Source organism: Lupinus angustifolius, chromosome LG09 (assembly GCF_001865875.1).
Source record: "Lupinus angustifolius cultivar Tanjil chromosome LG09, LupAngTanjil_v1.0, whole genome shotgun sequence".
In the NCBI taxonomy this organism is placed as follows: domain Eukaryota; kingdom Viridiplantae; phylum Streptophyta; class Magnoliopsida; order Fabales; family Fabaceae; genus Lupinus; species Lupinus angustifolius.
This window is the reverse complement of record NC_032017.1, coordinates 5,878,356-5,933,773: the sequence shown is the minus strand read 5'-3', so window position 1 is coordinate 5,933,773 and position 55,418 is coordinate 5,878,356. Positions and strand designations below refer to the sequence as shown.

At 30.9% G+C, this 55,418-nt stretch overlaps 5 protein-coding genes across 9 annotated transcripts; 2 read left to right on the top strand and 3 right to left on the bottom strand.

Moving 5' to 3' along the window:
* LOC109356518 (probable aquaporin TIP-type) lies at positions 4,565–7,112 on the bottom strand. Its single transcript, XM_019599871.1, has 2 exons — positions 6,640–7,112; positions 4,565–5,180 (listed from the first exon to the last, which is right to left on the bottom strand). The coding sequence occupies exons 1-2, from the start codon at positions 7,018–7,020 to the stop codon at positions 4,809–4,811; spliced, it is 753 nt and encodes a 250-aa protein (XP_019455416.1). The 5' UTR covers positions 7,021–7,112; the 3' UTR covers positions 4,565–4,808.
* Positions 18,162–19,367, top strand: LOC109356517 (zinc finger protein ZAT5-like). The gene has a single exon (XM_019599870.1). The coding sequence runs from the start codon at positions 18,391–18,393 to the stop codon at positions 19,246–19,248; it is 858 nt and encodes a 285-aa protein (XP_019455415.1). The 5' UTR covers positions 18,162–18,390; the 3' UTR covers positions 19,249–19,367.
* Positions 21,005–23,764, bottom strand: LOC109356520 (ras-related protein RABC2a-like). 2 transcript variants are annotated; one of them, XM_019599872.1, is made up of 6 exons: positions 23,404–23,763; positions 22,896–22,964; positions 22,663–22,728; positions 22,283–22,404; positions 21,741–21,869; positions 21,005–21,303 (listed from the first exon to the last, which is right to left on the bottom strand). In XM_019599872.1, exons 1-6 carry the CDS (start codon positions 23,540–23,542, stop codon positions 21,190–21,192), a joined length of 639 nt encoding a protein of 212 aa, XP_019455417.1. In that variant the 5' UTR covers positions 23,543–23,763; the 3' UTR covers positions 21,005–21,189. The 2 variants fall into 2 exon arrangements, with proteins under 2 accessions (XP_019455417.1, XP_019455418.1); XM_019599873.1 differs by lacking the exon at positions 22,896–22,964 and having other exon boundaries at positions 23,404–23,764.
* Positions 26,281–32,963, bottom strand: LOC109356516 (phosphatidylinositol 4-phosphate 5-kinase 9-like). Of its 4 annotated transcripts, none has more exons than XM_019599866.1 (9): positions 31,338–32,963; positions 30,592–30,759; positions 29,474–29,639; positions 29,074–29,184; positions 28,808–28,995; positions 28,159–28,313; positions 27,533–27,695; positions 26,627–26,950; positions 26,281–26,560 (listed from the first exon to the last, which is right to left on the bottom strand). In XM_019599866.1, exons 1-8 carry the CDS (start codon positions 32,519–32,521, stop codon positions 26,671–26,673), a joined length of 2,415 nt encoding a protein of 804 aa, XP_019455411.1. In that variant the 5' UTR covers positions 32,522–32,963; the 3' UTR covers positions 26,281–26,560; positions 26,627–26,670. The 4 variants fall into 4 exon arrangements, with proteins under 4 accessions (XP_019455411.1, XP_019455412.1, XP_019455413.1 ...); XM_019599867.1 differs by having other exon boundaries at positions 26,281–26,950; positions 31,338–32,644; positions 32,812–32,963; XM_019599868.1 differs by having other exon boundaries at positions 26,281–26,950; positions 31,338–32,644; positions 32,830–32,963.
* LOC109356515 (WD repeat-containing protein 3-like) lies at positions 43,922–53,265 on the top strand. Its single transcript, XM_019599865.1, has 12 exons — positions 43,922–44,200; positions 45,012–45,227; positions 45,914–47,056; positions 48,012–48,134; positions 48,761–48,942; positions 49,045–49,276; positions 49,426–49,635; positions 50,319–50,447; positions 51,367–51,435; positions 52,185–52,307; positions 52,828–52,878; positions 52,956–53,265. Exons 1-12 carry the CDS (start codon positions 43,967–43,969, stop codon positions 53,103–53,105), a joined length of 2,862 nt encoding a protein of 953 aa, XP_019455410.1. The 5' UTR covers positions 43,922–43,966; the 3' UTR covers positions 53,106–53,265.

The window sequence follows — 55,418 nt, the reverse complement described above, 5'->3', positions numbered from 1 at the left end:
GGGTGGTGAATTTAGGCCATTCACTAATCTCTTGCAATCCCTGGGTATTGTTCATAGGTTAACTTGTCCTCATACTCACCATCAAAATGGTACTGTTGAAAGAAAACATAGACACATTGTTGAAACAGGTTTATCCTTGCTTGCTCATGCGTGTTTACCTATGAATTTTTGGGATCATGCCTTTCTCACTGCTGTTCACCTTATTAATAGATCACCATCAGTGTCTTTGTCCAATAAAACTCCTCATTTCCTCATGTTTGGAACTCATCCAGATTATTTGTCTCTTAAGGTGTTTGGTTGTTCTTGTTTTCCTCATCTTCGACCTTATAACACTCACAAACTTGAGTTTAGATCCTCTGAATGCACTTTTTTAGGCTACTCTACAACTCATAAAGGCTACAAGTGTCTCACAAAAGAAGGGAAAGTCATTGTCTCTAAGGATGTTGTCTTTAATGAGTATTCTTTCCCCTATGCCTCAATGTCCAGGTCTGAGTCTCCCACTACTACTCCTAATATTGATCATTCATTCAATTTTGTTCCTTTGTCTTTTCCATCTCCTAGTTGTCACACCAGATGCTCTAATATACCTGCTACTTTACCTACTGATGTTCCTGCTGTTGAAGATAGTTTGGATACATCAAATATTCAAGTTGATGACTCCTCATATGTTCTTATCAGTGACTCAAGTTCTCCTACTGTTTCTCCAACACAGGCTCCCCTTGCAAATTCTTCTGCTCATCCTATGCAGACCAGATCCAAATCTGGTATTTTCAAGCCTAAAGCCTTTCTCACTCAGATTGAACCTTCCTCAGCCAAGATTGCCCTCACCATTCCTGTTTGGAAGGCTGATATGCAAGGAGAGTTCAATGCCCTGATTAACTTGGGTACTTGGTCCCTTACTGATTTACCTCCAGGGAAACAAGCAATTGGGTATTTCGAGTCAAACAGAATCCTGATGGGTCTATCAGCAGATACAAGACAAGATTAGTTGCTAAAGGTTTTCATCAAAAGCTTGGAGTTGACTACACTGAGACATTCAGTCCAGTAGTTAAACCTGTCACAATTAGGGTGCTATTAACTTTAGCATTAACCTATCACTGGCCTATTGAACAACTAGATGTCAATAATGCTTTCCTCAATGGGAACCTGATTGAGGAGGTATACATGCAACAACCATTGGGGTTTCAACAATCCAACAAGAGTTTGGTGTGCAGATTGCACAAGGCTATATATGGGCTCAAACAAGCACCTAGGCAATGGTTTGAAAAACTAAAATCAACATTAGTCTCATTTGGTTTTGCTGTCAGCAGGTGTGATAACTCCTTGTTCATTCTCAATACTAACTCCTACAAAATCTATGTTCTGGTTTATGTTGATGATATTGTTATCACTGGATCTTCAATTGAGCAAGTCAGGAAGATCATCACTCAACTAAGCACTGCTTTTGCTCTTAAACAATTAGGCACTCTAGACTATTTCTTTGGCATAGAGGTCAAGTCTCTGTCTAATGGTAGGTTGTTTCTATCTCAATCTAAATATGTTAGAGATTTACTGGAAAAAGCAAACATGAGCAATGCTAAGCCTATCAATTCCCCCATGGTTCATACTATCAAACTCACAAAAGAAGGCTCTAATCATTTTGAAAATCCATCTCTCTATAGATCTATAGTTGGTGCACTACAATATGCTACAATAACAAGGCCATATATTGCTTATTCTGTGAACAAGGTTTGCCAATTTCTTGCAAACCCTCTTGAGGAACATTGGTCAGCAGTAAAAAGAATTTTACGCTACTTGGTTGGTACTCAGAATCATGGCATCATTTTTCAACCTACAATTCCTGCCTCTCCTCTTCCAATCACGGGATTTTGTGATGCTGATTGGGCTTCTGATTGTGATGATAGAAAGTCTACCTCTGGTGCTTGCATTTTTCTTGGCAACAATCTGATTACTTGGTGGTCTAAAAAGCAAACTACCATCTCTAGATCCAGCACTGAGGCAGAGTACCGAAGTATGGCTCTTCTAGCTCAAGAATTACAATGGGTGCAGTCTTTGCTCTTGGAGTTGAACTTCAGTTTTTCTGCTCCTTTAGTGCTCTGTGATAACTTGAGCACTGTGTCTCTTTCCCATAATCATGTTCTTCATCAAAGGACCAAGCATATTGAGCTAGATCTCTTCTTTGTTCGTGACAAAGTTCAAGATAAAAAGCTTGTTGTCAAGCATATTCCTGCCAACTTGCAAACTGTTGATATCCTTACAAAAGCTCTGTCTTCAACTCGGTTTCAGTTTCTCAAGCAAAAACTTCGAGTTATTGATGTTCATGAAGCAACAAATTCCTCATCAAAAACTCTCCCTGAGTTTCAATGGGGAATGTTAGGAATATAGAAAAGGGTAGTTTTGTCATTGTATAGTTAATCTTTCCTTTTGAGTTGGTTTCTCTTCTTCTATAAATAGAAGTTAGTTTTGCTTTGTTAACTAACTTTTGAATTCAATAAAACAGAATTTCTTCTTCTCTTCATTCAGTTAGTTACTCTTACAGAATGAGGGCATCATAAAAAATTTCCAAGGGAAGTAGCCTTATCCTTAAACCACCCCTAATTATTTACCGAAAAGGACAAGTAACATAAATAAATTGCAAGTTAGTACTTGTTAATCATATTCCTAAAATTATTATGTTTGTGAGAAATGTAAGTCTAAAAACAAATTCACTTGAAAATAGAATACAAAATGTTTGTTCAAATAAAAATATAAAAAAGAAGATGATGAGAAGCTTCTAGTGTAAATAGTAAGGTTATTCGTAAGCCTCTTGTATAAAGAATTTGCACACCAACACCTTATCAAGATACATAAAACTCGAAATTTTATTGTTAATTGCTATATAAAGTTCTATAAAAAAATTATGAGAGATGTAAATTAACACAAAAAGATTAGATAGAAAAAATGTATAGTTTTGAATAAAATCTTAAATAAAGAGTCTTGAAAATAAATAAAACAAATTCAGATTATTACCATATTATACTTAAAAACTGTCTTAAACTTGTAATTATAACTTAAAACTTACTATATTATACTTACTGTTCATTTGGGATTTAAATTTTGAAAGATGGGATGAAAGGAAAAAAGAATGTTTCAGAATCATGGAATTCACTTGTGATATAATTTAGGATCCATCTATTTTCCTTATTTCCCCCTTAAAACTTTACTTATAAATGAACCATTAAAGTATGTCTTAAAATTCTTTTCACAAATTCTTTTGGACTGTTTCATTAAGAAATCATATATGTTGCTTCATATAATGTGTCACTCTAAAATTTAATAGTTAAATATTTTTTGATCAATTAGATATAATATCACATAAAACGATACAATCTTTTGCGATAGAAGATGCTCTCTCATATACGACTGCCCAATGAAAAAGTGGCTGATACAAGACATTATGGCAACTCCAAGGACCAATCCATAAAGTTGAAAGGCCAATTTGGTTTAGATGCTAATCTTTGAACACTTTCTTTTCACATGCTATGCTTCTTCAGCATCACATCAAACCCATTCCTATCACAACTTGCTGTCACCACGTTCACTAGTTCTAGATCCCAATAAGACAAGATCCTCTAAACAGGAAAAAGCACAATGTGAAGATTATGTTTTTGCTATAATGGTACTAATAAAAATTGGTGCAATATATGTGATCATTTACTCTATTAAATTAATGGGGGAAATGTGATAAAATTGGTCATTTGGATTTCAAAGAAAAATAAGTTATTAAGTTTTGGTGTACAAAATTAATATAAAAAATATGATTGTGTTGTAGCTAGCTCACATAGATTCAATGAAACATGCATAGGCCATAGAAGAGATAATTAAGATACGGTTCATCTTGTTCTAGACACTTCTCTATCACATTCATTCTTTCTCACATTTAATTTTTGGTGGGTACTTTTTTATTTGTAAATGCTGGAAACCAATCAACATTTTGTGGACCCTCTTGTGGCAATAGCTCCTTCCCATAATACACCATGATTGCTGTTTTTTCTCTCTCTAGAGGCTTCATTTCCATTATATTGTTCTTAGTTAGCCAAAAGTTAAATTAAAAATCAAACAAAAAAGTCCACAAAGTAAGTCATATTTAGATAATGTAATTTATATGGAATGTATTAAGGAAATATCAGTCGAATGAATAATATAAAAAATTCTGGAATTATTAATTATTTTTTATCATTTATAATATACAAGACATGATAAGTAAACAGTTTTAAACTCCAAAAAATTATACTCTACTGATGAAAAATCAATAAGGTGTTGGTCTAGTGTATATAACCTTGTTAGATCCACATAAAAATTAAAATGTCAATGGTTTAATTTTTGAGAACGATACATATTGCAAGAAATAATTAAAAAACCCGAAAATGATAACTTTTTATTCATTAAGTGAGAGGATATATTTACAATACAAAAAAGAGAAACATTTGCTTATGAAGAAGAAGAAATCACTCCAAGAAAATAGTAAAGGAAAGAGAAACATTTTGATTTTGATTGAAAGAAAAATGGTAGGATGATACAAGTACAACCAACCATACCCAAATAATTAAACATTTAGTAGTTTAGTTGGATATGACCATGTACAAACAATTAAAGCAAAAGAGAACTTTATAATCATGATCATCATCAACCATTCAAACAAAGATCAAACCCCACCAAATTCTCAACACAAACACAATGAAGCAAATTTCACATTACCACAAACTAAATTAAACAAAGACAACTTCATTCTTCAACAATACACAACCAAATCCTAATTTTCTTCCCCTCTAGTAATCAACGGTTGGGATTTGTTCATGACTATGGTTGATGAAGAGAACCTCATAGATAAGCCCAGCAAGCCCACCACCAATAAGAGGCCCAACCCAATAGATCCAATGGTTGGTCCAGGTCCAGCTCACAATAGCAGGCCCAAATGTAACAGCTGGGTTCATTGATGCTCCACTAAAAGCTCCACCAACTAAAATGTTAGCACCAACAATGAAACCAATGGCTATTGGAGCAATAGTTCCTAAACTACCCTTCTTTGGGTCAATGGCTGTGGCATAAACTGTGTAGACTAAACCAAAAGTCAACACTATTTCAAGAACCACTGCGTTTCCAACACCAACTCCTGCTGAAAGACCAAATGCTGGAACACCCTGCAATGCACCATACCAAAACTTTCAATTAGTTTTATTGAATGTATGAACCGATAGTGTATGAGTTTTTTATACTATCATTCGCTGCTTACTTTCAATCATTATTTACTTTTAAGTAAAAATAATACAAATGATTGGTGAATAATACACCAACAATGTATAAAGGGGAGAGACTCACTTACTCCAAGAGTAAACTTTTTAAACTTACTCCTCATTCTAACCATTAATTTAAGGGAAATCTAGTGAATTTGAATTAGTGAGTAGATCTAAACCATTAGATATCCATATAATTGATGATTAGAATGTAAAATAAATTTAAAAAACTTACTATGGAGTAAATATATCCTCACTCATATATAAATATCTAAAACTGCTAGTATAGATATTATACTCTTGGTTTATTATGTGGTAATTTTCAAGTAATAGATAGATTGAAAGAATTGATAGTTTAAGACACATCTTTTTGTGTAAAATAAAGAGACCAAAATGTGGATACAAGAAATAAAATAAAGATAGTATAAAAAAGTTATATATTGAATATTATTAAGTTTTGTTATCCATATACTAATTATTTGAACTTTGTGCTCAAAGTATTCTTTAAACGTATCAATCAATCTTGAGATTCACTATCACGATGATAGGATACACTTTTTAATTTATTATCTGAGTAATACATGTTAATTAAATTTCAATAAATTATAAAAATACAAAATATCTATAGAATCAGTTTACAAAGTCTCATATACATGAATAATTACAACATGTTATTCTTTATAATTAATGATTAATTATTTCCCAACCTACCAATAAGATGTTAATCTAGTGATATAAGATCCACTAGATCTCAGAATGACCAAAATATTAAAAATTTATTTTCTATGAACAATATTTGTTGAGAGGAGTAACCACATATTGAAATGAATTAATTCTTTACCCTCAAAAGAGTAAAAAGATATTTTATAGTACCCAAAAATATATATTCCCCAACCCGAATATAAGAAATGTAAATATTCCTTGTTCCTTTAAAATTTATACGTATTATGTATTGTTTTTGGATAAATCATGGAAAATATGGACCCATAAAGTTATAGAAAATATATATGTCATTAACTTACTAACTTAAACACATATCACAATATTATGATACATGATGCATTACTAGGTTATATAATGAAAACATCAAATGTATACCTTGGAAAAATATGACATATAGTACTAGAAAGATGTTATCATTTTTACATTTATACATAGAGATAAAAATATCATTTCATTATATCTGAATGATAAAAATATCAAATTATATTATTTATTTTTTATTCTTTTGAGTGTATCTCATACTTACATCTTATTTTTAATTTTTCATTTTAAAAAATTACTAGAGTGAAGGTTCAAAGAATTAGTGCTTACTACGTTAACAAACTAACTTAGGTGCATGTAACAACTAAATAAACGGTCTTACCAATCCAGTGACAAAGGTAAGTAAGAAAGACGCAACAATGGATCCAAGAAGCTGAGCAACAACATAAACAACACCACGAAGAAGTGTGATATTACCACCAACAAAAGCACCAAAAGTAACAGCAGGATTAACATGTCCACCAGAGATATTAGCACCAACAGAAACAGCAACAAAGAGAGCAAAAGCATGAGCAATGGAAGCTGATATGAGTCCAGCAGGAGTAGCAGGACCATCATTAGTGAGCTTGTTGTAAGCAATGCTTGAACCCGAACCCGCAAAGACGAAGATGAAAGTTGAGATGAATTCAGCAAGGCCTGCTTTCAATGTGTCTGGGTGTGTTGCTTCTTCGGGTCTACCGATTGCGATGTTTCGGATCGGCATCGTCTTAGAATGGTGGTGGTGATGGTGATGATGATAAGTGTTGAAATAAATGAAATGGGGTTTTGAATTGGGTATGAAGGAGTGATAGACTCAAACTCAAGTAATGTGTTTTGGTTTGTGTTGTGTTTGGAAGTTGCTCTTTCGGTCTCTCATATGGAGAAGGATTAAGCTTCCTTTGACGGGCAGTATCCGGTTTCCGGTCATATTTTCTATATTTTTCATATTGCTGCCAACAAATAAGGAATCTTGTTTTACAAAATTATTACTATTTCTTTCATATACCTTAATTATGGGTCTAACTCCTTTCCCATACAAAATTCAATTTTTGGAAAGATACTTATTGAAAAGGACAGTCGCACAATTTAAAAAATAAACTAACTACTTATTAAAATATAAGGGAATACTCTTAGTCGTACCAAAAAATATATCTCTAGTACTTAACATTCCAATACTGAATTAGAAGAGGAAATGAGATTTAAAAATTATTTTATAAAATATAAATTAAAATTATTATCATTATATTTTTATTTCTGTCGCATTTCACAATTCCAATATGGTAATAGACTCTATGAAAATGATCCAAATTATTTAATTATAGAGAATATGCATATAAGTAAAAACTATTATTTTGTTAGTTTTTACATTATTTTCTTTATTTGTCTATTGTTAATAAAATTTTGAGAATATAAGTGAGAAATTGGAATAAATAAATAACAATAAAAAAAATGAGTCTTATTATTTGTCTAAAATTATGTCTCCAACTATGTCTTATCTAATAAATTTTTGACACATAATAAAAATTTATATATTTAACTTTATTTTTCACTACTTAAAATTTGTTAATAAATATCAAAATTTTATTAGATAGGATATATTTAGGGTTACTATTTTGGGAAAGAGATCTCATTTATCCAGTATTATCCATCCCAGTCTTCACTTTCATATACACCAAAAGCAATTGGGCATTAGCCATATCAGAAAGTGACACGTGTCCGGTATGGATAAGAGCCACGTACCCTTTTTGGTATCTTGATCTCCCAGTTTGGCTTTCTGGTTAGTTCTTCAAAACGTGCTTAGTTTTGATCATCAATAATTCTATTATTCTAATGCCATAAATCATCATTATTAGAATATAATATAGGGAGAGAAATATGTTATACTACAATTATTACATCATTAATATCATTATTTATGTTTAATGATTTGAATAAAAACAATACAAATAAATAATGGATAATATATTAATTATGTATAAATTTTTATACTAAAAATATATAAATATTACTCTCAAATAATATATGAATGGAGATAATATATTAACAATATAAAAATAATGAAAATTGATATCATGTAAATAAGCCCCCTATGAATCTCCCCTCAAGGAACGATATATTATCTTTACTTAAGTTGATATATCCTAAAAATAGTATATGAACTTATTGAGAATTAATTGTAGGATTTAATATATATATTATCAGTTTAAATATTTTTTACATTGTCAATAAATTATCATTCATATGTTAATTATTATTGACTCTAAAAAATTATATAAATCAATTATATGATATGATGATAGTGTAAAAAATATTATCTAGCAGTGCATAGATTTTAAACTCTTAATTATATATAAATTTCATAACATACACTTATAATGCTCCAACAGCATAAAAGTTATCCACCCAAATAATATATAGTTGTTAATTAAATTAGGTCCTTAATTAGGGGGAGAGTTGTGAGGTATTGATTTAGCGACTATAGAAACATGAATTGGTGTATAATTTACTTGAATTAACAACATAATCATACTACCAACTAATGTTTAAAAAAAGGAAATAAAGAAGAACATGACAATGACTTATGAATTAATAATGTTTACAAAACAACCTTGAGCTTCTTGCTACACATAAAATTAAGAAAAATGGAGGTTGATAGAGACAAAGAAAATAGGACCACCAAAACATGACGAAGTGGGAAAATAGCATTGTCTTTGTCTATGTTAATAAAGACACCGTCCAAAAAGCACTACCTAACCATTCCTTTCACTTGCCAACATTGTTTTCAAATTAAAAACATGAATATAATGATATGGTTCTTATATTGGTAAGTTTGAGTAGTGAAATTATTACAAAGTTTTAATGAGTTAAAATTATAAAAGTAATAGTAATGTTATCGGAAATCTTTTATATGCTATAAGGAAAACAACCTATGTCACAAAATAATAGTTGTAGTGTTTAAATATTACACAATTTTTTTTTTGTGATGTAGGAATTAAGATATATCATTTTCTGAAGGAAAATCTCTTTCCCATAAATTTATGACATTCTATGTGTTACCCATTGTAAGTGTTTAAGAAAATAAAACTTCAAATCATTTAATTAAATATGTTCTTAGTCAATCATAACACAGATGCCACATACTAACATACAATATGAAATAATATATATGTTATCCTTAGCATTATGATGTATTTAAGTGAACAATAGATTGATACATTTGTTCAACCCTTTTTCTTACCTTTATTGTTGTGACCTGAGCTTATTTATAAACTTATCCTTTTTAAGAAATTTATAAATTTCACACAGTTAATAATATTTCCTAACCTTCCAAGGAGACATGCAAATAAATAAGAGGAAAAAAAAGTAAGAAAATAAATTCAGAAGCCCCTTTACTTGAGTGTGGTAATCCTTTCATAAGATTTTCAATATAAAAACATTTGGTCTAGAAGAAGTCCTTTAATAAAGTCATTTACTTATAAAGTGTTAGTTTAATGGATAAACATTTCACTATAATTTCTGTATGACTAAAATGATTCAATTTTTAATAGTAATACTTATTGGATGGAGCAACTATGTAATTTGAAAAGGATTAATTTCTTATCTATATAGTAAAATGATATCCTTAGTAGTACAAAAAATAGAAATTATATGATCATGTGAATGGATTAATTTTAGAAATTAGAACACCAAACAATAATTGAAGTAGGCATTCGGTATATTATATTATTTTCTCTTAATTCTTTATGATCTATAGTATCAAATATAAGAGAAAAGGTAAAGTGTTTTGGTTGAGGTTGTATATGACTGATTCAGTTTAAATAAGGTCTTGAATTTGAATTTTGTGGATACAAAAATATTCGTTGGAAGAGTTAACCTTACATACATGGGATAGAATTATCTCTAATTCGATGATATATGTTAGAAACCAAAAAAAATATAAGAAAAAAACAACATGATATTAATTATTAACATTGAAGTGGAAGGTAAGGAGCATTGTCACGTTAGTTTGACAGAGTGGCACTGTGATTGGTCAATGCAATAATGGAAATCAACAACAATAATTTATCTGACAACTGTACCATGTAGGCCATCACATAACAATTAAGGAATAGTGTTTCACACTTTACACTCATTACATTTTGGCATGTAATCAGAAATAGCACATCAAGATTCTCATCCCTAGAAAATCACTTTCTACTCCAACCATATCAAATAATTGAAATTTTTGTGCTCTAGCTACACAAAAATTGTCATTCTATGTTGAATTAGTGTTCAACATTTCATTTTGACATAGTCTTCTGCTGGTTGAAAAGTATTTGCCAATTGAGTTATAGAAGATGGAAAAAAAAGTTTGAGAGATATAAAATATACTTTGCAATAGTTATAAGGTTTTCATTTTCCTTTAAAACTTAACTGGTAAAGACAATAATGATTCTCACAATCTCCCCTAAAAAAATAGGATGATGCTTAATATATGTAGTTTTATACTCATAAGTGAAAATGTTGTTTTCGGAATTTGAAATCATAGTTTTTATATTACACCACAAATTTTTATAGCATCGGTTACCAGTTGATCCTCTTAAAAGACAACAATGACGGCCACAACCCCACGTAATAGAAATGGATGATACTTAATATATGCAATTTTATACTCATAATGAATGTTATGAAACTCGAGCCGTATATCAAATTGGAAGAGATTTCATATTATGTTTAAATGGTTAAACTGTTCGGTCGGACCAGATGATTTCATATATAATTTTTCATTTTTATCTGTAAATATATATTTATATATAAATACAAATTTTTATATAATTAATAATTATGTATAATTATATTGAAATAACATATCTCTATTTTTTGGATCGAATTAAAACAAAACATTAGAGTAGTGTTCTATTTTTTAAAATTTTAAGTGAATCATCTTGTTTACTTCCCTGATTATTCTAGTTCAACCGTATTTAACAAGGTCGAACCGGAATTTCTCTGATTCAAAACTGTTCAACCTCTCATTCGATTAAGACTACAAACCAAAGTTATTTTCAAGTTTGGTCAGTAATCGAATCAATCAAACCGCCCAGTCTGATTCAATTATCACAACACTGCTCATAAGTGAAAATTCATCTGTAAGTAGATTGTCCCCAACATAATCAATCTCACATGTTAGTATTCTAGATCCTATCATGTGAATAGAAGCCTCCTAGTTTCGCGCCACATGTGACACTAAGCCTCTCTTTGTTTGAGGTGAAATAGAGTGGAGAGAAAATGGTGAGAGAGAGAATGAAGAGAAAGTGAATCTTTCTCTCCTTTGGATGAGAAGAGAAAAAGAGGGAAGACAAGAAAAAGTGGGTGGGACCCACCACAAATGAATTCTCTCCTACTTTGGAGAGAAAGGGAAGAGAGAATGAATTCTTTTTGTTGAAATCTCAAATATGTCATTCAATCTTATTTATTTTCTCTATTTATTAGTTTTAAATAGTACTAATATATATATGTGTTTTTTTAATATAAAAAATATCAATTAAAAAAAGTTAATTGATATTATAATAAACATATATAACTTAAAATTATAACATTTATTTTTAATTAATAATAAAACAACAATTTTCTCTCTTTTCTCTTTATGTTAGGGACATTTTCGTCATTTGAATCATAATATCATCTCTATCTTCTCATTTTCTATCATCTCTATCCAACCCAACCAAAGAGAAAGAGAAGAAAATATCATTTTCTATCATCTCTACCCAACCAAACAAAAGAGAAAGAGAAGAAAATATCTCTTTCTATTCATTTTCTCTCATTCTTCTCTTATACCAAACATCATAAAAATCTACTCTATTTCTTTTGTTTCTCTTTCTCACCTCTTTCTTTCTTACCTCTTTCCCTCTTCTTATTTTCTCTTATCAATCAAATAAAGCATAAAGCTTTATGGGTTGAATAATGATATTATTATTAATTTTTTAACACGAGGGGTAATGCCTAAAGGAATATGTCAATTAATTTCTTAAATGAGTTAAAAACGGCTAAATTTAGTATGAGCCATGAATAAATGATATTCTCGATAAATCAATAAGAATAAGAAATGAAAAACTTAAAGTTTGAACAAGAAAGAAGGAGAAAGAGCAGATTATCAAAAGAAGAGAATATAATAATTTATATAGTGAAAGATAAACCTAACTAACACCTAAACTAATTGAGCTAATACATAAAATATATCTATTTTAACAAAAACACTTAATAATTAAGTTTCTCTTCCCAATGGCTTAACGGAGTATTGAAGCGACAAATGATCGGTAGATCTATGAGAGATCCCTGTGTCGAAAGTCTTCCTGACGAGAGGTCAAGGTGGTGTGTTCCGTTGATGAAAGGATAAGCCAACGGCGATGCAAGTAGATAGAGAGCTGAACTCTGGTGTATCCAATACTCGAAGGGGGACTTACACTTGAGGGGGAGATGTTGGGTATTCAAAGTGTGAATGAAGAAGTCTTACATTGAGTAAAAATAGATGAGTTAAAAATCATATAAGTAGATGAAGATGTTGCGTCAAGCTCACTTATATGTTTTTTTTTATTTAGCTCATGGATAAATATTGTAACCCATGAATGAAGATATTTCAACAAGTTCCAAGCCTATATTTTTATCAAGTGAAACTTAAACTAAAATTTGAGAAACACTACAAAAGAAATCACTTTCGATTTGCATAAAATGATATGGTTGCATATTATGAAGAAAGGGAAAGAAGCTTACAAAAATATGTCACTACATTTAGCAGTCAATCTTTTCGGCTAAAATAAAAATATCTCTGCTTATAATGTCCTATTTAGCACCAAGGCTTAGTAAATTTCATCCACACATGTTCCATCACAATACATGGATCTTATTGTATCATTATAGGAGGGAAACAATTTTGAAAAATGGTGGCACTTGCAGCATATGTAAGTGAGTTACTTCCATGCATGCCAGGGTCCAGGATGAATGGTCGGTAAGGTAGGCCACACCTTATATTATGGGATAGGAGCACAAGTTCGAAAAATATCTATGCACGGATAACGTAAAGATTTATACACAACTAGTCAGTATATTATTTACCATTCATTTGTAATATTTTTATCTAATAGTGAATAATTATTGAAAATCAGTGACGAATAATATAATGACAATATAAAAAACTCTTATAATGTTAATGTGTACATATTTTTTGTAATCTTAATCACATATCTACTATTGATTTGAAGTAAACTTATTTAGTTTTAAGTTATTATTACTATATTATTGGTGATGGTATTTGAATGAAATTATAATGATGAACTATGTAATAATTTTTATCGAGTTGGGGAACCTCTATTGCTACATGTTCTAAGATATTATTGGGATTTGTGGGACTCCCATCTCAAGTACTATTATTTGTTTGTTACGTTATGAAGTGTGAAACACATGGGTTAACAACGTTTGTGTGTAATTGCCGCTAATAGTTCTAGTTAGTATTTTATAGTTTACGTTCAAGTTCATTGTTGGATGTGTTATTATGAGTTGCATTAACTTCCATAGAAAGGTTCAAGGATTTCTTGTACATGTATACTTATGAGAGATAAAGGATATCTCGCATCAATAAAAAATATATCATGTTAATTAAAAAAATTAAACATTCATTATTTTCTATTTTTACTTCAATATTAATACGAGATATGGTTTAGGATAGCAGATCTTTATCCAATTACGAGGGACGAAACACACAAATGTTTTTGAACAATTGGTTTTTATTTCCTAGGTTTTGGAACCTAGCTGATAAGATAACCCACTATTAGGATGGGCATGGCGAGGGGAGGTAGTGCTTATGTGTATATAAACTAGACACTTATTTATACTTAACAAATTTTCAAGTTTAATTATATATTAACTCATTATATATGTAATAGTTATTTAATGAATAATAACATGTATACAATAATTTTGTCAAGTCAATTATTATGTTTTTTATGCATCAGGTAAATGTAACTAAGACATATTTTATTTTTTAGGAGAATTGCACAATAATAATGTTATTTTGATAAGCATATTGTGACAATTTTAAACTATCATTTTATTTTTAAATTAATTTTTTTTAGATTTGTGTAAGGGCTTAAACATTATTTGGTAGATAAAATAAGAGAGACGAAATAAGATAATCTACCCTATTATGATGCAATCTTGATTTTGGTGAAGCTAAATTTTTTTATAAGATTACCTTATTAATGGGAGAACGTCTTCTGTTCTAAAAGAATGTATCACTTCATATGTCATTGTTTTTTAATGGGAGGACGTCTTCTGTTCTAAAAGAATGTATCACTTCATACGTCATTGCTTTTGATTGGTTATAAAAACATTTAATCATTAAAAAAATTCAACTAAGTATAAACAGTGATACATAGAGTGATACATTACATGTGACAACAGATGTGCTCCTTTGGTTGACATACCTATCCTAAGTATTTTTTATATTCTCATGGGTCAGCCTAGCCAACTCATGCGGGCCAATGGCAAATGGCTAGGGCTAAGTGAGCCACAATTAAAAAGCCCATATGACCAAGTAGGCTATGGGCTCCTTATTGAATACTTCAAATTCTCATTATTCAATTCTTTTCCATAATATATCTTCTCTTCAAGAGAGCTAAGTTCTTAAGCTTAGGTTTGATTGCTTCCAAGAAAATAGAACTAGTAATAATATATTATATCATAGAACAATCTTATGCCTTGTTTTCAAGTCTACAAGAGACAATTTGTCATATACAATAAGATAAGATCATTTACACCATTAGAGAACCATGAGCATGTTAAATGAAGTAATGGGCATTTCTAAGGTCCAATTAAATGAACTTGAATAATTCAGTTATCTTAAACGGTGTTTCACTTCATATCTCAAGCCAATTATAGTGTTACTTTTTATTCTTTTAAAATTTCTTTTATTGACATGTCAATATATGATTAACTTGAGACAGAAAATTGGAAACTGCTAAAAGTAGGTGATCTCCATCTGAACAATTCAATCATCAAATTGAACTTTAAGACTAGTGTTAAAGTCAATCATCAATGAATGTTTCTACCCACATATTAGAGAACAAACTTAAATAACAGGCAAGTTAACAAATAAAGAAAAAAATGTATATGATGAAAATATATGAGTTTTATATATTATATCATTCATCATTCATATTTAATCATCATTGATTATTCAAAAAATGTAATCCAAATAAATGATGGATAATATGATGACTATGTATAAATTTTGAGAATAAAGTATGTCCTGGTGCGAGGAGAGAAGTTATCTCCTTACAACCACTCATTAATAGACACTTGTATTATTTTACTTTTTTGTTTATTTATTTATTTTTAAAATAGGTAAAAATAGTTATGTGTCGTTACCTAATTGGTGTAAAGAGAAAACTTATCTCCTTAAATTTGGAGATACTTCATCCTCATAAATCTTTTCACTAATAATGCATAGAGTATGAAGCAATTATGTGAGACAACAAGCCATAGCCAATAAGATATTAATGCTGACTTTGACATAAGCTAAGTCTCTAATTATGTTTACAACAACATTCTTATTCCTCTCAATAGAGAAAAGATGGGAATTGAGGTTTAAGTGATTCCCTCATTTAATCATGCAACATCTCTTAGTCATTAGCTGAATACTAATACTGCCTTATGGAAGATAGGAAAAAAGATCCATGAAATAAGTACAATCTCAATAAATTAAAGTATTTTATGTACACATGCATGAAATAAATTGAATCTTTATATATCATATGTTTAAGGAATCAAATCATCTACCAACTTTAATTGCCTATGGTTGGAGGACAGTTTGGTAAAAAGTAAGTGTTTATTAAAAAAAATTAAAGGACTTAGAGCAAGTAAGATATAATGGATTATTGGATAAAGTTATATTGTTATAGACGGATTGCATGATGTTTGTATTACATGGAAACTTGATTGGATTTAATATATACACATTGATAATGTAAGTATTTTTTACACTGTCAGTAAATTATCTATCATTCATATATTAACTATTATTAACTCTTAAACAAAAGTAATATAAACAAATGATTGATGATATATTGACAATGTAAGAAACTTTACAATACGATGTACATATTTTAAATTCAACTTGCTTTGTGTCTTGTCTAAGTTTAAGCAACATTATCATCCAATCATTGATATATTTTCTAAGATACACAAAGTGAAGAGTTATTGTAGTAATGGGCATTTTTCTTTTCTTCCTTTAATAATCAATCATATTTAAAATTCACAATAATTGAGAAGAGTTATTGTAGTGAAGAAGAGAAGATGCTTTGCTTTGACCCACTAACTGCAGCTAACATAAATGTGATGCTAGCAATATGGGTCATTACGTGCCCCTCACAAACCTCCTTCTATCAGAACTCTACGCTAAGAATATCTCATCCTCTTATCTTGGCATACTCTATAGTTCAACACGAATCGGTTATCATATATTTTGTCTCATATATTATCTCGTGTTAATATAATCATGTCATATCATCTAAATTTTATCATTATTATTGTTTTTATTTTATTATCATTAGTGCATGATATCATATTAGATAAAGTCGAGATAACATATCTTATATATACATTTATACCTTATAGCAAGAAACCACATTCTACGTCACGACCTTAGCACCGTCCAATTGTATTACATAATCTATTACCTTATTCTTTACTTTTCTTCATTAATTTGTTTTAATTCTTAAAAAAAATCATTCATTCTTCTCGAATGATGCATGTTATGTATGACTCTTACCTCATTGATTTGGCTAACTAATTAAAATAATAATAACGTGTGCATCATTCACATGTATTTAATAAACACTCAACTGAAACTATATTTTAGTTGGTTATGATCTTGTGATATGATATCTAAATTAGTTTTTGTATACCTATTACTTTTAAAAACCGATTTAACTTATTAGAATTAATAATTAAATAATAGGGATTTTCAGCCACAAAATTTCAACATATTAACATATAACTAGTTGATACTAAGGTAGTGATAGAAGATGAGATTAGGTTTCATAATTAACATCCCCTTATAGTATAGTAATGATTTTTCATTATATTAATATTTTCTGTTTTTATTTTATTATTATTGGTACGAGATTTGAGAAAACAAATATTGTTCTATGTTAATATATGGTATACCCATGATTTTTCATTATGTGGGTACCTGGCTTGATTATTGTTTATACTAAAACTAGTTGATACTAAGGTAAATAGAAGGGAGATGGTTTTGTTATCCTAAATGATGTCTCCAACCATGTTCCAGCACAATTATACTTAAGCAAAAACAAAAAAATAATAAATATTATTTTATAACTAATATGACATATTTTTATTGGTACGAGACATCAGGTTTTTGTCCAAATAGAAGATGAGGTGGTTGGGTCATCTTCACATGAACTCTCCCATCACAAGTGGGAAGGATTGTGTTCAACCCAGAAACTTAATGCTACACTTGGAAGTGGTTGATTTTTAATCAAAATGGTGGCTACAATATTAGTTAAACTAAGCTCTAATAATAGCCTATAACTACTAGAACCAAAGGAAGGTAAAACTAAAATTAAGAATGAACAGAAACACTAGCAAGAAAAGTAAATAAAAAGAGATAAAAAAAGGGGAGTTGCAAAAAATTGTGTGGTTTTCATGGCTTGCAAACCAATCCTCCAGAATGGAATCGTTGAGAAAAAGTAATGGGTTTGCTTCAAAGGTAACCGAATCTCACTCTTTTCCTAGCTTCTTTATACTTAACATTGCATCTTTCTATTTCTAACTTCTACACTACACACCTGTAATGTACATAATTATCTTCTATATATAACTTCCAAGGTTGGAAATGCAACTCTGGCATACCCATAACACGTTATTGTTAGGGGTTATATTTGAAAGTTGAAACCCTTCTCATGCTACCATTTATATATGCTTCTTATTAAATAATCTTACCCTTAACTTTCTTATATTTCTCTCTTTTAATAACATTTTTGTTGTTGTTGTTATTAGTGATCACTTGATATTAGTTCGTAAGAATTTGAACAACAATATGCAAGTCCAAGAGGAACAACAACAACATGATCTCAATCACATGCAAATGATCAAGTTGAAGGGCAAGCGTACAAAACGACAAAGATTACCATCTTTGTTTACATTAGCCATGCCTTCAACATCTTCAACCGATAATTCAGAAGAAGAGGAAGACATGGCTAATTGTTTGATTCTCTTAGCTCAAGGGCGCCATCATCATGATCATCATCAAAAACAAAATTCATCACCAGAGTCATATCAAACGACAACACCCGATCATAGCAACAATAACAATAGGAAGAAATTAGGGTTATGCATTTATGAGTGCAAGACTTGTAACCGATGCTTCCCTTCATTCCAAGCCCTTGGTGGCCATAGAGCTAGTCACAAAAAACCTAAGACAAGTATTGCACAAGATCAAAAGCCAGGAGTTACTAGTTTTGTGAATGATTGTTTTGATAATTATTTTGACTCTACAACCACAAACACTACCCTCACCTTGCAAATACCAAATAATAGGGCATTGTTTAGCACCAACCCTACTACTAGGACTATTACTAAATGTAATAAGGTTCATGAGTGTTCTATTTGTGGGTCTGAATTCACATCTGGGCAAGCCTTAGGAGGTCATATGAGAAGACACAGAACTGTTTTGAGCACTACTTCAACAACAACTTTTATGAGTGGTGCAAAAAATATTAGGGTTTGTGAGAGTCCTCATGAATCTATAGAGGTTAAAAAACCTAGAAATGTTTTGGAGTTGGATTTGAATCTTCCTGCACCTGATGAAGATCACAGAGAATGCAAATTGCCATTTCAATCCAAAGAAAAAGTGATTGTTCTAAATGCAACCTCTTTGGTGGATTGTCATTACTAAAGTAACTCATTAGTAATGTTCTTTGTTATTATTGTTTCTTTCATTTATCCTTGTACACAAATCAATTGTTTATTCTTTCCATTCATTATATAGCACGCAATCAAATTTGAATTTATTCAGTCAGTGTCTTGTATATACATAGATTCGTAATTTCTTAATTGTTATCATTTTATTGTTATTCTATATATTATTCATTGATTTTTAATTTTAAGATGTTTAGTCCTTTTTTAAGTCTGGAACCACAACAAATCCTATACATTCAGGGCTGGAACTTAATATATATATATATATATATATATATATATATGATTTTTGTTGTTGGTAATATCAACAATATTTTTCCTTACTTTTTTGGAATAAAGAATTAAGTCTTTTCAGGGTATATAATTACTCCTCCCAATAAATGTCACCACTAAAAATTGAATCATTAATTTTTTATATTTATGGAGATATAGCGGGCCTTACACCACTAAACAAACCAATTTATATATATATATATATATATATATATGAATATGTGGCCATTATTATGAAAGTGAGAAAAAGAGAGATAGAGTAAAGGAGAATAGAAAACCGGTATGAGTTTCTTTCGGCCATTGCCTTACTTACAAAGCTAGCTTCAGCAAATGTTCTTCAGTTACCAATTTGTAATAAGCTGTTTCAGTTAAAATTAATCTATGTGTGGTAACTTAATTTTTTCAAGATATTTACGGTAACTTAATTAATTAAAATAGTACTCTTCTTAACTATGTGTGGTTACATTTTCCTCTACACTCATTGCTTCAGTTAAAACCCCATTTTTTTACTTAACGAACCAGATATTGTTACTTTTTTTCCTTTAAAAAAGGGGATGCACTACCTCAGGAATATTTTGTAGATATTGAACTACTTTTTTTTTATATATATATGTAGTAAATTTTGCCACATTACAAGTGGACAAAATTTTCCTAGAATATTTATTTTTATTTTTATGAAGTGGGTTTTGGTAGTTGGAATCATTGAAACCCTTCCAAGCCACTACTTATCTAGTATGGGTCTGTTCCATGAATCTCACGGGTATCGAAGCTTTTTCCTTACCAAATTGAATGTCATTTTAATCTTTACCGTTTGGATAATTTGTTTGTCTCCGAATATTTTTGTACATGATATAATCATGGGATTGATAGTAATGGGCATGGGAAACTGGAAAAGCATCCTTAATATGCATATTACTGTCACCATTCAACTCAGGTAGTAGTTATAAATTACTTTGATTATATTAAAAATCCGATATAAAATATAAGGAATAGAACTTCCTGAGAGCATATATGTTATCCCAAAAAGTATATTACTTCATATATCTTCACTTGTAATTGATCAAAAATAATATTTAATTTAAAAATTTAATAATTAAGTATTTTTCTAATATGAAGACACATGACACTTAAAAGAATATCATTTTGCATGTGATATATACTTACAAGAATATAGTACTTGATATTTCTACCAACAAGACATTGGTCCAATGATATAATATATTATTGGATTCCTAGGTAGATCAAAGAGTAAAAGTTATAATTTCTAGAATCAACATTTTTTTGAAAGAGACATCCACACATTCCAAAAGATGGATAGTTATAAGGTAAGGGGAAAACCAAGAAACTTTCCATTTGCAATATCCAAAAGCAGGACATGCATGCTAGTAGTAGTAGACCCTCCACTAGTAATTTGGAGCAAAACAATTTCTTGCCTACACAAGTTTAATCAAATTGTTGGATTAGTTAGAATCAACTTGGTAATGGGAGTCACACATAAATGATACATCATTTATAGGCAAACAAATTTACACAAAAGCTAATAGGGTTCATTGTTATCAACTTCTCCAAAATACAATTGAAACAATAAGAAAGTAAGAAAAGAAGCTTAGATATACATGATTTGACAAATATAATGAAGCATTTTTTAAGAGCAACAACCACCATTTTTGGATACTTGAGGTTCATGTTTCTGCTTTAAAACATTTCTTTTAACTGCTGCTGTTGATCCTTCTTCCAAAAGACTAGGAGCTTCCATTATCTATGAAATGTTGCAATAGGAAAAAAGCAACACATTGTGATTAATATTTTATAACAAGTAAATTACATGCAAGAGTTTTATACGTTGTCACTATATTATTCATATTTAGTTATTATTGACTCTTCAAAAAAATATATATAGATGAATGGTAGATAATGTCCCAACTGTATATAAATCTTAGAATATTAACCTAATTTCTTGGAAGCAGATGAAGTACTCACCCTACACTATTAAGTTTATTAACTATCACTAAAGCAATATTAGGTACTTGTGCTGTTCTGCATCAACTAGTGCTAAGTTTCGGGTTTGTTTGGGTACAACAACAATCAAGCCTTATTCTCAATAGACAGGGTCGACTACATGAATCGAACGACGTGATAATAGAAATTAAGTCGGGTATGGATAAGCAACATCAAATCATAGTTCTAAAACTATACCTTTAGAGCAAGTTCCTGAAAGCAACTCTCCACATTTTGTCTAGTTTTAGCACTACATTCAAAAAGCAAGCACCCCAATTCTTTGGCAAGAGCTAAACCTTCTTCTCTGCTCACAGCCCTTTCAGAATCCTATTATACAGAAATATAAAACATTTTAAGAAATTAATAAATGGGATACATCAAGGTGTAAGGACCCTGCAAATTTAGACTTATATATTTCAAATATTGATTGAATAAGAAATCTAAAGCATATCTTATTTACAAATTGGGTTTTGGAAGGAAAATAATGGAAAATGACGGCTTGTGAGTGTAACACTCCAGTTCTAACATGTGACCTCTCAGGTCCATGAATATACTGAGCGTATCACCTAATAACTTAAATACCATATGCAGTATTTTATTCCTCACAAAGAGGAGCATTCCACGACTTGAAGACCTCAAAGATAAATAGTATTAAATTATTATCTTTTCATATTTCCTCTCTAAAACTCAACGCTTTCTAGTATATTCAAATCTACTACTACAGCTAGCACAAAACTTACTCTATCAACTTTATTTCCAACTAGCATCTTCACACAATCTTGATTAGTTGAATAGAGTTCCAATTCTTTAGACCACACTTCTGACAAGTTTGTAAATGTCTCTCTCCTTGTGACATCATAAACTAAAATCAAGAAAAAAATGAAGCATTATATAAATAGAAAAAAACAAATTTAATATAATGTTACTAGAAATGAATAATTCCAAAACATGCATCAACCATCTTATCCATTACAAGCTGTTAATCGCGTAGCCGAAAATCGGAGATGGGAAGAACCAAATAATTACATGTACATTCAACAATGCTAGTTATGAACACAAAATTCTCCATAAATCAGAAGAATCAAACAATCAAATCTACACAAATCACTTTAGCATATACCTAGAATGATTCCTTGTGCTCCTCTATAGTAAGAACTCGTTAGAGTCCTAAACCTTTCTTGTCCAGCTGCAATATATGTAATTAATGGTAACTTAAATCAATTGAACAACATATTCAATACAAAAACTCTAAGAGGGTCATTTCATCAATTTGATTGAATCAAATTCACTTGCTGCCATGAACAAAAGGCCTAACTTAAAGAACCGAAAGCGCGCGATTTAACTATATCTTACCCGTGTCCCAGATAGTTAGTTTTAATCTCTTCCCGCCTACTGCGAAAGCTTTGATCTTAAAATCAACTCCTACAGATCAAGGAAACAACATTAGATCGTGTCAAAAACGAAACTCGGAAACTCTAATCAGATAGAAGAAACATGGCAATGACAAGAGATAGTAAATTCAATGTGTTTGTTAATTCTAGTTGCATAAAACAAACAGAATGAAGCATTTAATACGTACATGATAAACTTAGGATAGCGAAAGTATTAGACAAAATCAATAACCAAAAGCCAATTGATTCAATATCAACATAGCATTATATAGAGTTGATTTTCAATGACTCTGAAATGTAATTATAGCAACATTCAAGTTTAATAGTGTGACTAAAGTTTATAGATACTATAGATCCAAAACCATTGAAGATATAAGTAATCGTAACTAAAGTACATTTATCCACTAATAAAAAATAAGAGTTGTCGTGTCCCGATTTTCGGCCGTATCAATGTTAATAAATTAAATTACCTATGGTAGGTGTAAGATCTTCAACAAGGTTGGAAATGAAGCTAACAAGTATGCTACTTTTTCCAACACCAGAATCACCAATCAACAATATCTTAAAAGAGAGATCATAGCCACTGCTATGAACTGAAGATGAATTCATTTCTATCTTTGTAATGAATGTGTATTGTGTGGATGTACTTGTCTATAGAAAGTGCAGTGAAAGGAACTTATGCAAAGTTGAGAAAGAAAGGGAAAGATCATAGGATAAAGGGTATACTACCCTATAAGAAAATGCAATGGGGTATCACCTTAGCAATACATTTCATGTATTTTATTATTTCATGTTTGTAAAGACAGAGAAAGAAGAGAGAACAATTGAATAAAGTTTCATACATCATGTTCATAGAAAATGTACATCATTTGATGTCAGTGTGTTAAATGTGTTATATAAAAAAGTAATGATATATTATGAAATAAACATATCTTATATGGAAATGAATGATTAATAAACAAAATATTATTTTATAATATATATTACTTTTTATGATGTAAGAAAATTTTAGAAAAATATATCATTTTTATATAAAATAGATCTGAACAATAAATTGTTTTGAGCTGAGAGGTGAACACCACACCAAGGTAATTATTCTTTTTTATTTTTTTTTATTTTTATGTTTTTCATTTTATTTTCATGTTTTGAGTTCCAACTTCCTACAATTTTATATGGAGTTCAAGGTTCTTGACCCGATTTGGATCTAGATCTTTTCCAATATTGGAGAGTTCAGTACTGAAATAAAGGTTCTCTTGTTATCATCATGTCATTGTACCTTTATAATGTGACAAAATAAAGGTTAATTTATATTTGGGTGAGGGATCTATCATGATCTTTTATTGTTATTATTATATGGGTGTGATCTTCTATCTGTAAAGTTTGCGTGGCCAGCATAATTTATTAGGTGAACCCCAAGTTACTTAGAGGACAATGTTATATATTAATAATATTATATTACTATAATATCTATGTACAATCAGCGTAACAATTTATGTATTATTAGTACGATTTGTTATATTTATATTTGTATTAAATATGAATGATGAATTATATCGTTCATGCATACATCGAAAATAGAAATATTAATGAATTCAACACATAATCCAAGGTTGCATGCATTAATTGTCATAATTATAGTTGTTATTTTCTTCTCTATGATGATGAAGGAAATTGACTCTACTATGGGATCTTCAATTGAACATTTTGATGCCCCATATGATTGAAAGTCCATAGACAACCCAATCCCATGAGTTGTGGTGTTACTATGAATATTGAGAGGAGCCAATATGAATGGTCCATTATATATGGCACCAAATCTACCATTTTTTGACTTTTTGCATATTTTTAACCCATAATGTTTCCTTTTGGATGACATTTTCTCACTGCTGATTTTGATGGATGGAGATTTATCATTGAGATTTTATTTTGAGTAGAGAGTGACTTCTGATTTCTAAAACATAATTTGATTTGGTCTTTTTAAGGAGGGATTGAAAAAGACTCACCACATCAAAAAAGTTATTTCAAAATAAATTAATATTATAACATAAGAAATGGTTGAATTACATATAAATTTATATATAATAGTGTTGATGAAAATATAGTCTTACTCAAACCAAAAATTCAAGAAAAACACAAATACAAAGGATTATATATGTGATGTTGTTTTTTGATCTAGTTGTTTAATTAATTAGAAGGCTGATAAACTATGAGTGATTGATATGATACATATATGCTTCCCATTAATCAAGATCGGAGTTCGAGTCTTATGTATAAAATATTTTCCCAATAGAAGAGTTAGCTATATTATGATGCAGATATTTCCTATTCGAACAAAATTATCTTAACGAAATGATAATTATGGGTAGACGGAAAATTTAGGAAGATAATGGTGATGGTACAACTAGAAAACCCTCATAGCAAATGACAATGAACACTTCCATACTCTTTTTCTCTGTTGAATGGCTGTTATTATGAGTTGCCTAACATAGCTATGCATTTATTCTGCCCCAAATCTCTAGTCATTTCTGACACGCGCATGGGGTGATCATTCTTCATATGTTATGTCTTATCAACAACATTAAAATCATAACACTAAATCATTTATCTCTATATTTTTTTTTTGTGTTATTAAGGGTATCTTTCACCTTATGAGTAATAAACTAATTCATTTTTGGAATGTATGTTATCCCTTCCAACAAGTGTCGCTCACATGAATCGAATTCTTAACCTTTTGGTATTTCTTATGATCTAGAAAGACTTTATATCGTTAGACCAATGTTTTGTTGGTCTTTAGAGTCTGATTTAGGTGACCATTGATCTGGCCAAAATGATCACACTATTTCATGCGCAATCATCTTGGCAGCTATGAATTCAAGCTTTGCCCCACTTTACACAACAACAGACAATTACTTGGCCCACACACTTCACACTAATTTGACTAACATCCTCTCTGCACCATCTACATATATGTTTTGTGGGAATGTGATTGTGAATGAGCTGATATTTGTATTAGGAATTAGGTGTAAAGGAGCTAGGTCTCACATCGAGAAGGAATAGATAAAATGAGGAACATATAAGTGAATAGACCCATGAACCTAAAATTGTAAGATTTTCAATAGCTTAATCTCATCTGCAAAAGTCTCTACTTGCAATGGGCAAATTAAATCCCCACAAAAAAAAACCTTAAGAGCATCCTCTAAGGAAGGAACAAATAAAAACTGTCTTAAAAATCACAGCTTTTCAACTTTTAATGGATTAAAAAATTAAAAACACCTTTTTTAAATAAGAAATTGCTGCATTTTAGGTCCAAATAAGAAATTGGCCTATTAAATCCAAACTGTTGCATTTTTCTTGTTTGCTGTTATTTTTATAAGTGCAAACTAGTGATTCAAGCATTTAACAGCAGAAAAAGTTTGGACATTTTTGTTATTTTCTTTATGCTTTCTGTTTTTTGTGTATACATTATATAAATGTTTTATATCATCTTACATAGATGATGAAATTGATACAATCTACAGATGCAATTGTATTTCAAATCTAAGTCACTAGAGTCAAAGAAAACACAATGGAATAAACCCATGTTAGCTTCAGAAGAGACAAATAAACCCATGTTATCCAAGGAATGATAAAAAATTCAAAGCATTGATTTGAGATTACCCATATGGAGCATGCATAAAAGGGTACCCATGTTCACACTTTCTGAAAAAAACTAACAGGGTAAATTAACCTCGAAAATTTTAAGCTGGCGTTGCATTCGGCGGAAACACTTTCTGAATGAATTCCAGGAAGCGATGCGAGTAGAACGTAGGATCCACAGCGGAAATAGACAATGAATCAAATTGAAGAGATTTATATGCATGCTCAATCCTCTTAGTCATGTTGTAGTCTTGCAATATGTCGATGATACCGAGGTACAGGACGACATCGTAGACTTCGTGGAACATTTGCTTTTCCTGTTTTCCTGGAAGCAGCTCTGCCCTTGATGGCATGTTCACGCCGAGCTGAATTTGGAGTCTGCTTAAGAAATTGTAAAGGAAGAAAGTAAAATCTCAGCATGCAATAATTAGTAACCATCTAATTTTAATGTAAAGGAACAATTTTAATAATTAACATCTTGAATGAAATATCTAGATTATTAGAATAGATGGTCTTTATATACAAAGTTACAAATGCAACAATGTGATATGAATATAATTGATTTTTAGGATGCACTAAGATGAATAGATTAAACCATCTATCAGTGGCAATGATCCAAATTTTCTTTATTTCTTATGAACATACAAGTGATACTGAATTTATAAATATAAGTTTTTTGGTTTCCTACAGGTATCTTCGCACCAGAGGCAATCCTGTTCGAGCTGGGAACATCCACAGGTATGTGGGGCTAACTCTCCCAACGGGTATTTTTTCCATCCACAAGACTCGAACTCGAGATCTTGCTTAAGGGGAATCAAGCATGTACCACTTGAACCAACACCCGTTGGTTATAAATACAAGTTTCTTAACATATAAAATGCACTGAATCATACATATTAATAGGGTGGCATGTGCACTATGATGAAGTTCTAAAGAACTAATAACATCATCAAGAAAGCACACCTTGCTGTACCAGGTAGAAGTAGGTCCACCTCCTCATCACCGGCAGATGAAGCTCGCAACCGATTACCCCTCACATGAGGCCCTACGACAACACTCTTATCATCTCCTCGAGGAACTAGAACAAGGCCTTGTGGATAGTTCAATACGTCATCCTCCAGAGGGTCTATGAATGATCGTTAACAAAAAAAATTAAATTAATCAGTTCCATGTTTATGGTTCTATTAGAAAATGCAAGAATATAAGTCATAGACGAGAGAACATATTCGGGTAATATGCAAATAACAAACGCCCTAAGCCGAATAAATTTTCTTGCTCAGGTAATATACAGTGTCAATTACTTACACATGACGTGAAAAAACAAAAATCGCAAGTACTGCTCATAGTTTTGATCTTCCTCACTGCCTAATAATACCTAAAAAAGTAGCGTGTATATCATCTGCTGGTCTCATTGGTTGAGGGCATGGCATCTTCTCTACTTCCAAGGAATAGATTTCACAGTTTGATGCATGCAAACTTTTAATGTAAGGAACCTAATTTTAGTTATAAATACTTGTCGGAAATAAGCATCAGCCATTTATCGGCCAACTATAAATCATTAGCTTTACTAGATAGGATCTGATACCCACCTTCCTCTGCAAGAATTGCTAATCCATCGCCGTTAGTACTTTGGTTGTATGACATACGACGTAGATGCTGGGGAGCTCGATAGTGAACACCTAAAAGAAGGCTGTAGTCCATAATGTGTTGTGCTTCCAAAAACTTGCTGTCTATTTCGATCTGCCTGAACAAAAGGATGAGTAAGAGGAAACATTAGATTTTTGCACTCGAGATATATATAATAGAGAAATACAAATATAGAAGTATAGAACTTCTATTTAGCACGCAGCCATCTTTCGATATTATGCCAATTAACACCGACTTATACTTGTTTGCTTGTGCATTATAAAAACTAGGATTAGAAAGATCGTCCGACAAAATTTGGTAGTTACAATTCTTAATAAGAACATCTTATTTTAGGGGACTAGGGAGGAAACGAATATAGGCACGCAGATACATTATCAAATCTGCTCTATGGCTTCAACTCCCTGTAATCGTACGAAATAAAAAGTATACACATTTGTTCCTATTCACTAGCTGTTTTTTTGTTACTCAGTCTAAGGAGAATATCTTGTTTTCCTTTTCTTTATATATTTTCAAATAAAATTTATTCTTTTATCACATGAAAGAAATCGAAAATGCAGGGAAAAGCAAGATTTTTTTGTAATTACTCCTTACTTCAATAAAGACTCCCGCCAAGATGGTTCCAAGTAGAAGCTGTAGTTCAGGTCCAAATCTTTAAGAGTGGTGTTCTCATCAATTTCTATCTTGTCCGATGACCGTCCAAGGGACGAACCTTTTAAGTCAAATCTCCGGTGGATCCTTAATTCTGTGCAAAACATATTTCCCATTACAACAAAGCGAAACTGCAAGACAGAAAATTACAAACTAATGTTACACTCATATTTAAGAGACATAATATATTCATTCAACAACAGCATTACCTTTTGACCACTTGAAGGTATAATCCTGTGCAGGCCGAAAAACTTTGTGATGAGCGTATTTTCGTAAGACTTCACATGGTGATGATAGTCTGGAAGCATTCTTAGAAGAACCTACATGTCAAATTTTGGTCACTGGAATTAGCATTTTATACTGAAAATCAAGTATCAAATAACATGTAAAATGCTAATATATCATTACCAAACATCTCTACCACAAGTTGCTTCAGTATTACCTAATAGCTAAATTTCCTTTCTTATTGTGGATTGGGAAAAAATAGATAAAGGAGGAAAAGCAGAAACAAAATTTATGCAAAAATAAATGTTACTTGATGTAAAATGACCATTAATGTCAACCTTGTACTTTCTAATGGTCCAAAATGAAACAAGTATTTTAACACACCTTCACTTCAGATCTTCGCAGTGTCTTGATCATGAAACGATCGTCCTGAGAGAGGAAAAAGACACTGCCACTTTTTCCAGGGGAAGATAGTTCCCTCAGAGCATCATTTCCACAAATGGACATCATGTAGTCGGCGGCATCAATCTTGAACATATCTCTTAAATTTCTGCAACAAGTCTGAAGAAAGTCACATCTAACAAACATATAAAAGGGGCAGGAAGAAAGTGAGGAAAGAGAAAGAGGAGCTGTAGTAAACTGTTCCATCATTGTCATTAATGTATACATTCACAATTGTAAAGCATGAAAGATAAACTTCCGTAGCTGCAACTAGTCCTCTATTTTCTCTCCCTCGCTTTTTCATTTATATTTATGAAGCATTGGAATGCGTCATTATGATCTTATACAGATAAAAAGTTATCAGCTTTGATAGCATGGGTAAATGCAAAATATTCTATACAAGTAAAAGCACAAGTCAACAACTGATGATATGCTCAGATTAATTTTCCAGCACAATGAAAGTTTAGACGTCAGCATAAAGCTTCGAAGTATTCAAGTTGTTGAAGCAAGGATTTAGCATGTATACCATGTGGTTTGATTAAAAACATGCAATTGAGTTAATCTCGAGGAATTATGTCATGCTTCTTCTATTCATGCTATCAAGGGATCATCATTTGGTATGGATGTGCATAGAATTTATCATGTAAGATTCAGGAAACATAAAATTTTCCGAATAATACAGAATTAAAGATAATTTTACAGATAATATGGTACATCGAAATCTTCTTCTTTTAACAGAAAAAGAAAAATGAACATAGAAGAACCTGTCTTTTATCCCCCAAAAAGTATTGAAGAATCTGTCGATATATGTGAATGCCTGATGCACTCAACCAATCTATGCGTGAAAATGAGTCATTTATTGAAGCAGGTAGCAAACGAATACTATAGGCATATCGTGTGGAACTCCAGATATACAATAAACCAGCGACACCTACTTAATTCTAAAGCCAGGACTACTTAAAGAAACTTGTATAGGTTTACATGCATGCCTAGTCATTAGATATATGATATAAGGTAACATGAAAGAGACGAAGAAATAATCCAAAGTGTTAACTACCAACCTGAACACCATCGGGCAGTAGTCTTTCCATTTAAAATCATCCGATTGATGAGTAGGCGTCAATTGAGATCCTTCTTTAGGAAAATCCATCCAAAAGCTTGCTTTAGCACCAAAATCTGATGCTCTAACTTCTCGTCTCTGTACAGGTGTAATCTTGCCCACGGTATACCTAACCATATCGAGGCTCGTGTTCAGATTATAAAGGAAAACCATGGTAAATGCAAATATAGATACTCCCCGATAGCATTTTATCTTAGCTTCTAATTTAGGTAGATTTTGTGCCTTCAATTCTTAGTTCATGATTGCCTCATGAAACATAAACGTGATTGGTCGCACTTGGAAGTTATAGCCTAAGCAAACTTTACTTATAATGTCAAGGGTTTGAATCTTGAAGTTATCACTTACCACTTTGGGGAAGACTTTACCTAATGACCACCCCTAGTAAGGAATTTCTTAAGCATAAAAAAATGGATTAAGAAAACAACATAACCTATCTAAGTTACAATATAAAAGTTGTGAAATAGACCGGAGAAACAAATATTAGGTGAATGAAGCTGAAAAATCTGACAATCTGTCATGTGATTCCTAGATATTATAGGAGCCGATGCATCTTGAAATGCCGGCATGTAAATTAGAATAAATATGAAACCACACAGATATATACTTGCAGAGAAAAAAACATACAGCAAATTAACAAATGATAACAACTGAAAAGATCGGGTGTGCTACAAGTCAACGTCCTTTTACCTTATTCCAAGCTGCAAACTGAGCATCAGATCATAACTCCGGTGACCTTTAATGATTGCTTCGCCAGGTCTTTTTATCTCTTTGAGTTTTCTTTGAAGTCGTCTTGTCGTTCTAGACGTTGACGAAAACATATTATCTAACACTACCTCACTTATTAATACACCTTGCATGTACTCTCGTTCCAAAATTGGGATCTTGGCATTAACCTCTTTATCTCCGCTTTCTGTTACAGATTCTGTAAAATCGGAAGCTGAATCATGCCCAATCACTTTCTCGATAGATACCTCAAGACTCCAACGTCTTTCCAGAGAAACATTTCTTCCATTAGACTGAGGTCTCTGGTTCTGACCAACCATGACATCTCCCACCTGCTTCTGCTTTCTCAAGTCTGGTAATAGCCCCCTTTTACGCAAGGCACTGAGGTAAATCTCTTGCACCGTCGGAAGGCGGTTGCCTCTCGGATAAAAGGTTCCCTTTCCGTCTTTTAGACCGCGTGTCCAAGTCCCGACGTAGCAGCCTCCATCACTCCAAGTATACACTCCTAACCCATGCATCATGCCATTTAACCAGCTTCCTTCAAACGAGTCCCCTGTTATCCAGGTGAGTGTTCCTTTTCCTGACATTGTCCCGCCTCTCATATTCCCCGAGTATACATTTCCGTTCGCCCAGGTATACTTTCCAGGCCCCTCTGGTGTTCCTTGTATCCAAGACCCTTCAAAGATATCTCCATTAGGATAAACTTGATAACCAAGACCATGCTTAAGATTCAATCGCCACCGACCTTTATAGGTCAATTTATCCGAACTAATATATGTTCCCGTACCATGGATATAATCACCAGAGAATTCACCCTCATACATTGCTCCAGAACGCCATCGCATTTTTCCAATCCCATTCCTCGCTCCATGTCTCCACTCGCCCTCATATACACCTCCATCAGACCACACATACGTACCCTGGCCCTCAGGAATATCGCCAAGAAGGGACCCGGAATACGACTCTCCATTAGAAAGCAAGAGTTCTCCCACCCTAAATCCAACAATTTCAGAGGAATGGCCAGCTTCACCATTTGTCAATATAGATAAATGGTCTATGTTAGAATTGGCATCAAGAGATTGTGTTCTCTCTGCACAAGAAAGTACTCCTCCATCCAAATCATCAACTACGGCCACAGCGCCCGACATGCACAATGACCAAAAGGAAAATTTCCTTATCGAATTACAATTATCCGAACTTCTCAATAGCTATAAAACAAGAAGGTTCACATATACAAAATCTTACCAAGATCACCCTTGCAACTCTTTTTCCTGAGACAATAGAAGATTATTCAGAAAAATAAGTAACTTAGAAACATGTGATACCTCAAGTAAAAAGATATATAAGTTCAATCCATTAAAAATAGAGGAGAAAAAACATAAATTTCCAAGAATCCAATTCAGCTTATTAGAGCTTATGAAAAAATAAGACAGCTTACTAGAGCATATAAACAAACCAGTTTAATCATAAAGAAAAATGAACCAATGACTAAACACACTATTTTCTTCACAAAATTTTCGGTCGGAAAACCGACTCTGCGATACAGACTTAAGTCTAAATATAGATAACATGATTAAACAGACACCACAATTAAAAACCGTAGTGGGATCCTCGTGCACTCGGTTGTCCTTGTTTTTCTTACCAGACTAACCTCTCTAACCATAGGTGATAGACAAATCTCTGGGTACAATCAGGTACCTAACTGAGACCCCTCCTAATAATATTTTTCCATAAACAAGGATTCGAGATCGAACTCAAAACCTCGTTCTTAAAGGCTCCCACCCGATGGGATCTGGTAAGCAGTTTATATTGTTTTCAGAATTTGAACTCGCGACGATAATTAAACTTACTATTACGCTGAGGCTGAGCTGTCAATGGGTGTTAAATTATATATAAATATGATTCTTAAAGGTAACAAAAAAGGTGGAGATAGTTGAAAATGAGAGAAAGAAGAAAAGTGAGAGGAAAGAGAGAAGGTTGGAATTTGGAAGGAAGAGAATATGAAGAAAGTGAGATTGAAGTTAAAAGTTCAATACTCTCTCAAAGTTTGAGTATGACAGTGATCATAGAAACTCTTCAAATCCAAGTCCCTTGTTGAATGGAGGAGAGGGGGAGACCCTTTATTATTTAAAGATGATTCATTGTATCATTCATCATTTATTTCTAATTATCATTGATTTTTTAAATAAAATAATCTAACCAAAAAGTAAATAATGTACTACTATATATAAATATTTACATTCTACACTCAACTTGACTATATATAAATTTTTACATTCTATAGTCAACTCGTAAAAGAAGTGGTACTTCATCTAACATTAACTTATTCAAACAAATATGCTTATTTCATAAGTTCTCAATTTCAAAGCTTCTGCTTCCTCAATTCTCTCTCTATACATGTGGGATCCACTCTAAGAGTACAAAAGTTAATTCAAGTCATGCAAACTGTTGAAAAAAATTATTGAATGATTAAGTTATGAAATAAAAATTTTACATTGTTGATTGGCACAACCCACATTCTTATTTTTTTATATAAAATATACCATCTTCATCTAATATTATTTCAGAAGATTATCATATGATATAGGCGGGAAGTAAAAAATGAAAGGAAACTGTTATGACTAAATAATTTATCTACATTTTAATTTTAATGTCATAATCAATATAATTTACTTATTCATTTAAAAAGTCATATCAGTTTGAAAATGAAAGGTTTAAGAATTAATATGGTAGTTAAAAAGAAAGCATTAATTTACATTAAGAGATATATAATATTTACAAACATGAAATTAGAATTACTCCATGTGAGTTATTTTATATTTTTCCTTTATCTATTCGTATAGAAGATTAGTATAGATAAACATAAAATTAGGCATTATAGAAGATAAAGTAGGAAAACATAAAATATTTCAAGGGTAGTTATTTATGTTTTTCTAATTTCTATTAGTATTAGTATAGAAATTTATATAAAATACTTCATGGTAGTTATTTAATGTTTATTAATATTAGTATAGAATATAAAGTATGGAAACATAAAATATTATAAGGATTAGTTATTTTATGTTTTTCTAATGTATATTAGTATTAGAATAGAAATTTATATAAAATACTTCACGATAGTTATTTAATGTTTATTAATATTAGTATATATAAAGATGAAGGTATAAGTTGTAAAATAAAATTACAAGTTGTAAAATATGAAATTGGGAAACATAAACTATTTCATAGAAGTTATTTTGGGTTTTGCCTTTATTAATAGTAAGTATAGATAGATAATAATATAGATATAGCAATTCAAGTGAAGATAGTGAACTTTTAATCTTGATTATTCAAATGGTCCATATTAATTGTTCTTATTTCTCATAATAATCCATTACTCTAAACCATAAAATTAAAATTGTTATACCTCAATTGATAAATATATATTAATGTTTAATACTTCAAAATATAAACATTAATTCATTTTATCCTCTAAAACACACATTGCACTTTAGTTAAACCCACCTTAAATGAAAATTGGTGTTTTAACCATATTTTTTTTGTACTCGTTGTATTCTTCCTAATTAAATAAAGATAAATATTTGTTTCTTAAAATTAGAACATTTGATTAAGGTGTATAATATGAATTACGAGTGATAAAGGTGAAATTGTTAGAAGTGGGTATAGATAATTTCTCATTCCCTTCTCAACACCATTTTTACGTGTCTTAAATCTTTCGCTGGAAATAAAAAATGAATCGATCTTCGAGAAATTGATGACCCCTACAATAAACAAAATGATTATAAAATTAAAATAAAGAAAATATATACACTATTAATGTAATTTTTTCTCATAATAAAATAAAGATAAATATTTGTTCCTTAAAGTTAGATCAATTGAGAAAGGTGCATCATATCAACTATGAATTGAGTGATAAAGTTGAAATTGTCAAAAGTGAGCTTAGATGATTTCCCATTTCCTTCTCAACACCATTTCTATGAGTCTTTCCTTCAAAATAAGAAGTAAACATTTTCTTTGATCTTCAAGAAATTGACGATCCCTAGAAGAAGCGAAATAATCATGAAAAAAAAGAGAAAAAAATATATACATTATTGATATAAATTTTTTTTCTCATAATTAAATAAAGATAAATATTTGTTTCTTAAAGTTAGATTAATTGAGAAAGGTACATGATATGAACTATGAATTATGAGTGCTAAAGTTGAAATTGTGGGCTTCGATGATTTTCGGTTTCATTCTCAATACCATTACTATGAGTCTTGAATCTTTCCTTGGAAATAAAAAGTAAACATTTAATTCGATCTCTAAGAAATTGATGATCCCTAGAAGAGGCAAAATGATCATCTAATAAAAAAAGAGAAAAAGAATATATCTATATAGTAATAATATTTAATGATTATTAACTCTTAATCTTGGGTAATGATGGACTTTTTAATAGTAAGTTAAAAAAACTTATTCCACATCTTAAATATTTATTCTAAAAATGTCTAATAATTCATATATATTTACTAATTCAAATAATTAAATTTTCATAAAATGAATAGTTAAGATGTAAAGTAAAATAATTTTGATTAGAAGTAAGTGAATTTCCTTCTTTAATCTTGTCATAACATCAAATATATTTTTTCTCTGCCTCTACACTTAATTTGTACTCTTATAAAGTGAAACTATATACTCTTTTTTATACAAATTGCAACTATATACTCTTTTTTATACAAATTGCAACTATATACTTTAAATGAACCAAATCTTTATTTCGAAATCTATTGTGCTAACATGAAGTTTTTTTCATATTTAGGATCAAGATCTCATATAATTCAAAACAATTTACAAGAAGATCTAAGCCTTTAAATTATAGATCTAAGATGAGAGTGCCAACCCTTAAATTATCTACATGGTAGCTGGTTATGCAGCATCTAACTATTATTTCTTCTTACACTTTTCATATAATACATATATAATTATAATAAGAACTTTAGCATATATATGCTGGACTGAACTATAAAACAAAAAGCAACAACTTTTGCATATGAGGGAAAGCGATTAATAAAAAGCTAATATATATGAATGAGTGAAATGTTTATATATTTGTCAACATACAAATTTGTATATAGTCAATATATTATTTACCATTTATTTGTATTTTTTTAAAGAGTCAATAATAATTAAACATAAATAATAGATAATACAATAATAATATATAAAACTCTTATACTTTCGGCTTATCACATCAAACTTTAAGTTGTAAAATTCAGACCACACAAGTTGGCAATATATAAGTTTAGAAGCATTTTAAGTTTGAGTATGCCAAAAAGAATGCATCTACTTTATGAATGTGTCTGGTCTGGTTATATATTCCCTTTTTAAATCTTCTAACACAAGGAAAGGTGTACTTTTATTTGATTTAAAGAAAGAGACAAGTTACCCACATTAAATTAATCAAAAAAATTATTACACTTTGAATTATTATTATTATTTTTAACTTTGTGATCACAAATAACATTGGATTTTGACATATCCGATTTGATTTAGGATAACCTATTTTAAGATATAAAAGCTTTATCAACGTTCTTTTTTTCATTTGAAAGATTTGAGCTTGAGTATTATTTAAACTAAACTAAATTCACTGTCACTTAATCAATTAGAACAAATCCATTTGACTTAAAAAAGAACTAACAAATTGTTTTTATATAACTAACGTATCATTTCACTCTATAAGTAAGAAATTAATCTCATTTTTGGTGTATGATTATCTCTCTCAACAAGTATCGTTATCAGGAATCGAACTTTTGACTTTTTGGCTTAAATCAAACTAAATAAATCTTAATCAAATTGTGGGTAGTTTGGTTTGATTTGTTAGGCATCTTACAAGGTGAATGAATGAATACGTATGTTGTATGATGTGAACTAAAGGAATCATATGTATACAAAAGTATTGGCAATGCAAAATTAAATATATGTAAGGTTTAGGTGTCCATTATTTTTCTCATATTCTTTACTTCTCATTCTGTCTTTTCTATGCTTTTACGTTATAATATGTTATATGATAGTTCTCTTTCTCTAGCTATCATATTTTAACTGATTAGACAATGAAAGGTAAGTATGAAGATAATATATTTTAGGACCAGCATGCATTATGAATTTCAAGTGCTTCCATATATAGGGGTTGTTGCATGTTTTCTTTAAGAATAGTTATCATACTCATTAACATATGTATTTTATAATTGAATATTGTATGAGTTTTATATATTGATACTGCATCATTCGCTATTTATGATAATACAAATGAATCATGAGTGATATATTAACTGTGCATAAATTTTCATACTAACAATATGTTAATATTACACTATTTTAAGATATATTTTTATTTTGTTTGGGGTATGAATTAATTACTCTTCTTTTTTAGTCTTGTGATTGATTGTTTCTCTCATATCATATATTGTACTAAGGCATTGAACATTTTATGTGGTGGTGGTTGTAAGTTTCTAATTTTAACAAAACATGTTTGACAAAATTTGACTTGAAATGGTTTCTTATTCGTTATCAAAATTATTCCACCCTAATTTACAAAACAATAAAAAAGAATCTATCATTTTAGTTTTTTAATTTCAAAATTTTATCTCCCTAATGTTTGTAGAAATTTAGTTCCAAAATAGAATACGAGTAAGTCCAAACAACTTATTACATAGACAAACAATGTTATTACAAACGAAAAGATAATAACGACTCAAATAATAATTAATAAAATAAACATATATTATAAATAAGTTTAAATAAAAAAAACTAATTAATTCCACATAAAACAGTATAATATAAATCCAAATATCATTTAACAAATATTTTATCTCAATAAAATATTGGGTTTACAAGGCATGCTTGGAGAATGGTATCAATTGGATAGCATGTTGCATTTCAAAATTCAAGGTAGGATGGTTTTAGATAAGAAAGGAAGAAAAGAGAGAATAAAGATACAAGTACTTCAACAATTTGCACTCACTATATTAATATTTTTATGAAGAATAAATTCAACTTGCATTCACAATAAGAGAAATATTCCCAACAATACATTAGGTGTCGTACTATTTCTAACACTTATCTATAGGATGTTTATGCCATCAACTTTATGTTCAAAACCTGACTAAAATATCATCAAGTTCAAAAAAGCTCTTCACTGTATAAACAAATTGAAAAATAAAAATATATATGTATTTTTATATGATCATCAATATGATTAAAAAAAATCATTGCTTAATAATTAAGAGGTACTACATGTAATAAAAAATCTCTTTAATTATAGACTTTAATTAGGGAAGACTTTATTATATTTAAAGATACATATTACATAATATATTGTTAATATCTTTCATGTCAAATAATCGAGAATAGATATATATAAACTAGAACGAAAACGTACGTTAATATATTCATAGAAAATATAGTAAATAACCCTCAATAATTGTCCTTAGTCTTGTATCTATCAACTCAATGTCTTTATATTTCTATGTAAATGCATGTTCATACTAGAATATACATGTATGTTATTTGGCCTTCCAATCCTAGACAACCCTTAACCTTAGTTTCTTCTCTAATGGGATGAAGAGAATAACTCTCGTGTTGTGGTTCATGTTATTGTTGTGTATTGTAGTGTTCGTCTACAATTGGGGATTATAACCCTATATTTATAAGAAATACATAACTTTCCATGAAGGGTGATGCTACTTCATTTTCTTATTTCAATTTTGTTCATCATAGAATAGAAATAAGACTTTGTTATCTACACAATAATTTTCATGACATCTATAGCCATATACCTTACTTGATTAAACCACCTTAATTTGGCTACATAAAACACTGACTCTAAACACATTTAAACAATACATACGCGACCCAAAATTTCTTACATTAGAAACAATTTCTTCGCTCATAGGCTATAACTATAACACTGCATATATCTATCATATCAGCTTAAAAATTTAAATAAAGTGATCAAAATTGTATTTTAACAAAAAAAATCTATAAATAAATTTCTGTTAACAAAAAAAATCTATAAATAAATTTCTGTCAGCAGCTATTTCTATTTGTACAATTTCCATTATACTTTTATATTAACTTATTAACCGAAAATAACTAATTAAGATTACTCAACTAAAGCTGGTCACCTAAAAAAAGTTTAACTACCTTTTCTCGAATGAGATGATAATTAGTTTATATTCTTAATTTAATGGAAGGAAGAAATGATTTTGAAGTAATAGAAATATGATATATATATACTCCATGACTGATAGTGAAATGTGGAAGTGGCCAATTTCAATTTGATAGTGACTCTTATTCATACATATTTATCACCTTTGTATTTTTTAGTTTAATGTTTTAGTCTAGATTATAAGTATTTTTAACTCTTCTAACATCTTTTTTTTATACAGATAACTTAAATTTGAAACTTTGTATAAAGAAAATTAAGTATGGCTTAAATCAACTTCATGTTAATAAATTTTAGTTAAAATATGGATAGTATTTATGATGTTTTGATTTTTTATGAGTATAATATTTATGCAGTATCAGTATTAATGATCTATACACAACGACTATATCATCTACAATTTATTTGAATTACTTTTTTAAAGGTATGATATTAATCAAATATAAATTGTGGATAATGTAGCAACATTATATAAAACTCATAATATAAATCCATACATCCTTTTCTTTTATTGCTGTCTTAGATGTATACATACATAAAAAAAAGTAAATAAGACTTATAAATATTTTATTTAATATGATATAAAGTTAATTAATATTCAAATAGTAACCCTTATTATCAAGACCTAGGGTGATAACTTTATGATAGGTCAGCTACTCGTTCATCATCTTATGATTACTAATTATTATATCAGACAAGAAAATGTGGGCAATTATTTTACTATCTTGGCAGTCACATCTGTTTTATGTTTTATTTTCAATTTTTTTGACTAATTTGAAATAATATAGGTTTATTTTCATATTTTTATTAGAATTTAATATGTATATATTGATAGTGTAAATATTTTTTATACTGTCAGAAAATCATTCATTATTGATTTATTAATATAATTGACTGTCAAACAAAAATAATATAAATCAATGGTGGATAATATACTGACAGTGTAAAAAAATTTACACTCACGATTTTAAACTCTTTTTATTAAGAGATGAATATATAATATGGAATTATATTTTTCAATTGGTATGGCGGCAACCGACTGCCAGCTCATACTCCAATTGTGTTTATTTGTAATTTGTATTTTAGTTCGTTTTCTACTTTATTTTATTATTATTTGTTTTAGATGTGGTAAATTTTGTTTCACAAAAAATATGTTATAAAATTTAAAATAAGATTAAAACAAAACTTAAATAGAATTTTTCAGTTACCTATTTAGTTTAGGAACAAGTATCTATTATTCTAAATCATGTTTTGCACAGATGACAATAAACAAAAAGCAAAAACAATAAATATTTAAATTTTTTAATTGTCATATTATATTTTTATTACCGCAAGACGTGATATAAAACATGGTTAAGATGTTCTTAAGTGTAAGGTCAGATCACGATGATATACAAAAAAGTATAGTGATCAATATAATTGAAAAGTGATTATCCAACATGGTTGGAGGCCAACTTTTAATGTCTCAACTAGTTTTTAGGATTCATATAGCTTTAGTCCAAGTTGAACGAACAACGATCATCTTGTTGAGACAAATGACATGTTTTCTCATTATTTTTAATAGTAAAAGTGTAATATTATTACAATTAAGAGAATAGATATATTATTGAAAGTTATATTTTTTATATATTTTGAAGTACTTATTTCTCTATTAATGAAAATAATCTTAAGTACTTATTTTCAAGGTTTATTAGTTTTGTTAGCTTTAGCCATGCATATGTTAGTCTAATTAATAATTGGATGCACATTACAACATACTTTTTATATACAATTTTTTCAGAAGTGGAAAACACGATCCAATTTTTATTAGTATGTTAAAAAAATCAATTACTTATCAACTATGTCAGACCATGTTAATTTCATTTTAAGATTTCATAAGATGAATTTTAGTGGATATAATAAAACTCTTCTAATTATCTTTCCTTATCTTAATCATGTTAATGTTGAGAATATATCTGTTGTTTCATTTTTTGTATCATTTTATATACTATTATTTTTGATTAGTTGAAAAAAATATTTAAATTAAAATTGTAATTATTAAATATTTTTCTGGTCAATCATATTTCCTAATACATAAAGTGTTACAAAAGAGTGAGATAACATATGTGAATATGTTAATATCCCTACCATATTCTCAAACTCAAGAGCCTTCATGAAGTGGAGCTATAACAAGTTTGTTCACACCCACTTGTTGTTGCACATCTCATTTTTCTTCCCAAATGATGAACATGTTGCATTTGTAATTATTTTGTTGCTTGTTTGGCTAATAATAAAAGAGCAATATTAAAGTTTTCTTCTTGTCTTATTCCTAGTCATCATAATTTCTTTGAATTAATTTATCATCTTCCACACCTAACCCTACAAAGATGTGACTTAATAGTTGTGCCTAAATGGTTGGTTTGAGGACAACAAGTTGTTGATTTAGTGATATAAAACTTCGTTAGATTCCTAAAAAACCAAAAAGGTTAAAACTTTGATGTCTGAAAGTGATATTTGTTATGAAAGATTTTCATGCACCCAAAAGGAGTTAGTTTATTACCCATAGGGTAAGGGAAATCGTTGGTAATATAAAAATATGGCACTTGTTCTAGATTCTAGAAGTAGAAATCTTTGATTATGACATGAATAATATTCAAAATACCACATGAAAAAAAACTACTCTTTAAACATTGACGTGATCATAAAGCTTTAAATTATAATCTATAGTTTGGCTGGAATGACCAATTGGTTTTTATATATTAAACCAAATAATTCAACACATGAATAATAATAAAGCACACAATGCTATTTTGGTGAAATAAGTAGAATCAAGTGGAGAATTGTTCTATTTCTAGTAAGAGAGGAGTTAGCTTGTAATTTATTAAGTTCCAATGAGTATATATATTCCTAGCACATGCATAAAGATAATTCATCTATGCAACCAAACTATAGTATCTATAGTGGAATTTATACATATTTTAGTGAAAACTACTTGGAGATTGAAATGCACTAAAAGTACTCATAATTATGTATCCTAATAGATACTTGGCAATAAAGACACCCCACAATTATGTTGTCTTTTTATAGGCCCCACAATTATGCTTATATTGGTGAAGAGTGAAAGTCAATGTCTTAATGTTTCATAGAAGTTAAGGAAAATGAGATACACTCCCTTTCATATATGAAGAAAGTGGGTGGGTTGCTCAACAAGTACATTAGGCATTAATGAGTAAGGGAAATTATTTATCTATTCATAATCTTTTTTATAATTCACTTTAGATCACCTTTTCTAGCCCTATTTTAAACCTACTATTTATTGAAAGATTTTAACTAAGCTTTCATACAAGTCCCCAATCAAAATAATATGTTCCTATCATTTTTATGTACCTAAAATCATAATAGTCAATGAAAATTATTCCAAGATAAGAGTTCAACTCATATTTCATAAACAATTGATTTTAAATTGGAATCATCTTGTATCAAACTTTTCAATGCTAGAATGTCAGAGGAAAGTGATATTAAAAAATTAATTCAAAAATAAATGGAGATCCGAACCACTGAAAATAATTGATATCACATGTCATAATTTGGGTCCAGTACTAGACTCTCTAGTATAGGAAACAATATAAACCCCTTGATTCTATTGTCAACATAACTATGGGTGAGCATGAGCTGGGTTGGGCCGAGTAAGACTTGTTCTTACCCGACCCTAAAAGTTGGTGAAATCATCTTTTGAATTCAGATTCGACTCTAGACCCGAAGTTAAACCAACCCTAAATATTAATCGAGTCAACTTTTAAATCCGTATCCAACCTTAGACGTGATTAAGTACAATACATATTCATTTTAGGTAAAATCTTCTTAATATTACTATTATTACGAATATATATATGATGATAAAATTTGAGAACTAATAATAATTTTGACCAAAAAAAGTATCATTACTATGTACATAATTGAATAGAGATTTATATAAACATGATAATTGAATGACAATGAGATATGACAGGTTGGATCTTGCTTATCCCCTACCTGATCCTAAATATCGAGTGAGTATAATTTTTAAACCCAAACCCAGTCCTAGACCCGATAAATTCCAATCATATTCGGACTTGATCATGATCGGGCTATACGAGGTGAGCGGGTAGGGTGAGGTCTTGCTCACCCCTAAACATAACCAATATCATTGATGAAAAATATGTAAATACATCTATAAATACTCAATAAAAAAACCAACTTAGTTTGAGTAACTACAAAATTGGGCCGAATCAAGGCCCAACACTTTCATGAATCTAAAAAAAATATTGGAAGAGAAACAAAGAATTCAAAAAGCATGATAAAACCCTTAATGCTTAAACCTCTTCACTCTTTCCACACACAGTATACGTTCATTGCTTAAACAACCGCCGCTATGGTGAAAGCCTACCTCCGATACGAGCCAGCGGCGTCGTTCGGCGTAATCGCCTCCGTTGAATCGAACATCACATACGACAGCTCTGGCAAACACCTCCTCTCTCCGGCGCTGGAGAAAATCGGCGTGTGGCACGTGCGTCAAGGACTTTGCACCAAAACCCTAACTCCTTCACCTTTCTCTCGCGGACCTTCACTAGCTGTTACTTCCATTGTTTCCTCTCCTTCGTCGCTGGTATTGAAACGGCACCGTTTCTCCTTTGTAATTGTTTGTTATATTTGCTCGTCTTCAGTTTTTAGATAGTTTGTTTAGGAGACAAAAAATCGTATGAAGACGTAAACAACACGTCATATTTATGTTTCTTTGTGCTATCATTTATGACTAAATTTTAATTAGAATAAGATTTTTTCACACAAGTCCTTCTCTGTTTAGGATTAAGGGAAAGTTTGGGGAAATAGCTTAGTTAAGTGTTTATTCAGTTATGTTTTAGGTTGTTTTTATATGCTTATTGAAATTAGGTGAAAAAAGGTTATAGGTGGTCCTTAGCTGTTTTCATAAGCTTATTTTTATAAGCTGTTTGTCCAAACAAAGTTGTTTATTTAAACGGTTTAGTTAAATGCTTATTCAATTATGTTTATTGAAAGAAGCTAGAAAAAACTTAGTTTTATAAGCTTCATTGATAAGGTTAGTGAAATAAGCTAAAAGTAGCTTATAACAAGGTCATAAGCTATTTTTGTAAGTTTGCTTTCATAAGTTGTTATAATAAGCCCGGATAAGTTCTCTATAATAAACTCTTCTAAGCGCTTCATAAAACAGTGATTCCAAGATACTTCAGAAAGTTGAGTTTACACTTTTAAGCTGAAAACTATAGCTTCTTATATAAGGTGAATTTAACTTTCTTATCAGCTTATGCTTTTTAGTAACAGCTCAACCAAGCTAGCATGTATATGTCAGAACTAAGAAGTGATTTAATCACTTTATTTTGAGAAAGTTTAAACAAACGGCCTGTTATTTACAAGTACCCATAATTGTGTTTTGATTGCAGATAGCTGCTGGTTATGCTGATGGAAGCATAAGGATTTGGGACTCTGATGCAGGAACGTGTGAGACTACATTGAATGGACACAAGGGAGCTGTTACTGCTCTTCGCTACAACGAGAATGGTTCCTTACTTGCTTCTGGAAGCAAGGATAACGATGTCATTTTATGGGACGTGGTTGGCGAGACTGGACTCTTTCGCCTTCGTGGCCATCGTGATCAGGTTTGTAGCAGTTAGAACTTTTTATTGAACTCAAATGTAGGAAAATTATTGCATGATGCCAACACAACAATAAATGTATGCTCCAATAATATTTTTTTCCCATGGTGAATGACACTTTTCAAGGAATCAAAGATAGAGAAGTAAACAATCATTTTAGTCCCTGTAATTGTAAGCACTCAAATTAGTCAATGACTATAGGAAATTGTCATTTTAGTACTTCAATTTGTAATACTTGATCATATTACTCCATGAAATCATAATCTGTCTGTCAAATAGGTTCGACTCCCTATAGTAATATATAAATTTCATAGACTAGTAAGGTCTAATATTAAAAATGATTTTATAATTTTTAGGAACTAAAAATGATAGTTTCTAAGTACAGGACTAAGATGACAAGTAGCTATAATTTTAGGGTCTAATAGGTGTCTGATCCAAGATAGAAAGTTTGTGTTGAAAATGTTGTAATTACTATATTGAAATTCAATACTCATAATTTCCAATAAAAAACATCCTTTTGAATCCTTACTGAGTTGCCGATCTAAGTACACTTTAATAAATTTTAAGCAATGGATTCATTGTTGCTCCCGTTAGTCCCATACCACGCTAGAATTTCTCCAAATGAAGGTAGTCATTATTTCTACATTTGTTTTGTGTGTTTTATGAGTGTTGTCATTCATTTGTGGCAGGTGACTGATGTTGTTTTTGTGAATTCTGGGAAGAAACTTGTTAGTTCCTCCAAAGACAAGTTTTTGAGAGTGTGGGATCTTGATACTCAGCATTGTATGCAAATCGTAGGTGGCCATCATACTGAAATATGGTCCATAGATGTTGATCCCAATGAAAGATACCTGGTCACTGGTTCTGCCGACAAGGAACTTCGTTTTTACTCAATCAAGCATGAGTCTTCTGATGGGCAATCTGTGAATGGAAACAATGCAGTTGTAAGTGGTGATTCTTCTGTTAAAGATAAATGGGAAGTTTTGAGGCAGTTTGGTGAAATTCAGCGGCAAGCCAAGGAAAGAGTTGCAACAGTGCAGTTTAACAAGTCTGGGAATCTGCTAGCTTGTCAAGTAGCAGGGAAGACGGCAGAAGTATACCGTGTATTGGATGATGCCGATGCAAAGCGTAAGGCGAAACGCAGGGTTCACCGTAGGAAAGAGAAAAAACATGGCAAAGATGTTTTGGAGGGGACTGAAAATGGGGACAAGAATAGTGAAAACAAGGGAGATAATTCTTCCGTGGCTCATGGCCCTGCAGAAACAAGCAACCCTGCAATTACTGTGCCTGATGTTTTTAAGCTGCTGCATACTATTAGAGCTAGCAAAAAGATTTGCTCCATTTCTTTCTGTCCAATCACTCCAAAGAATTCACTGGCTACTTTAGCATTGTCATTGAACAATAATCTGCTTGAGTTTTACTCCATTGAAAGTGGTGAAACCTCAAAAACACTTGCTGTTGAGCTTCAAGGGCATCGTTCTGATGTTAGAAGTGTCACACTTAGTTCGGATAACACTCTTCTGATGTCAACCAGTCATAATGCAGTAAAGATTTGGAATCCAAGCACCGGTTCTTGCCTAAGGACTGTTGATTCTGGGTATGGACTGTGCAGTTTAATTCTTCCCTCTAACAAGTATGGACTTGTTGGAACTAAAGACGGAACCTTAGAAATTATCGACATTGGAAGTGGCACTTGTGTTGAAGTAGTGGAAGCTCATGGTGGCTCTGTTCGCTCAATTGCTGCCCTACCAGATAGAAATGGTTTTGTCACAGGAAGTGCAGATCATGATGTTAAGTTTTGGGAGTACCAAATTAAGCAAAAACCTGGTGAAGTATGTCCTTCATATCATTCAGTTTTACTTTTTAATATTTGTTTGTTACAAAATATAGTTCATTATAACTTTTTCTCTACATATACATATGCATATGCATATCCGTATACGTATACATATCCATATACATATACGTATACTGTACATGATATACGTATACTGTACATATACATATACTGTACATATACATATACTGTACATAAATTATAGGTAAAAGCCTAGAAGACCTTCTGTATCTAATTTTATTTTATTGTGAAACTCTTCTGTGGTTGTCTTTCTATGATGTATATAAAAAAGGTGCTCCATTGTACGAGGCTCCCACCTAGTGGCTGTGGGATCCTGCATAGTCTTAATCCCGCATGTAGAGATGCTCTTTCTAGGATTTTAACCCATGACCTCCAGGACACGATGCAAGCAACCTCTGTTGCGCCGAGGTTACCCTCTACCTTCCTGTGACACAGACAATTCATAGAGTTGATATGTGAAACACTGAACACAAAACTGTTTCCTGTTTGCATGTACATATATGTATTATGTAGGTAGGAGGCTAGGAGATACTGAACACTTATCTCATTGGCAATGAACCCATTGACTCTCAACAAAATGAAAAAAAATAAAAATATTCCAGTTCCACATGGCCATCATACTATAATTATCATTATTAGCTAGAGCTACCATTATAAGAATTAGTAGTTAAATAATAAAAAATTCTCTCTTCTGCATAGATATACTTTCCTCTGATAAATTTCTCTCTGGTAAAACAAATGCTACACAAGAAAGGATGCATGATTTTTTGTTTCTACTGACTACACTTTGTTTTCTTCCATATATTTTTGCTTTTCTAATATATATCATTTAAGTAGTTCCAATTTCATATGTGTGGAATCATCTCAGACAAGTGATTAAATTAATAGCCAATTTGTTTATTTAGTAGCACTGTTCGTTCTGTTTTCAGGCTACTAAGCAGCTCAGTGTGTCAAATGTTGGTACCATGAAAATGAATGATGATGTTCTTGTGGTTGCAATAAGCCCTGATGCTAAATATATTGCTGTTGCATTGTTGGATAGCACTGTGAAGGTGTGATGTCTTACCCTTTTTCTTTTTGGCTTCGTAGTTCTTGTTAGCTGCTGCCTGCTGCTTATCTTTTGATTATTTGGTTTCCAAGAAGTTAACTCATAGTTTGACTTTATCTATTGTCATTGTCATCTGCATAAATACATTTTCTCAAACAAAAATTCTTACCCTATCATTTGTGATTCGTGAATTAAAGCATTTTTTCTATATAGTAAGATTTAATCATTGATGTGGAAGACCTTTTGGCAAAATGCCTTTCTATGGTTTAACCATACATTATTTGGTCTCTAGCCCTTTGAATTGTTTGTCTTCATAATGTAGGATAGCGGAAGGGTTTCGATTAATATGTTAATATCAGAGTTTAATTGGGTAAAGCGAAGGTAGAAATTATTTTGGTTTAAGTTCTAGTGGCTTGGTCCTGATGGTAATTTGGGACTAAAGTAAGCGTTACAGGTTGAATTGATAGCTTAATCAATTATATTTCTCCTTATGCTGCTTCTTATAGTGTGGCAGCCATATGTGTCTGATTGAATGTTGTGTATTTCATGTACTATGATCCTGTGGTTTTTCTATTTGAACATAATGTTTTTATTTTTCAATGTTATTTGATGAGTTCGTTCATTTTGCAGGTTCACTTTGTTGATACATTCAAATTCTTCCTTACATTATATGGCCACAAGCTGCCTGTTCTTTGTATGGATATCTCATCAGATGGAGATTTAATTGTGACTGGCTCTGCAGATAAAAATATAAAGATTTGGGGTTTGGATTTTGGTGACTGTCATAAGTCCATTTTTGCACATGCTGACAGGTAAGACAAATCTTCAATGATAATTTTTTCCCTTGTTGTTTTCTTCATTGGGGTGTATGGTTGAAGCTGCACTTGAAGTATCTGATGAAACTTACATTGCAGTGTTATGGGAGTGCAATTTGTTCCCAAGACACACTATGTATTTAGTGTTGGAAAAGATCGGTTGGTAAAATATTGGGATGCTGATAAATTTGAGCATCTGTTAACTCTCGAAGGACATCATGCAGATATTTGGTGTCTTACGATCAGTAATCGTGGTGATTTTATTGTCACTGGATCTCATGACCGTTCCATCCGCCGCTGGGATCGTACTGAAGAACAGTTTTTCATTGAGGTATACAAAACTTGTATCATTTGGGGCTACACTTGCTTAATGATGGACGGAGGGGCATTGCCCCTATCTATTAATTTACAATAAGAATAATTCAATGGGGTGTGGTTCGTAGATTATATTTGCTTGACCACTGATCATTTCAATTGCAGGAAGAAAAGGAGAAAAGGTTGGAGGAAATGTTTGAGGCTGATCTTGACAATGCTTTTGAAAACAAGCATGTACCAAAGGAAGAAATACCAGAGGAGGGAGCTGTGGCTTTAGCTGGGAAAAAAACTCAGGAAACCCTTACTGCAACGGACTTAGTTATTGAGAGATTAGACATAGCAGAAGCTGAAAAACAGCGTATTGCTGAGAATCAGGTATACCCATGTAGAGAATTATTGTAGCCCAAATTGACGCTTTATCACATAAGTAGATCTATGAGACAAGCTTGCTAGATAGATGCAATGATGCATAGATAAAATAGATTAATAACGCCATTTTACTACTCTATCACAGCACCTGCAAAAAAGAGAACTGATCTGACTTTATGAGGGTGCATTAGTGATTCTCTACTTTGCCAAACATAGATATCAATATAAACTTTGGTAGCAGAATCTGTTCCAGAGTTGAAGAATGCATCAATTGTCCACCACGAATCTGGAATAAATTATTCCACTAAGTAATGTGAGGCCTGTGAACTTGCAATAAGCAATTTGTGTTATTAACGCCATTTTCCTGACAAAAACCTCCACTTTTTATTCCCCAAAAACTGTAACACATTGAATTTAAAAAGTACGCGGGAATGATCATGACTGTGGAAATTTGCATACAAGTTTATAACATAACTTTATTAACTAGGCGAGGTCGGTTTCATAGATCAAATGATGTCGTTGGGCTCTATTGATAAACTAAATTTTCAATAAATCCATTCAATCTATGGAAATATGTTTGACTCATTTTGTGTGATTGATAATAAAACAAGCTGAAGAGGATCGTCTTTTATCTTGTTTTGCTAATCTTACAATGTTCACGATGCACTTTCTTTCATTTTGTACTTTAGGAGGAGAAAAGTAACAGAAGTGTTGCTGCTTTCCAAGCAAATCCACTTATGAATGGGCTTTCACCTTCAGATTATGTTCTAAGTGCATTTTCAGATGTTCACTCCAATGATCTTGAGCAAACATTATTGGTATGTTAGGGACATGAATTTTTTCCATGCTCTTCTCATGCAGAAATACAAGGCACTTCAAACTACTGTCTTTGGGCCCACCCATTATTCAGTGTTTATTAGTTTTTTTTGTTTCTAAATAATTGCACTAGGGACACAAACTAAATGAGTAGAATGGACTTCTTAATCCAGTAACAAGTTTATCATTTCATTTATAAATCATATGAATATGCATATGAATACTTGGCTTCTTTTTATCTTGATATACCAACTCCATGATGAAAGTTAATTGAATTTTGGCCTTCTATGTGGTTGTTTGATTTAATTAAACTTCACCAGCTCTACTATTTAACTTGTGTTTTCCTGGACACTAATATCTCTGCTTTTTTATATGGCTTACGAGCAGTTCAAATATCATGAATTTGTTTCCACCAAACCAAACCATTACCTATAACACTAAACATAATTCACACTTGTTACATTTTTTTTACATTATATAAGAGACACAAATGAATTGTTATGATTGATCATGTATAATTATTTTTGTTAGATGTTTCCCCTTTTCTATGCAAAATAAACATAAAAGCACTAATCAGCATTAGTTGTAAAGCTCACTGCAACGCTAAAAGTTAGGATTTCTATATCTATTAATCTACTAAATAGATGTATAGTAGAACTTAGGAGTTGTATTTTGGTTTTGTTTTGACACCCATTTGATTATTGTTGCTGCATTTATCTTATTCTTCTCTTGCCCAAATCCCACTCAGGTTGTTAGGAGTTTGTCTTAATTTTAATACCCTTTCCCAAAATGTAGAATAATATGCAGAAATTAGGCTCTTGCTTCGTGGAGGTGTGATAAACCCACTAGAAAATGTTAATACTTGACATTTTTTTAAAGATTGTTAATGTGAAACCTCACATGTTACCATTTCTTTTGCAGGCTTTGCCATTTTCTGATGCTTTGAAGCTTCTGTCGTACTTGAAAGAATGGACTTCATATTCTGACAAGGTTACTCTGATACCCTTGTCATGTAGAAACTTCATTTCTAAAAATACTTTTACATATATTTCTTTTCTTTTCTTGTTGCTGTTTTGGGTCCGAAGAAATCTTATCCTCTTTTAGCAATCCTTATTTCATTTTACATACATTGTATACATGTACTTCGTTTCTTGTGTACTAAAGTGAATTGTTAGACATTAGAGTTGAAAACAAGGAAAAGAAACTGTTTATGGCTGAAAGCATGAGTGACACCCAGCACATTATATTTGTATACATGAATAAATACAATCATATTCCGTGGTGATAGGGATTATGATTAACTGAATTCTAAATAAAAATCTATATATAGCTATTCTAGTTTTAAGGAACTAATGATATTCAGATGTTATAAAAATCCTACCTACACCTTCATGTATGAGCAAATCCTGACATGGATTCCCCAAGTGTAGTGTTTGCAGTGTGTGTAAATATTACCAATTGAAATCTGTATAGTTTCTTGTTGGACAGTTACCTAGTGAAAAAATGTAAATTAAATTAGTCAATCTCATGTTGGCTTCTTTTCCTTATTACCATGTCTTTTTCATTGGTATTTGCATGTTCTTCATATTCTAATTTCCTACTCATGATGAATGGGGTGAGGTCATTTTATGTCAGATATAATAATTAACATTACGATAATAACAGATATATAAAAATTTGCTTAAAGCCTTAGTATTATTTGCAAGTCATAAGTGCTGATGTTTTCCTGATAATTGCAGATTGAGCTTGTTTGCCGCATAGGAACTCTGCTATTGCAGACACATTACAATCAGCTGCTTTCTACGCCAGCTGCCAGACCTGTCTTGACTGCTTTCAGTGACATATTTTATGAACGTGTCAAGGTAACTACACAACATTTTTATTTTTATTGTCAGTGTATTTCATAATATAATTGGAGCTTCGTCTGATTCCATATCAAACTGTTAGTACCAGAAAGCAGGTATTAGATTTTAAAGAGCTCTTACTTGGTATTAGACATCTGATTTTTTTGTTTAGTAGAGAATAATATCTGGTGCTGACAATCCCAATACATATAGTTTCACTATTGCCTTCTTTCTAAAAAATCAAATTTAATAGATAGATCATTGGAAATTTAGATTTATTTTATCATATCTGTACTGCTTAAGACTTTACTTTAGTAGAGTGAATGGGTTTTTCTAGTAACTAGTAAGGACAATATTTAGGTAAAGTTCTTTGGTGCTTGTGGTGTTATTCTCCGACAAAAACATAACATGTGTTTTATTTTCTTAGAACTCATCAATGATTTCTGATGTAAATATTTCATCGCTGAATCACTATTTTGAGTTGAAATGATTGATGAACTTGAGCCTTCCATTGACAAGTATCTAAAAATTGTGTCAGGGATGGAAAGATATCTTTGGTTTTAACCTTGCAGCCATGGATCATATCCAGGTATGATGTATCAAATAATCTGCATATCTCGTATTCACTATCGAAAAAAGATGATTCAATCTGAAATGTTCTTTCAGCAAATGATGGCTTCAAGATCAGATGCCCTCTTCAGTGATGCAAGATCTAAACTTCTACAAATACGTGCTCAACAATCAAAACGTTTAGAAGAAAGATCTGATTTGGGAGAAGCGAAGCAGAAGAAGAAGCCGAAGACAACAACGGTGTAGAGTATTGATGCACATTTGGATATAGTCATGCACCGGATGATGTTAATGATTTGGTATTTCAACCACTATCAGAAATTCCGAAATTGATCTCAACTGGAATATCTGTGATTGATGAAGCATGAAGATTTTGAGTTGAAGTTGGATCACATAAAAGAGGCTTATGAGTTGGTGTTCCTTTGCAACAAGGTTGTTGTTTAGACCTGCGGCTAATATTGATGTCAAGTTCACATCTTTAGTTGAAGAAATGAAGATCAATGTTTTTACAGTATGTTATTCTTGTTGTTGTTGGCTAGATAATTTTGAAGCAAGTATGTGTATACATTTGACATAATTATAATACATCATTCTTCTAATGACACAAGAGCATATATCTTTTGACAATTGCATGTACCATCACATCTGACTGGTTAATTTTAACGATTGCATGTATCATCACATCTGACTGGTTAATTTTTTTTTATTGAAGTTAAAATTACAATTATTAAATATTTTTCTGGTCAATTATATCTTTTGACATATGAAGTGACACAAAAGAGTGAGACAAATGTCTCTTTAAAACCATGGGTTCAATGTATCCAAAAAATATGATTGAGTCTATCATATACGTTTCTAACTTTCTATCAACTTGATGAATCCTTGAAACCTTTTAGAAAAACTCTAATAGGTTCTTATGTTTTTTTTTGTTGAAAAATTGAAGTATGCCACCTATACATTTTGTAACCCCTAACAGAAAAGTTACTAGGGTTAGGAGCTCATTTGATAACTTTTCAGCTTCCTCAAAAGGTAAAGGACCAATAATGAGTAATTCAACCTTCATACTATCTTTTTCACTTTTTTATTTGTTTTCTATTTCCCCCTTAAAGCTATGGGCATGTGTAGACAGCGGGCAGAAAGCTAGTGGTGTAGGACTTCACTTTTGCCGCCTTTGCCTCATTTTTCAAGAACGTTTTGAGTTGAAGATGATATTATTCCTAATAAGCTAGAGAAATTAAATTGTTACAAGCAAAATGATACTCCAAAACTTTCGACACTTTATGTTAATTGGCATAACCATGTAAATAATAAAACTGTTTATTAGATAAGTGGAAAGAACAATAAAAGTATCCAACCAATTGTAGATTTTGGAATGATAAAACTGTTTTTTAACAATTCCTTTTAATAAATTAATATATAATATTGTTTAAGTTCGTTGAACATTGTCCATGCAAGTCTTGTCTCAAAAAGACATTAGTAATACACATTTTCAACACTATTCTTTTTCCTGACTAATTAGACAATGACATAAGGAATTGGCCATATAATGGTAGAGGTTGCATTGTATTTGTTACTGACACTAACTTTTAAAAGCAGGTTAGACAAAAAAGCTAGCATGCTACAATATATTTATATTTGCTCACTCAGAAATCAAAGTTTGCTTTTGCTTCTAAACATAAGGAAAATTTGTGCAGCTTCTAGGGTTAAATAATTATTTTAAAAATCACACTACCAAACTTTCTTTTATATGATTTAAATAACCTTAAGTGTTTGAAGACCTTTGATTAAAGAAATGGGTAAATAATAAGATAAGGAGTGTGCTTTACTCAAAGATCATGAATCCATGACTATTGATGAAAAGTAGGTAAAATATATGGAATATAATATTTATGTACAGATAGTGTAAAAACTCATACAAAATTATTATATTATCCACTACTAATTTGTATTACTTTTTCTAAAGAGTCATAATGATTAAAAGTTAATTATAAATGATGAACTGATAATATATAAAATTTTCTTATTCAGTGTATACATCTTTTTCTTAAAATATATTAGCACACATATATAATGTCCTGCATGTTCACTTAAAGTAACTCCACCCTAACAAAATTATTGCACAAACAACTTCATTCAAAAATTAGTGACATCTTTATATTAAAATATATTAGCACACATATATAATTCCTGCTAGGATGATTTGTTTACTAGTAGAAATTGAAAACAGAAAAGTGTTCATGTTGAAAGTTGATGAAATGGAACCATAAATGATATTTTCAAGGATTAGGGTAGAATTATAAATCACTAATTTGTTATCATGAGTGGAAAGTTTCATATCATGTTGGTCTTTTTTGGTGTATATTAATTAGTCATTGGTATGCCCATGTCCTCCTCAAAGATTTTGCGACCCCCCTCATTTTCAACTAAATCTTCATCCTAACTTTAAATAATAACAACCCCATAAATAACTTTAGAGGCTAACTAGGTTATGCCAACATCAAGATCATTTTATATTACAAATACATATAGACAACCATCAAATTGAAAATGATATATATA

Excerpts from the sequence above, each read along its gene's own strand:
- LOC109356518 (XM_019599871.1), bottom strand. The coding sequence starts at position 7,020 with ATGCCGATCCGAAACATCGCAATCGGTAGACCCGAAGAAGCAACACAC. Across the intron at positions 5,181-6,639 it reads TTACCTTTGTCACTGGATTG|GGTGTTCCAGCATTTGGTCT; the intron begins GTAAGACCGTTT and ends GGTGCATTGCAG.
- LOC109356517 (XM_019599870.1), top strand. The coding sequence starts at position 18,391 with ATGCAAGTCCAAGAGGAACAACAACAACATGATCTCAATCACATGCAA.
- LOC109356520 (XM_019599872.1), bottom strand. The coding sequence starts at position 23,542 with ATGAATTCATCTTCAGTTCATAGCAGTGGCTATGATCTCTCTTTTAAG. Across the intron at positions 22,965-23,403 it reads AGATCTTACACCTACCATAG|GAGTTGATTTTAAGATCAAA; the intron begins GTAATTTAATTT and ends CTTGATCTGTAG. Across the intron at positions 21,304-21,740 it reads TTCAGGAACTTGCTCTAAAG|ATAATGGAAGCTCCTAGTCT; the intron begins GTATAGTTTTAG and ends AACATTTCATAG.
- LOC109356516 (XM_019599866.1), bottom strand. The coding sequence starts at position 32,521 with ATGTCGGGCGCTGTGGCCGTAGTTGATGATTTGGATGGAGGAGTACTT. Across the intron at positions 30,760-31,337 it reads AGTTTGCAGCTTGGAATAAG|GTATACCGTGGGCAAGATTA; the intron begins GTAAAAGGACGT and ends CGATATGGTTAG. Across the intron at positions 28,996-29,073 it reads TACCTTCAAGTGGTCAAAAG|TTTCGCTTTGTTGTAATGGG; the intron begins GTAATGCTGTTG and ends TCTGTCTTGCAG.
- LOC109356515 (XM_019599865.1), top strand. The coding sequence starts at position 43,967 with ATGGTGAAAGCCTACCTCCGATACGAGCCAGCGGCGTCGTTCGGCGTA. Across the intron at positions 47,057-48,011 it reads TTAAGCAAAAACCTGGTGAA|GCTACTAAGCAGCTCAGTGT; the intron begins GTATGTCCTTCA and ends TTCTGTTTTCAG. Across the intron at positions 52,879-52,955 it reads CAGCCATGGATCATATCCAG|CAAATGATGGCTTCAAGATC; the intron begins GTATGATGTATC and ends ATGTTCTTTCAG.